This window comes from Heloderma suspectum, chromosome 3 (genome assembly GCF_057233095.1).
Source record: "Heloderma suspectum isolate Gila_16-S chromosome 3, 16-S_ref, whole genome shotgun sequence".
Lineage (NCBI taxonomy): Eukaryota > Metazoa > Chordata > Lepidosauria > Squamata > Helodermatidae > Heloderma > Heloderma suspectum.
The window spans coordinates 76,401,663-76,473,751 of NC_139460.1; the positions used below are offsets into that span (position 1 = coordinate 76,401,663).

The window sequence follows — 72,089 nt, forward strand, 5'->3', positions numbered from 1 at the left end:
TCCTTGACTTATTAAAAAGTCTCAAATTGCCTGCTCCTTGTCTTCAGTGAATATATCATGTTTGACTGGGATGAATTAAGGTTTTTAATACTTCTTGAAGCCTTCTGTCAAGTAATGATGTTAAGATCTTGGCACCTACACGAATTAAAGAAATTACCCTGTAATTCGCACAGTAGTCATGATCTTCTCCTGGCGTAGGGATGACAGACATGTGAGCATCTTGAACCATTCCTGGCAGGACACTGGTTTTAAAAATCAATTTATATAAATGAAAAAGCTTAGGTGCCAAAATGTTTGAATATGATTTATACCACTCAATGGGAAACACATCTGAACCTGGGACTTTTCTATTTTTCCTATTATTTTCATAACGTCTACTATTTCTCCCTCCTGTAGGGGCTCAGGAAGAAATTCACTGTGGTGAGAATCAAGCTGTGGAAGATTCAGTTGAGGCAGAAACTCTAATGTATGGATGCTTGGGCTCTTTAAAAGTTTCATCAATTCAGAATATTATTATTTTTATTCTACAGTGTTGTATATGCATTGTTGACCTGTCTTTAATCAACAGGTTATAATTTCAGGATTGCTGCTGCTTCAAGCGGTATGACAAGATTTTACCTGGCTTCTCACCCATGTTCCAATATCTCTGCCTTAAACGGGTTAGCACAAATTCTGCCTTGGATGACAACAAATTATTTACTTCATATTTAGGTAGCTGTAAATTATTATAAGGATTCAGGCAGGGGCAGGCTACAAGTTGAGTCAAGAGTGCTTTCATTTCCCTATCTAATTTCTCCTCTTGTAAGGCTTTCTTGAGCTTTTACTGGGATGCATAGGCAATGTCTGTAGCTCTCATAAAGGCCTTAAAGGCCTCCCATTCAGCAGCACAAGAGGTGGTTGATCCTTCATTAAGAGTGAAAAACTCCTTATGTTCTGAAGCATTGAAAGTCTGGTCACTGAAAAGTGAGACATTCAAGTGCCAATTCTTTGAGGATTTAGAAGGCTTTCTCCCTTCCAGTGTGAACAAGACCAGGGCATGTCCTAAGATGACAATTTTATCAATCTGGAGTAAAGTAGAAAAAATTCTTAAAAAAAACCCCAGTCTAGCTGGAAGTAATTATGGTGAACTGATGAGAGAAAAGTATAATCACACTCATTAGGGTGTAATAGGCACCAAACATCTACCCACTATTGGAAAGCCATATATCCTAAGACCCAGGCCTGGCACTGAGAGCCCAGAGACTTAGAGCAGCCTCCACCTCAGCCATCCCCACTGGTGAAGGGCCCAGCATTCCATTTTTAAAGGAGGGGGAATGTACTTACATTTTGAGTAGCAGCAATCTGAACCAATCAGATGCTGGCTTTGGGTGGAGAAACAACCAATGAGTGCACAGGGCAGTCTTTATGTAGCTCCTGTGTACTCATTGGCCAAGTACTTCCCGAAGACAGCATCTGATTGGTTCAGATTGCTGCTACTCAAAACATAAGGACTTTTTTTCTTTTAAAATTGTGTGTGTCATGCAAGCTTAGCTGGGTGCTCTGGTGTTTTGCTAGCAGAGCTGACCAAAGGAGAAGGGGAGGGGAGCTTCTGCTGCCATCACCATCACCCCCCCAGGTAAAAACATCTGGAGGAAGCTCGGGTTTGGTGGCCAGGAACAGCAGATGGTGGTGGGGGGCCTTTGGCAGGCAGCAGCGGCACCACGGAGTAGGTCAGCAAGTGGATGGGCAGGGGAGGATTTAGTTGGCAGCAGAGGCAGCACCAGGGACTTTGGCAGGTGTGGGGCTTTGGCTGCCTGGGCTCCCAAGGGCGACATAAGGGGCAGGTGGGCGAGGCTTTCAGCTAGGGCCCATGGGCATGACTATGCTGAGGGCCCACTAGACTCTGGTGCTGGCCCTGCTGAGGCCTAAGGAGTTTCAACACACACCAATTTAAAGCTTCAGGAATGGATTATTTGAATCCAAGGAAAGGTACTTTTCACAGTTCCGTCCTATTTTCTGGGGGACCTACTCTTTCCTATGGTATGACTGTATCTTACAGGTATATTTCACACCTGTCCTACCTCCCTTACTGTTATTGTAACCGTGCGCCAGGGCTGACCTGATCACACCATCCGCTTTAAGATAACCCTCTGCACGATCTTTCTCTCTTCCCCAATCTTGCAAGCTCACCCAAGCCTTTCCCTTCCTCCCCCAGTAGCACTGGGCCTCCTGATTTGTCTCGCCCCTGCCTCCACAACATCTCTGCACCCAGGAGCCCAGCCCAGATCAGCCAGCCCATGTCCATGGTCTAGTCCAGGCACTGCAGTCCTCAGTTTCGCCACCAAAAGAACGAATCTCCCCAATAAACCCAGTGCACAGACCTACATGCCATCCATTTCTTAATTATACCTATTGATTTACAGATTGTAATCTGCCGATATTTTGGGATTTCTGTAACGAACGCTCTACCAGATAATTTCCCCAAGTAATGAGTATGCATGTCAAATTATTGTGTGTATAATAAATTTCCCCTGCTTTTGAAGAAGCCAGTGCATGTGTGTGTCATTGGGTCCCCTCCTGCCAAGATTCATTATTGCCAAGGTTAACTGGAACAGTATAATACTCTATGTCAAGGGTGGCAGACTTCAGGGTTGCGGGATCTACTTTCTGTTTTATCCACTAACCAGCGCCTGGCGCAAAACTGTACCTAAGGTGAGTAGACTTGCACTAAGAATGAAGGACCAGGATCACTCCAGGGTATATGCTCAGCCCAGGTATTTGTGATGAGTATCTGAACCAAGCTCACAAGTCTTTCATGTCATTTCCCCTGTGGTCTCCTTTTTCAGCAACCTAATTTAAGGGGAGAAAGCTTTTTAGTTGTTGCCACTGGCAGGTAATTAGAAGTGAGAAATCCTTGCCAATCTACAGCCATTCATCTGGAGAGCTATTAGTAGATCCCGATCTACCTTGTGCCCCACCCATGCTCGATGGCATGTATCCACAACGATCCCTATAGGTAGAATAGCACAGGTAATGCACATCCAGACATGTGAGGAGGATAGGAGATATGCACCAGAAGACCAAATTCCAAAGTTAAACAAAGAAGAGGGGAAAAAAAATAAAAAGCCCACACCCCTTCATAAAATGTTAACAATCACACATGCAAACAACCCATCACTCATTCAGATCACACTGACCCATACTAAACACACCTGTCCTCACCCAAAGTCACCCATTCACCACCCCACCCCCACTGCACAGACGAAACTTTAACACAACACACAAACACAAAACACCTTAAAATGTATCAAGGCAGCACCAGCGGCAGGTATTTCATTTCATTTCGTCTCGTTTCATTTATTATATTTCTGTACGACCCCATAGCTGAAACTCTCTGGGAGGTGCATGAAAATTAAAAGCCATTAAAATACATTATATAAAGTATAAAACTATTCATGCAAGGACATAAAACAGCACACATAACAGCAATTTATATCTAAAACAATTTAAAACAGTCAGAGAACATCCAGGATCTGATCAAAAGACTTGTTATATGCTGCCAAATGCCTGACAGGACAGTTTTAACCTGGAGCCGGAAAGATGACAATGTTGGCGCCAGGCGGTATATGACTGGGTCAATATTGACATTGCCTGTTACATCTGCCTGTTACATCTGAACCTGATAGCCAAGTGTCAGATACCTACAGTCTTAACTTGTTTATATGTTGAGACCCTAGGAAATCACCCTCAAATGAACTTTCTTTTTCTTGTATTTTACAGTGCTGGACAAGATAACTCTGTGGATGGCACTAAAGAAAGAATCAGCAATTGTCAGAGTTAAGTGTGCAGATTTGTGCAACTTGACACACATTGCTATCAATTCACTATATCAGTCACTATATCACACCAGTCAATCAATTACACAATTGTAAGATCTGCAGAAAATACTTGTTTTTGCCAGAATAATATCTGGTATCATTTCCAGAAAATGGATTTAGAGGGCGAAAAAAAATAACTTTTCAAAAACAAAAAAATATCAAACGACAAAAGTGTGTTGCTGATTGGGATATTGAGCTGTTCATAAAAATGTCATAGTCTGAATTGCCTATTGTATGTGTGTTTAACAGATAACTATCCGGAACGAATGTAACATTACCTCCAATTCTTCCCTGCTATTTTCTGATTGCTACTAGCTTGTTTCTTGATGTCATAATTATTGTTTTTGAAGGGTTAGGATTTGTATGGCTGATTCAAGAATACTCAGTAAAAAATAATTTTAACCATATGGTTATGACTCATACGAGGTGTATGTAAACACTAGGAATCACCCTAAGGCTTTTTGTGTGTGCAGTGGTAGTTGAAAAAATAATAATCAGAAAATTATTTTCAGTTATGATTTCAGGGAAAAAGTAGCATTTTAAAGAAATCATCATACTATATTTTTTCATGGCACACTAACGTTATGGTCAACATGTCCATATCAAAAACCATGTAGTGCAAAAAATAGTTTGACATCTTGATTCATGTAGGGGAAAAACGGCTTATGGCAATAAGTGGATTTCACGGAAATCCACAGTGATCCTGAAACAAAATATAATATTAATCATTAGATGCTCATCTGGTTTCCAGAGCCAGATTAATATATATGTTTCTCACAGACAAAGAACTTCACTTTGCATTAGGCTTATAAAGTCTCCAGAGGCAAATTAGAATGAAAATATACTCTTCGTTAAAAGAGATTAATTCAGAGTGGACAAGCAGCAGTGCTGGAAACCTCTCAAAGCAGAGAATGAATTACTGTGTTGTCAGCCGGTTGTCAGATCTCCATCTTCTGGAAGGACAGTAAACAAATGAAAGCATACATAAATGCTTTTCCACCAGCTGATCTTAACATACGCTAATCACACAGAGTTTGCTTCGCATAGGCATCCCAAGAAAGGATATATCTTAAAACTACTGTCAAACATACAGTAAAACGTTGGGTGTGCTTTAGGTGCATGCAGCTGGGCTGGCAGAAGTGGACTTCCTGCCCCACCAGCACCCTGAAAATGCTACACCCAAAGTCAGGGGGAACCTGTCGAATAGGTTAAGCTATGGTGGGGGAGAGCAGATCCCTGAAAAACAGGTGGGCATGCTTTCTGTGAGCAAAGCCCTTCCATCTACAGAATAGAGATCCTGGATCCAACCCATTATTTCGACTGCACCAACGATGTCCATGGTGCTTTACAGAGTAAAGCAAAATAAATGCAGGGCCCTGCTCTAAGAAGCTTACCATTTACATTTCAGCAGTGGCAGAAACAACAAAAGGAGAGACAAGGGTTATAGGGGACAGATATGTACGTCAGAAGCTGCACGGGCTCAAACCATAAACCTTTGATTCTGTGTGCAGCCAAGTGGTGAACGTGGAATGTTACCTTGGTAGTAAAGTGTTGTGAAGCTCTGCCCAGGCTGGGTATTGGGCCCTCCTGAACAGGAAGAGCTATGTAAGGCTTTCTGTTTGGGCTCAGGTCTTTCCTGAGCAGCACGGTCCTCCTGAGCCTAGTGTGTTTCGCTGTGTTCTTCAGTTCTCCCTCCCTGGCTCAACTCCTGGCTCTCCTGACAGCTGTGTACAGCTTAGTCTTGAAAATGCGCAAAATGCACATCAGGCTTCGTTTTTGTTCGAGGCGATGACACTTGCCTTACATGTATATTTCCATATTTGCTAATGTTACAAGTGACAGTATTCTTCCTGCAACATCCATAACTGTTGTTTCTTCCAGCCATCATTTAAAGAGAGTACAGAAGTATATAAAACAGGTGCCAGCGTGACATTTTGTTTGCAAAAAGCAAGGGAGAAAGGGGAAGATATATCCAACTGAATGCAGAGGTCCAGAGAATAGCAAGGAGAGACAAGAAGGCCTTCTTAAATGAACAATGCAAGGAAATCGAGGAAAACAGCAGAATGGGAAAGACTAGAGATCTCTTCAAGAAAATTGGAGATCTCAAGGGAACGTTTTGTGCAAAGACGGGCATGATAAAGGACAAAGAAGGCAGGGACCTCACAGAAGCAGATGAGATTAAGAAGAGGTGGAAAGAATACACAGAAGAACTATACAGGAAAGATCTTAATGTCCTTGATAGCCATGATAGTAATGTCCTTGATAGCCATGATAGTGCGGTCACTGAACTTGAGCCGGACATCCTCGAGAGTGAAGTCAAGTGGGCCTTAGGAAGCATTAGTAACAGCAAAGCTAGCAGAGATGACAGTATTCCAGCTGAGCTATTTAAAATCCTAAAAGATGATGCTGTTAAAGTGCTGCATTCAATATGCCAACAAATTTGGAACACTCAGCAATGGCCGCAAGACTGGAAAAGGTCAGTTTACATTCCAATTCCAAAGAAGGGCAACGCCAAAGAGTGTTCAAACTACCGCACAATTGCGCTCATTTCACATGCCAGCAAGGTGATGCTCAAAATCCTACAAGCTAGGCTTCAGCAGTATGCGAACCGAGAACTACCGGAAGTACAAGCTGGGTTTCGAAGAGGCAGAGGAACTAGAGATCAAATCGCAAACATTCGCTGCATCATGGAGAAAGCAAGAGAATTCCAGAAAAACGTCTATTTCTGCTTCATTGACTACGCTAAAGCCTTTGATTGTGTGGATCACAACAAACTGTGGCAAGTTCTTAAAGTGATGGGAGTACCAGACCACCTTACCTGTCTCCTGAGAAACCTGTACGAGGGTCAAGAAGCAACAGTAAGAACCGGACATGGAACAACCGAGTGGTTCAAAATTGGGAAACGAGTACGACAAGGCTGCATATTGTCACCCTGCTTATTTAACTTATATGCAGAGTACATCATGAGAAATGCGGGGTTGGATGAATCAGAGGTCAGAATTAAGATTGCTGGGAGAATTATCAACAACCTCCGATATGCAGACGATACCACCCTAATGGCAGAAAGTGAAGAGGATCTAAAGAGCCTCTTGTTGAGGGTGAAAGAGGAGAGTGCAAAAGCTGGTTTGAAACTCAACATTAAAAAAACGAAGATCATGGCATCTGGCCCTATCACTTACTGGCATATAGAAGGGGAAGAAATGGAAGCAGTGACAGATTTTACTTTCTTGGGCTCCAAGATCACCGCAGACGGTGACTGTAGCCATGAAATGAAAAGACGCTTGCTCCTTGGGAGGAAAGCTATGGCAAACCTAGACAGCATAGTGAGAAGCAGAGACATCACCTTGCCAACAAAGGTCCGTCCAATCAAAGCTATGGTTTTCCCAGTAGTAATGTATGGCTGTGAGAGCTGGACTATAAGGAAGGCTGAGCGCCGAAGAATTGATGCTTTCGAACTGTGGTGCTGGAGAAGACTCGTACGAGTCCCCTGGACTGCAAGGAGGTCAAATCAGTCAATCCTAAAGGAAATCAACCCTGAGTGCTCATTGGAAGGACAGATACTGAAGCTGAAGCTCAAATATTTTGGCCACCTAATGCGAAGAGAAAACTCTCTGGAAAAGACCCTGATGCTGGGAAAGACTGAAGGCAAAAGGAGAAGGGGACGGCAGAGGATGAGATGGCTAGATAGCATCACCGATGCAATGAATATGAACCTGAGCACACTCCGGGAGAGTGCGCAGGACAGGAAGGCCTGGCGTGCTATGGTCCATGTGGTCACGAAGAGTCGGACACGACTGAACGACTGAACAACAACAACAACAACAACAGAAGTATATAAAACAGGTGCCAGCGTGACATTTTGTTTGTTGCAGTAGCGTGATTCTGGCTTCCTTCCTCTTTTCTTCTTCAATATATCTACCTCTGCAGCAAAAGTAGATAACTTCACTAGTTTGGGTCTCCCCTCCCCAAAGCTAGTTCTGGTTGGCTTGTCAGCCCCATGTTTGTTTGTTAAAGACACTGTTTGTACGCTCGTACAAGCACCATTTATAGAATTATACATTTAAACTATCATACGATATCATACGATTCCCTTGATCTCAGTCCTCCAGATACCTTTGCATGTGCAACAACAACATGGTGAATGAACATTCCAGAGGTAAGTAACTCCTGTTTTGATGTACGTCTAAACCAGTGATGGCGCCACAAAGCACGATCTGTAATAATAAACTAGGCTGTTCATAATTCCCATGTGTATAATGACTGCCAGGTCTGATGTGCTGTAATTGTAATATGTTTGTAATTGAACATGTGATTTATTACCAGTTAATATCTCTTTTTGTACCTGCGTAGTCTACATGGGTGGCATGACTAAGGAGCCAAAGTCGGGCAATATCCACTATCCTTGTGCATGCTCAGATATTGCTTACTTTAACCTTTTAGTTATTCCGGGTCTATCTAGTCAGTTTGTAAACAAAATACATTTGACAATGGCCAGTCAGAGAATGATACATCATGACGAGCTGGTGTAAAAACAGAAAGTTGTACTGAACATGCACGTTCCCAGGGTGCATTTCACTAATACCCGAGTGCTAAAATTTGACCATGATTTGAAAGTTTGGAATATAGGAGAGCTGAATTCTGAGATTTCATTCAGCTGGACTTGTGAATCACGGCCAGTTCCAATTACAATGAGGTCAGTTCTCCCATCATTAGTTGAGACTCTACATTAGACAATCCCCTTGTGTCAAGCTCTATGCACTATGGATTGTATCCAATGTCAGTCCTACTTAGAATAGGCCCGCTGAAATGAATAGCATGTAATTTAAATGAATATATTGGATACAACTCATTCAGTACAACCTTATGATTGCCAGAACAAGACATGTTATAGCTTTGCAGTGTCTCTTTCAAGGAGCATGGGTATTTTCAGATCCATGTCATTGCCTTCCTTGCAAATGACTGATATCTCAGATAACTCTAAAAGTAAGCTTTATATTCCCATAAGCAAGAAGCGCCTTTTGTTACCTTTCTGCCTCTTAGGTATTTACTTGCCTGATAAGCACTTATGCAAATCTCTGTGTTTAAGACACACATTCTGGCAACACCCTGGCAAGCTATTATTAGTTTTAATTACCATTTTAGGAAATGAATTGAGACATATCTGTTTGCTCAGGTTCACACAGACAGTTCATGTCTGAAAAAAGAAGCAGGCACTGAAATCTTAAGTGGGGTCAGAGGAGGAAACAATATGATGGATCTTCAGCCTTGTCCACAGCCCTGTTGGCTCGTGTTGGACAGGGCAGAAGGTGAGGGGCTGAAGTTTGCCCCCCCCCCTTTCCCCCAGTGAGCAAGTTTTAATTTTCCCTCTCCTATTGGTTAGGATGGGGGGGGCTGATCCTGAGGGGCTTTGGATCTGGAAGATATCCTCCTTTCCCCCCTACACATGAAACACCCTGTTGTGGGGCTAGGGCTGAAGCGAAGAACAAAATGGCACCCCCTCCCATTCCATGTAGAAATTTCTTTCTTCAAGTCTGAACATCTTTCTTCAACACCAATGATAGGACAACATCCTCCGCCACACCTGAAGGCAGCAGGCTAGCTTAGGAGCATAGGGAAAGCCACATGGCACAGAATTCTCTCCTCCAACCCCTTGCTATTGCCTCCCAACATTTGTCACCTGAGGCAACCGCCTCATTTTGCTTAATGGTAGGGCCGGCCCTGTGTGGCGCCATTAATCAGCCACTGCCAGCTGGAATACCTCTGCAGTAGTTTTGTATCTATGTAACTCTCTGTGGGCACAGTGGGGGGGTTTCTATAGTGGCAGATCACCCCCCCCCCGACCCCCTTCTGGCAGAGGGGCACCTCTGTCTAAAACTAACTCTCTCCAGTAAGGTAGCTCTGGGGGTTAGGCTTCGTAACTTGTAACATAATTTCAGGAATAAGGATCTAACCATTAGACCAACGTTTGAGCCTCCACTTGTTCTGTTCTTATTCACCTCTCTCCCTCATTAATTTTTTTCTAAATAGTCAAAAGTAATGGAAATATGAAAAGACTAAAAGCTAAGCAGGGTCAGCCCTGGTTAGTACTTGGATGGGGAACCGCCTGGGAATCAGGTTTCCTGAATTGAGCAGGGGGTTGGACTCGATGCCTTGTAGGCCTCTTCCAACCCCACGATTCTATGATTCAATAAGAAATGCAGTGGAATGTAGGGACTGAACTGGATCATTCTGGCTTGAGCTTTGATTTAAAAACTCCTTCATCAGATACATAATCAGGCATTAACTATGAAAGCTGTAAACAAAAGGATATCACTTTCTATCTTCTAACAATGCTGTTTGCCAAACAGCTGAAAGGTACAAGGACAGCAGTAGCCAGTGGTGGCTTCCTGCATCTGAATAGATAAGCAGAAATGGGATACTGTCAGCAAAGATGAAGGCTGAATCTACACATAGCAGTTATACCGTTATTATACCGTTATCATAACTATTGGTGTCCATTGGTGTCATGTGTACCAATAGTTATGGTAATGGTTTGATAACGGTATAACTGCTACGTGTAGATTCAGCCCAAGATACAGGACTTGTAATGTTGCAACAACTATACTGATGTAACTACTGCGATCTGTTTCTGACCCTGCTACTTGCTTCTATTTGTTTCTATGCTTTTAATGAATTTCATTTATTTTATGTTTTATAAATTTGTTAATTGTTTTTAAATGCTTTCAATATTTTACATAGAAAAGAGGGGTACAATATATTGAAATACATACCTGCATTTCATTGGTGATTTACTTCTGGATTTATAGTAAACAGTTTACTTGGCGATTCATTGGTGATGTACTTCTGGATTTGCAGTAAACATACATACCACATTCACACCTGAGGCAAACCGTACTTTCCTGTTGCAGTAGCAGTCATTCTCGCTAGCATAATGTGTTCAGACCTGGCAGATGGCCAGCACTGGATGCTGCCGTACGTGTGTGTGAAAGTCAACCAAGAAAATGAATGAATACGCACGTTGTTGCTCTGAAAAGGCGCACGACATACAAAAAGCTTCCTTAATTGGCATAGCTCATTTGTTTAATGAGACACATTTGGAAGAGAAGGAATGCATCACAGCCACAGCTACCCAGAAACAAGTCACATGACTGCGGCAGTTGATGGGACTGTGGATGCTTCCAGAAATGTTTAATTAGTTTTCATCTGCCAATCCATAACTACAAAACTATATGTCTGTGACTGTGCCTGAAAATAAGAATCAGAGCTAACTAGTCAACAGGACAGTCACATGGTTTCTTCCACAGGGAACTTTCCCAATTTGCTACTCTGACCAATTTTTCTTTTTATTGCCCTCACCCACACTGTCTCTGCGTGCTGATGGGCCTGTTTTCTCACACATGTATGAAGCAAAACTGGTATGCCTGATAGGAAGGGGAGTAAACATGACACAGAGAGAAAGCAAACAAGCAGGCAACAGCACCGGAACAAATATGAAAGGCAAGGAAGATTCACCACTGGCCTTTTCTAAAGAGCAAGATGCTATTCATATCTTCTCAGGTGCTAACCTATGCGACCTGCTTCAGGTGGCTTCACAGTAATGCGAGTCTTCATTTATGGAAGAAGAATTCCCGGGGGGGGGGGGGGGCTGGCCCAACAACTGAAGGCACTTTCAGGTAACAACACACCTTTATTTGATAGAGAGAAAACAACACTGCAGTGGGGGAGTTCACTCTCTGCACAGTGAAATAAACTCCTCCCTGCGTGCAAGACACTACTAGCTTTTTATTAAGAAATTGATTACATACGCAGAATGCTTCTTGACTCAAAAGGAGGTCTACCTTAACCACACGTTCTTAAACCATTGGCTGGCATGTCTGGAGAATGGTAACATACAGGCAGTTCCCTATGAAACATATAGAAACTTTTGGTGGTTAAGCAAACTGCTTTTCAGAACTTTGCAGATCTTGCATTTTTCGGACAGTGCAGTGGTCATGTACACATTTGAACATTCCACAGTGAAGGTACCCAGGCCCAACCTTCGCTGCGCCTCAATATGGCTTCACTCTGGTCTATTACAGCTGGCCATAGCGGGGACAGGGAGAGAGATTATTGAAAAAGAGGTGGGAATGCTGGTTGCAGGATTGCTTCAGGCCCTCAGTGCCAACTGTTGTCAAGGCAACAACACTCCCTAGCTAGGCCCAGGCTCCAGAGACCTTGGTAGCTGCTTTAGGCCAGTCTTATTCTAACAGTCGTCAGCAACTCCAGTTCAGTTCCAGCAGGCGTGCTACAGAGCAGACTGACATGGGAGCCAAGCTGTTATTTTCCTCAGGTATGAAATCTATAAATCTATAAATTTATTTAATTTATATCCCACTTTCCTGCCAAAAACTGGTGTTCAGTGTGCGTCACGATCAAATTAGGATTAAAAACAAATTCTTAATTAAAGCATAGCATAAATTAAGTACAATTGTATTAATACAAAATTGTAATACAATACAATTGTATTAATTACAAAATTGTAATAGCCTAAAGAGCCTCTTGTTGAGGGTGAAAGTGGAGAGTGCAAAAGCTGGTTTGAAACTCAACATTAAAAAAACTAAGATCATGGCATCTGGCCCCATCATTTCCTGGCATACAGAAGGGGAAGAAATGGAAGTAGTGACAGATTTTATTTTCTGGGGCTCCAAGATCACTGCAGGCAGTAACTGTAGCCATGAAATTAAAAGACGCTTGCTCCTTGGGAGGAAAGCTATGGCAAACCTAGACAGCATAGTAAGAAACAGAGATATCACCTTGCCGACAAAGGCCCGTCTAATCAAAGCTATGGTTTTCCCAGGAGTAATGTATGGCTGTGAGAGCTGGACTATAAGGAAGGCTGAGCGCTGAAGAATTGATGCTTTCGAACTGTGGTGCTGGAGAAGACTCTTACGAGACACCTGGACTGCAAGGAGGTCAAATCAGTCAATCCTAAAGGAAATCAACCCTGACTGCTCATTGGAAGGACAGATACTGAAGCTGAAGCTCAAATATTTTGGCCACCTAATGCGAAGAGAAAACTCCCTGGAAAAGACCCTGATGCTGGGAAAGATTGAAGGCAAAAGGAGAAGGGGACGGCAGAGGATGAGATGGCTAGATAGCATCACCGATGCAATGAATATGAACTTGAGCACACTCCGGGAGAGAGCGCAGGACAGGAAGGCCTGGCGTGCTATGGTCCATGGGGTCATGAAGAGTCGGACACGACTTAACGACTGAACAACAACAAGGGATTGGGGGGGGGGGGTCTGGTCAGCTTTATCTCAACATGCCATATATGGAGCTACTCATGGAATTCCTCTGAAGGGTTCTTTCCGATAGATTGTGATAAGGCCCTCCAAGTACAGTTTTGGAAATGATTCAAGGACAGCACACAAATGATGCCTTATTCTAGAATACCTTTTGAAATTGTCTTGGGGGACTCTTTCCTCCAATGGTCTGCCGTTACTGCTTATTTTCAGTACTCTCCAGTTATTTAGTATGTGACAAGCGTGTGATAAGGGTATGTCAAGGTTCATTTCGCGAAATGTTTGGCCTTTGACCAAGCCACATACACACAAGTGGAACTGCAAATCCTTTGGCAGTGTCGGGTTTCAGTATGAAACTTGGCAATTCTGTGGTATGTTTTCTTTGGATTTAGTTTCCTAGTGGAATAAGACAGACAGCTACCCCCCACCCTTTTGCTTTCATTTTCCCTCAGGTATTCCTTGGGAGCGAGGTCCGTTTTTATTGGACATGGGCAAGATTCAGCAAGAAACAGTGTGTTTGGACAACATACGTGCTGTTGTTGTTGTTTTTAAATAGCTCATTATAACTACAGAACAAGACAAACCCTTTAACGAAACAATGAAATTTGTGTTTTTGGCATGCAATCCCGGCTGAAAACGGCCAGTTTAGTTTGCATTACAGTAGTTACTTGGTGAGTTGCTTAGCAAAATGGGTGTGGAGAGGACCTTCCCAACTGCCTTCCCTAAACAGAATGACTAGCAGTAGATAGTAAATTGAGTATCAGATTTATTATAGCCCCTCATTTCTATATTTGAAAGCCATCCAAGAATTAGACAGTAGAAAAACTGAGGGGAAGCACCTGACCTGCCAAGGCCCACACAATAATCCGTATGTTTTAAGTAGTATTGGTTGAACACTGTCTAATTTGTTTTTATTACATTTTTTTCACATAATTAGAACACTTCCCTCTTTTATATTTGCTTTAGTGAAAATGGTTTTGAAACTAAGAAATAGGATCTGATGACTCTGATCCTAGTTCCTATTTTAAAGCCATCGTAGTTCCTCTTTGAAAGCCATCCAAAGATTAGTAGGGATGGCAGAGAATTCCGCCATGGATCTCGGTGAGGCCGAATGCCAATGCATTCGGCCCCCCGAAATCCATCGCGGAACGGCCTGCTACCCCCCACCCCCCCACAAATCCCCCCCAGGACGAGACTTACCTGGGGCGGATCTTCTGGGTGGCGGCGGCTCCGGTGGCGGCTTTGGCGGTGGCTCTGGCGGCTGGTCTTCCGACCGGCCGCCGCCGCTGCCATTTGCAGTTGTTGTTTTTTTTACAGAGACGTGATAGGCTACGTAAGTTTTTACGTAGCCTAAAATGTCTGGGTAAAAAAAAAAAGGCGTACGCAAATGGTGGCGGCTATGGCTGCCGCCATTTGCGTACACTTTTTTTTTTTACCCAGACGTTTTAGGCTACTTAAAAACTTACATAGCCTAAAACGACTGGGTAAAAAAAAAGGCATACGCAAATGGCGGCGGCTATGGCTACGCTATTTGTGTTCCCTGTATTTTCGCCGTCTTAGTCTACGTAAATATTTACGTAGATTAAGACGGCAAAAATAAGGAACGCAAATGGTGGCGGCCATAGCCACCGCCATTTGCGTACGTGGGTTTTTTTTCCCCAGAGCCCTCCGCAGCCAGAAATCCGGCTGTGGACGGCTCTGGCCTGGCCGGGCCTGGCCGGCTGCTCCGCAGAGCTGCCGCAGAGCACAGCTGGCCGCGGAGGATTCCGGGAGGAAGTAACGGAGCGCCTCCCCCCCCCCCCGTCGAGGATTCCAGGGGGAGGGACGGAACGCCTCCCCCCTATCAACATAATCCGCGAAAGGTAAGTGACTTTCATACATCCCTAAATATTAGACAGTAGAAAAGGGTAAGTACCTGACCTGCCAAGGCCCACACAATAAAGTAATTCGTCTTCCTCATCTACCCCACTTTGTTGCTTTCTGTTTTCTTCTTTCCAAAGGCTGGAAGAACATATTTGGATAATCCTTCACATCTTGCTCTTCCAAAGCTCTGTTGTAGATCCAATGGGAGGAAACGGGACCTTCAGAGAAGGACATTCCTTAAATAAACCAATCTGAATATTTAAGAACAGAATTGTTATTGCTCAGCATCTCTCTGACTACTTAAAACAATCGAGCTGGCATCTATGTTGACTTGAATGCAAATGGTCCCTGCAGACTATTTGAGTTAAAGACCTGTTTGTTTTATTTAACTGCATTTTGGATTTTTATTTAGTTCCCTCCTCTGGGATACTTCAAACTGGTCTGATCTATGCTTGCGTTCTCAGCTCATTATATTCAGCTATTATATATTCACTAATCCTTATGTTTTAATTAGTATTTGTTGAATTCAGTCTAATTTGTTTTTATTACATTTTTCACATAATTAGAACGCTTCCCTGTTTTATGTTTTCTTTAATGAAAATGGTTTTGAAACTAGGAAATATGATCTGATGACTCTGATCTTAAGCACATCTACAGACAGAGCTCTTAAGTCCATGACTTAGGATGTAGAGGAGCCATCTTCATTCACCAATGCTGCTATACTACCTATATGTACACAATATCAATATTTCCTCTTTTACCCCTAAAGAAAATTCCACAGGCAGCATAAATCATAGGATAAGCATATTGCATGTAGGTATTTCCAAAGCAAAAGTATACATGCAAAAAAATGCAAATACAGAACTTGTTGCACATCTTTTTTTTTTATTGTCTTGTCTTGAAATCTTTGCACTTGCAGTATGCACTGCTCCTTGTATTTCCAACTCTATGTCCACCTTTCCCCTTGCATATGCAGGAGTATATTCACCTGACTATTAATTTCATTTGCTGATTGTTGCTATAGTTCCAAGTTTGGGGTACATTATATCTCCATTCCAACAAGTGCAGGCTGTTCATCACCAGCAAAGAAAGCCTGCTTTCATTAGCACATGCATGGGATATCTGTAGTTCATGTCTATATAAGTCAGTCTTTATATGATATAGTGTTTTGCTGGTGGCAAAGAACCATTTTTATTATACATATGACCGTTCCCCTTATGATCTAGAACCTCCTTAAGGATCTCTTGCCTCCTTAAGAGTCCCACATTTCTTCTTTTGCCTTCCCCTTTCCAGTAACGTGGGAAACACCTACCTAGGCTGTAGGTGTGGGGTGATGACACTCTAGACAAAGGGTTTAACCACAACAGTTTAGTGGTAAATTAAAGCAAGCAGATCAAAATGAAAGGTATTTACACAATAGAGCTGAGTGATACAAAAGGCATTACGAGAGAATAAAAGTTGCAAAACCCAAGTTCCTTTACCCTAGCTGTACTTAGACTTCTCCAGGTTGCTTCTTCAGGCTCCGGTCTTCCTGACTCTGTTCCTACTGCTCTGGTCTATATGACTCTCTCTTCTTATGCCCTCCTCCCTCAAAACTGAAAATAGTGCTTCAAACGTGAAGAAATGAAACTTAACTTGGGAAATGAAACTGAAACTTAACCAGGGAAATGAAATGACTCCTCTCAGGGATACCCCTGCCCAACAAAAAAACTCCAGGCCTCTAGGCCTGACATTTTTCCTTGCCTCTGTATGCCTCAAACCTTCACAACGTATAACACAAAACATGTCCAGATCTGAGATTATATTTCAGCAAGAGCCATGTCCCCATATCAATGTCCTCACCAACCATGCTAAAACAGAAGGCAAATACTGTGTGAAATATCTGCACAGTAGTAGTTATTTTGTTTTTTGTTTTACAAAGGTTAGGGTTAGGAAGATGGAAGGTGGAAGAAGGTGGAAAGAGATTGGACAACTAAAGAAACTGAAGGAAAATCAAAGGATATCATGGGGCCCTTTGTTGAAAGCTTTGCTGAAGTTGAGGTATATTATGTCCACAGCATTCCCACAGTCCACAAGGGAGGTTACTTGATCAAAAAATGAGATCAGATTTGTCTGGCAGGATTTGTTCTTGACAAATCCATGTTGGCTTTGAGTAATCACTGCATTGTTGTCAAGGTGCTTACAGATGGATTGCTTTATCATCTGCTCCAGAATTTTCCCAGGGATTGATCTGACTGGTCTGTAGTTCCCAGGTTCCTCCTTTTTACGCTTTTTGAAGATAGGGACAACATTACACCCCCCCCAAAGTCATCTGGCACTTCACCTGTCCCTCCATGATTTCTAAAAGAGAATAGACAGTGGTTCTGAGAGTTCTTCTGCCAGTTCCTTTATTACTCTAGGGTGCAGTTCATCTGGCCCTGGAGATTTGAAGTCATTCAAAGTAATTAGGTGTTCCTTGACCATATGCCTATCGATCTCAAGCTGCAACCCTGCCCCTTCAGCCTGTACTTTGCCTTTGCCAGTGGGGTCATAGGCCCTCTTTCAGGAAAAGCCTGAGCCAAAGTAGGAATTGAGCACTTCTGCCTTTTCTTTGTCATCTGTTGTTTGTAACTGTGCCTTGAGAATGTCCTTTTTTAAAAACTCCCACCCATCTTGGACTCCTTTTCTCGTTAGAGTTGCATGCCATGGCACCTTACTTATCATTGTTCTGAGTTTATTAAAATCAGCTTTCCTAAAATCCAAGGTACACGTTTGGCTACACTCAGCTTTTGCTTCCTTTAGAACCAAGAACTCGAGTATAATATGGTTGCTTTCCCCTAGAGTTCCTGTAACTGCTACCTTATCCACCAAGTCATCTCTGTTGGTTAGGATCAAGTCAAGGATAGCCAATCCTCTAGTTTCTTCCTCTACTTTCTGTAGGAGGAAGTTATCCACCACACAAGTCAGGAATTTCCTGGAGAGGCCATGTTTTGCGTAATTTGTATCCCAATAAATATCGGGGAAATTGAAGTCCCCCATTACTACTACATCATACTTCTTGAAACATTGGCTATTTGCTTTTCAAAAGTTTCACCCTCATCTTCTCCTTGATTGGGTGGCCGGTAGTAGGCTCTGACCACCATGTTCCTTTTATTCTTTGCCCAGATGAAACCCAGATGCTCTCGATGGAGCTCTCAACCCATATGCTCTCGATGGAGCTCTCAATCTTATCCTCCTGTATTTCTGTGCAGATATGCATTTTTAACATATAGTGCAACCCCACCTCCCTTTCTGTGTTTCCTGTTATTTTGAACAAGTTATACCTTCAGTTGCTGTATTCCAGTCATGAGAGTCATCCTACCAAGTCCCAGTTACGCCTATCAAGTCATAATTTCCCTCACTTTTCAATTATAGGAACAGTGTAAGGTTAAATTAATTAATGTGTACTCCATACTAATTACCATGGTGCCTCACTGTACAGCACTGCAACCTTAGGATATTAATATTAATATATATGCTGTCCTGAGATATACTGTTTGTTTCTCTCTCTTTCTCCACCATTTCCTGGGACAGTAGAAAATATTTCCTGTTCAAAAGGCTAAAACTAACCAATTACTCTTCTTCTTCTTCTTCTTCTTCAGGAATGCCCACACATCTGTCTGTTCTTGTAGTTCAATGCTGCAAGGCACATCTCTCTGAATAAGGCAAGTAAGTACCTTTTCTCCAGGGGACATACATACTCTGAATAAATGGATGCCATGTAACTGCACAGTTCCCGTCACTGTTCCTGTAGCTGTGCAGCTGAGCAGGGGACCAGAGCAGACTAAAAAGCAACCTGACAATAAGGCAGTGTATGAGCACATCAAATCCCCAAATATGTACAGTGCAGATGTGCCTTCATCCATTCATAGCATCTCAATAAAACTACTATCACGCAAAATAACTCAAACAGCTTTCTCTTCCAGCAGTCCTGTCAGGAGGTGGGAAGGCTAATATTTGATTCTCACTCTTAACACAAGAGAGACCCCTGAGAATAGACTGTGGTTACATAGAGCCTAAGAGAGCAATCTTGCTCTCAGAGCAGATCCTTCCAAATTGGAGGCTCTGCTGCATCCTATGCCCTGTCAGCAAGAGCTGAAGTCAGAGGGAGGCAGGGCTCTCGGTGTCTTTCCTCCATCCAGAGACAGAGGAAAAATCAGTCCCTCTCAGTGCTTGCAAGGGAAAGAAACATCTAGACATGCTCCTGAGTGCATTTGTTTGTTTCCTGGGGATGGGGGCTGAGAGACTGTTGGATTCATCAGATTCACAGCCACTCCCTCCCTGCCCACTGGCATGCCCCTGACACACTCAGCCTCTCCTCCTCCTGGCAAGGTTATAGTTCTGACCTCCTAGGCAGCTGCCGTGGAAATCTCCAAAGTGGCTGGGTAGAACCAAAAGGAGGGACTCCATCATCAGAAAAAACCCTCAGAGGTCAGAGCTCTCACCAAGACCTCAGAGGGTTTTTTAAGTCAGTCCTTTAGCCCCTGGGATGTTGTCTGGAAGCCATAGCATTGCTCTCTATTATTTACACTTTTCTTGACTATGATGGTGAAATGTCCACAGTGAATGTAATAAAGTATATAGGGATTAAAATAATGAGTAATTTCATCTGATGCATATGAAATGTATATATGAAATTGATACATTTAACTTATGTAGTCATATTTTTCTCATTTTTTATTTTCTCTTTCTTAATGGTTTTTTTTGTTTTGTTGAAATTTACAATAAAATAATTAATAAAAAAGAAGAAGAATGAGTAATAGAGTTGACGTTTAGAAACACATAATTCTACTCCAGTTTTAAAAGTTCTGATGAGATAAATGACAAAATAATTCATAAATGTATGGTATGTACACAGTTTCATAAGCATGAAAAAAATGTGATAAATTCAGCTGGCTTATTTTTTGTGTATGATAATCCTGACAGAATCTCTTGATTTTGGAGAACTGCTGAGACCCAAAATTCCAAAATCTAACATTTCAAGAGCTGGGTGTGCTCTCCCTAAAATCAGCAGGATTATTACCTACCATTCACTCGTGGTAGCAGATACACGAAGCCTAGACGAGTTTGTTTTCAAAATGCTGTATAGCAATTCATAAAATCACTAGGTGTGCTATGTTGCATAAACATGAAGACCACCAATCTAACTAGGATGCATTTTTTCCTCACTGAGTATAATTACCTCATTAACTATTTCACTACGTACAGTTTAAGTCAACAACAGAACACGCAACCAAGTTTTTCACTTATCTAGCCTATGAAAAATAAACTTCAGAACAAATGTGTATTTCAAATTATGTTTAAATGTGCAAGTGCTGTATAGCAAATACAAGCGTAACTACGTACATTGGTCTAAATATAGCAACTGATATTAATGAAGACTTAGGCTGCGTATACGCATTATAATTTCTTTTAAGCAATTAGAATGCTTTGGCTCCTAGTGTTCCCATTGTCCAGGCACTGATCCTGAACCTATAGCACACTAATTGTTAAGATAAAATGTCACAGGGGGTACATGTCTCAATGCACATAGAATGTTTGTTTTTCTTCCTTCCCCCCCTTTTTTCTTTTAAAAATGTGCAATATGCACAAGAGTGCACATCCAGCAAAGAAAAATAACCCCCTTACTTAAAAAACAGACAGAAGTTAACATTTCCAGATGGATACCCTTGTTCGTCTGTTGCAGCAAAAACAACAAAGAGACTTGTGGCAGCATCAGGACTAACACATGTATTATGGCATCCTCTAGTCCATGAAAACTATTCCATAATACATTTGTTAGTGTTTAAGGTGCCACAAGGCCCTTCAGCATTTATGCAAGTTATAGACTTTCTTGTGAAGTCTAAAATAGTTTAAAAAACACATCTGCCTTATGACTTGTTTAGTAGATAAGACTGATCATCAGCCTAATTTAGCAAAGCACGAGTTATTATAGTAATCTACCAGGCTTTTCTTTTTGGAGAAAGAGATCTAAATATGCTAAACGTATTAGTAAAACCTTACACAAGCATTTGTTTAGTCTGATCTAGAAGAAAAGCTAAAGAAGCTGTTAAGCACAGTGAATGCCTTTGTAAAGGATAAACAGTACTTTCAACGGTACTCTCAGGGAAAAAAAATGACACACATCTACTGCTTCCCCTGTAATTTTATCAGAAAACCAAGACTCAAATCTGGCAGATAAAAGCTGCTTTATTTACAGTAACCAATGACAGTAACCATTTACTGTACTGGCGTCCATAGAAAGAAACTTGGTTTTGTAGTGTAATGTTGGGAGTAGGAATAGTGTCAAACCCTGCCCAGTCGTTAAAAAACCACTTTAGTAACCACGGTGCACTTTCCACTGTGCTGCTTGTCATCAATGTCTTTTAACCAGAATCCCATTCCTGAGACATTTATTCCCATTGTATATTTGGGATAAAATCCTATCCCTTTCGGGACGATTTCGACCAAAACATTGGTTATGAAAGATGATATAAATATATTAAATTAGCCAATTGCTAAATCAATTATTCCCCCCCCTTTTTTTGTTAGTCTTTGGCACTCATTTCCCAGATTACTCCCAGCAGTGCATGCCTGTAAGTCTAACCCTTAGAACAGAAAAACTGGCAGGAAAGTTTAGGGAGGTGGGCACATTTACCATGGAGAAGATTAAGGAGAGACATGATAGCAGCCTTGAAATATCTGAAAAGCTGCCATGCAGAAGATGAAGCAGTGTTCTCTGTTGCTCCAGAGGGCAGGACTAGAATCAATGGATGAAAATTGAAGGGAAGCGAATAACAGCTGTAAAAAAAAGGCAAACTCCATGTTAGGCCTAATTAGGAAAAGAATTGAGAATAAAACTGCCGATATCATACTGCCCTTATACAAAGCCACAGCGCGTACAGTTCTGGTCACCCCTCCTAAAAAAAGATATTGTAGAGTTGGAAAAAGTGCAGAAGAGGGCAACTAAAATGATGAAGAGGCTAGAGGAACTCGCCTATGAGGGAAGGTTACAACAGCTGGGATTGTTTAGCTTGGAAAAAGGGTGAGTAAGGGGAGACATGATAGAGGTGTATAAAATTATGCACGGGGTAGAGAATGTGGATAGGGAGACATTTTTCTCCCTCGCTCATAATACTAGAACCCGGGGTCATCCCAGGAAGCTGATTGGTGAGAGATTCAGGACAGATAAAAAGAAGTACTTCTTCACACAGTACATAGTCAAACTATGGAATTTGTTATCACAAGACGTAGTGATGGCCACCGATTTGGATGGCTTTAAAAGGGAGTTAGACAAATCCCTGGAGAAGGCTATCAATGGCTACTAGTCCTGATGGCTATGTGCTACCTCCAGTATCAGAGGAAATATGCCTATGTGCACCAGTTGCTGGGGAACATGGGTGGGAGTGTGCTGCAGCATTCATGTCCTGCTTGTGGGTTTCCCATCAACAGCTGATTGGCCACTGTGTGAACAGAATGCTGGACTAGATGGACCCTTGGTCTGATCCAGCATGGCACTTCTCATGTTCTTCACATTAGGAGGAACTTTCTAATGTTAAGAGCTCTCCTTCACTGGAGGTATTTAAGCTGAGGCTGGACAGTCATCTGTCATGGATGCTGTAGCTGCATCCTGTGTTGCATAGCCTGCACTGAGTGGGTATTAAACTAGATAACCTTCAAGACCCCTTCCAACTCTTTGATTCTATGATAATCATGTAACAGTATATGCCAAAGTGCCTTCCTATTCACTTGATGCACCTTCAATTTTTATCTGCATAATTCTCTTTCTCTTATTCCCATGCTGTCTTGTCTGTAGTCTAAATTCATATCCGTGCCTTGGGGATTCTGGTTTAGTACCTCCATTTTCTCATAACAGCTTGTCTTATTAAATTCTGGTTATTTTTAAATTTTATTTATGGAATTATAGGGTTGAAAGAGACCCAAAGACTGTAAAATTTAATGTTTTGCTTTAAAGTAGACCCATCCAGTCTCCAAAAAACAACCCATGCAAACTCAAATTAAATAAATAAGCCTAGTAAAAAATATTGTGGCTAAACAAAGGCCAGTTGCACTTTACAGAGAAATAGCTTCAGCTGATTCCTGAAAGTGAGCCAAAGCATATCCTAAATGAAAATTTCACTGACGGTCCAGGTTTTAATATATTTTAGATTTTTCTGCCTCTGCTGTTGAACATTTTTCTAGAATAGTATAACAATTTCAGTGATAAGTGATATACAGTCAGGGCCAGAAGTATTGGAACAAGGGTAACTGTTTTGGCAGTTGGCCTCTGTACACCACCACATTGAAGTTGAAAGGAAACACACCCAGATGGGAGCGAAGTCAGCACTTTCAGCTGTAATTCAAGGGGTTTGACAACAGTGGGGCACTAAACATTCAGGAAGGACAGCCAGTGGCATACACACCCCCATCGTTGGTGGCTCATAAGTAATGGAACGAATAGCTGACAAGCAGCTGCATGGCCAGGTGTGGCCTGTTTCCTGGGTACCCCATGACCAATGAAGCACAGAAAAGGCCTGGAGGTGGTTCTGAGTGTTACATTTGCATTTGGTAGCTGTTCACTGGAACTCCCAACATGAGGTCCAAAGAGGTGTCCATGCGAGTGAAGGAGGCCATCATTAGGCTGTGGAAACAAAATAAACCCATCAGAGAGATAGCAAAAACATTGGGAATGGCCAATACAACAATTTGGAACATCCTGAAAAAGAAGGAATTAACTGGCAAGCTCAGCAACAGCAAAAGGCCTGGAAGACCACGGAAGACAACTAAAGGGGATGACGGCAGAATTCTGCTCATGGTGAAGAGGAACCCTTTCACAACATCTAGCCAAGAACGCTCTTGTGGAGGTAGGCATGTCATTGTTAACATCTACAGTCAAGAGACGGCTTTATGAATGTAAATACAGAGGCTTCACAACAAGGTGCAAACCACTGGTAACGCTCAAGGACAGACAGGCCAGATTAGACTTTGCCAGCAAACACCTAAAAAAGCCTGCCTAGTTCTGGAATAAGATTCTTTGGACTGATGAAACCAAGATTAACTTGTACCAGAATGATGGGAAAAGTATGGAGAAGGAAAGGAGCAGCTCATGATCCAAAGCATACCACATCATCCGTCAAACATGGTGGAGGCAGTGTTATGGCATGGGCATGTATGACCGCCAATGGAACTGGGTCACTGGTGTTTATTGATGACCTGCCTGCTGATAAAAGCAGCAGGATGAATTCTGAAGTGTATAGGGCTATACTTTCTGCTCACATTCAGCCGAATGCTGCCAAACTGATAGGACGCCGCTTCATATTGCAGATGGATAATGACCCAAACCATACAGCAAAAGCTACCCAAGAGTTTCTCCAGGAAAAGAAGTGGGATGTTCTTCACCTGATCTCAACCCAAGAGAGTATGCTTTTCACTTACTGAAGACAAGACTGAAGGCACAAAGACCCACAAACAAGCAGCAGCTGAAGGCAGCTGCAGTAAAGGCCTGGCAAAGCATCTCGAGGGGGGAAACTCAGCATTTGGTCATGTCCATGGGTTCCAGACTTCCGGCAGTCATTGACCGCCAAGGATTTTCATTCAGGTATTAAAGGCGATCCTTAAGTTTGAAATGATGTTGGTTTGTTCCTTTACTTATGAACCACCAAAGACAGGTGTGTGTGTATGCCACTGGCTGTCCTTCCTGAATGGTTAGTGCCCCACTTTTGTCAAACCCCTTGAATTACAGCTGAAAGTCCTGACTTCGCTCCCATCTGGGTGTGCTTCCTTTCACCTTCAATGTGGTGGTGTATGGAGGCCAACTGCCAAAACAATTATCCTTGTTCCAATATTTCTGGCCCTGACTGACTGTATATTGGGTTTAAATGAATAAGCATCACATATCTCCTCCTGAAGTTGCAGCAGTTTAAATGATGGAGGGAGCAGTCCTGTGACACTAGACACTGTCTAGAGGGCCTAGACACTGTCTAGAGGGCCACAGGACTTTTCAGTGTCTGGGAATCAAGGTTGGAGCCAGGGCTCTGACCTCGGTTCCCAGAAACCATGCTCCTCGTCCCCTCATAGCTGGCGGAAATGGAGCACGGAGAAGAAGAAAAGGGGATGGTTCCGGGGGTGGGGAGGAAACTGCAGAAGTAGCATTACGCAGCTTCCTATGCATCATGTGGCCTCCCCCCTCCCATTCTAAAGCTCCCCAGCTAGACAGGCGAAATTGCCTGTCAGGCAAAAAATGCATGCCTCCATGCTCCAGCCATGCTGCGTTGGATAGTTGTCTGAGTTTGGAGGCTGATGACTATCTCCATAGGATTGCACCTTTATTTATTTAAGCTGCTTCTATAGTGCCTGACATCCCAGGATCTCCAAGCGGTTTACATAAAAGCACATACAGTGCAGTTTAAAAACCAAGATAAAAACAGTCTAAAACAATAAAAACCTTACAAACCTAACAACGAAAGGAGTAAAACACAGCAGTGTCATAATATAAATCGCTAGTAGTTGTGCTACTCTTTAATACCAAAGGGTATATTGGGTAGATAGATATAAGCAGAGTTAAATAATCAATTGCTTGAACTATGACTATGTTATAGAAGAGACTGGCAAAATGAAGTTAAGGTGTGGCTGCAGCTGAGGGATGTTTTTCTTTTAGCTGAACATTGTAATTGTTTAAATCACATCAGTTACAACAGAGTTGTATGTGCTGTGACAGAATGAAGAAATAGAATGTTACAGGACACAATCGCCACCATTAACATTAACCCACAATGTCCCGGCCCCCCTAAACTCTTCTCATGCAAACTCAGATTGAACTTTTTCTCACAACACTTAAACAGCATTAATATGTTCCAAAAATTGTTCAAGGCTTAGTTAAGAGAATGCCATCAGCTGTCTGTCTACTTATCAGCAAAATCATCTTAGGGTGCATGCCTGTGCGTGTTTAGACAGAAAAAAGTCCTACAACTCCCAGCATTCTCCAGCCAGCCATGCTTAATTATTTTTAAATTAAACCGTTTTTGAAAACCTGGGAGGCTGGTGTGCTGCAAAGCATCAGCTTTACCTCCAGGAATGCTTCTGGGCCTAAGGTGGGCCCCATAGGCATTCTCAGAAAATAAAAATGGCAGGCAGCTGCTACCCAGTACTTCGTTTAGAAGTGCCCCCAGCCAATCAGAAAAGAGACCAGGGTAAGCTGGGGCTGGCAAGGAGCTTCCTGGGGAGTACTGAGAGTGGCAGGACTGTCCTGAGGGCTGGAGGGGACAGTGAGGACTGTGTCTTGGCTATCAGGTCCGTTTACCCTTTTTTTTGGTGGCGATTGGTGTTTCAGATGAGTGTGTGTTAGCTTCTTTGTTTTTGGTGTCGTGGATTTTACCTGTTTTTGTTTGTTGTGTGTTTTACGTGTGTGTGTTTCTCTCAGCATCACTTTTGCTTCTTGGGTATTTTGTTGTGATTTGTGTTATGGCCAACTGTAATAGACCACAGTGACGCCATATTGAGACCCAGTTAACGTTGGGCCTGGATATCTTCACTGTGGAATTTTCGAATGTGTACATGAACTGCTACCCTCTCTCTTCGAAAAATGCAAGATCTACAAAGTTCTGAAAAGCAGTTTGCCTAACCAGCAAAAGTTAATATATGTGAGCAAGCCAAATAGGGAACTGTCTGCATGTCACCATTCTCCAGACAGGCCAGCCAATGGTTTAAGAACTTGTAGTTAAACTAGACTTCCTTTTTAGTCAACAAGCATCCTGTGCATGATCAGGTGGCTATGTAATCAATTTCCTAACAAAAAGCTAGTGGTGTCTAGCATGCAGGGGGGAGGTTATTTCACTGTGCAGAGAGTGAATTCAAGCTGCAGTGTTTTCTCTCTATCAAATAAAGGTGTGTTGTTACCTGAAAGTGTCTTCAATAGTTGGGCCAGCACAGGGCAAATATGTAATCTGTGATTTGGGGCTCAGACCCCACCTCTACCTTGTGTTCAGTTTCTTGGGCTAGTTCACTTTTCTTTTAGCTTCACCAGTTTGCTATCTGGGAAAAGGGTGGCCATTTTGTGAATGGGCAAGGCCCCCCACCCCCATGGCAGCCATTTTGGGAGACAGCCCAAAACTTCAAATGTGCCCAACAGCTCATTCTCTTTTCTGATATCAGTGCTCTGTGGACATATGAAAGCACATTCCAGTCCCATTTGACTCCCTGGGCCAACAAATGCTAAGGGTACAATCCTATGCGTGTTTAGTAGACAGAAACAAGTCCTACAACTCCCAGCATTCCCAAGCCAGCTATTCCCTGCTGGCTGGGGAATGCCAGGAGTTGAAGGAGTTGTTTCTGTCTAAACACGCACAGGATTGCACCCTAGACCTTTTTTTACTTAAGTGCTATTGTTGTGAAGTGACTGGCACTGGCCTTGAACCTACATCAACTCTGTTCACTTGTTCAGTTTACGGGATGAACTGAGGCACTGTTGCTCAGTCTAACCCACCTTGGAGGAATGTTGTAAAGCTTGTTGGCGACCTTACGGGTGGCTTTGCTCTGAAATCTGAGGCTCATTGAGGAAACACTTAAAAAGTTCCTGGGCAAGTGTTAAGTATCTCCCCCCTCTACAACTTGTTGTTCAGTCATTCAGTCGTGTCCGACTCTTCATGACCCCATGGACCATAGCATGCTAGGCCTTCCTGTCCTGCGCTCTCTCCTGGAGTGTGCTCAATTTCATATTCATTGCATTGGTGATGCTATCTAGCCTTCTCATCCTCTGCTGTCCCCTTCTCCTTTTGCCTTCAATCTTTCCCAGCATCAGGGTCTTTTCCAGAGAGTTTTCTCTTCGCATTAGGTGGCCAAAATATTTGAGCTTCAGCTTCAGTATCTGTCCTTCCAATGAGCACTCAGGGTTGATTTCCTTTAGGATTGACTGATTTGACCTCCTTGCAGTCCAGGGGACTCGTACGAGTCTTCTCCAGCACCACAGTTCGAAAGCATCAATTCTTCGGCGCTCAGCCTTCCTTATAGTCCAGTTCTCACAGCCATACATTACTACTGGGAAAACCATAGCTTTGATTAGACGGACCTTTGTTGGCAAGGTGATGTCTCTGCTTCTCACTATGCTGTCTAGGTTTGCCATAGCTTTCCTCCCAAGGAGCAAGCGTCTTTTCATTTCATGGCTACAGTCACCGTCTGCGGTGATCTTGGAGCCCAAGCAAGTAAAATCTGTCACTGCTTCCATTTCTTCCCCTTCTATATGCCACCAAGTGATGGGGTCAGATGCCATGATTTTAGTTTTTTTAATGTTGAGTTTCAAACCAGCTTTTGCACTCTCTGCTTTTACCCTCAACAAGAGGCTCTTTAGATCCTCTTCGCTTTCTGCCATTAGGGTGGTATCGTCTGCGTATCTGAGGTTGTTGATAATTCTCCCGGCAATCTTAATTCTGACCTGTGATTCATCCAACCCAGCGTTTCTCATGATGTACTCTGCATATAAATTAAATAAGCAGGGCAACAATATACAGCCTTGTCGTACTCCTTTCCCAATTTGGAACCAATCGGTTGTTCCACGTCCGGTTCTTACTGTTGCGTCTTGACCCTCGTACAGGTTTCTCAGGAGACAGGTAAGGTAGTCTGGTACTCCCATCTCTTTAAGAATTTGCCAGAGTTTGTTGTGATCCACACAATCAAAGGCTTTAGCGTAGTCAATGAAGCAGAAATAGACGTTTTTCTGGAATTCTCTTGATTTCTCCATGATCCAGCGAATGTTTGCGATTTGATCTCTAGTTCCTCTGCCTCTTCGAAACCCAGCTTGTACTTCCGGTAGTTCTCGGTTCGCATACTGCTGAAGCCTAGCTTGTAGGATTTTGAGCATCACCTTGCTGGCATGTGAAATGAGCGCAATTGTGCGGTAGTTTGAACACTCTTTGGCGTTGCCCTTCTTTGGAATTGGAATGTAAACTGACCTTTTCCAGTCTTGTGGCCATTGCTGAGCGTTCCAAATTTGTTGGCATATTGAGTGCAGCACTTGAACAGCATCATCTTTTAGGATTTTAAATAGCTCAGCTGGAATACTGTCATCTCCGCTAGCTTTGTTGTTACTAATGCTTCCTAAGGCCCACTTGACTTCACTCTCGAGGATGTCCGGCTCAAGTTCAGTGACCTCACTATTATGGCTATCAGGGACATTCAGATCTTTCCTGTATAGTTCTTCTGTGTATTCTTTCCACCTTTCTTAATCTCATCTGCTTCTGTGAGGTCCCTGCCTTCTTTGTCCTTTATCATGCCCGTCTTTGCACAAAACGTTCCCTTGAGATCTCTCATTTTCTTGAAGAGATCTCTAGTCTTTCCCATTCTATTGTTTTCTTCGATTTCTTTCAATTGTGCATTTAAGAAGGCCTTCTTGTCTCTCCTTGCTATTCTCTGGAACTCTGCATTCAGTTGGATATATCTCCCCCTTTCTCCCTTGCTTTTCGCTTCCCTTCTTTCCTCAGCTACTTGTAAAGCCTCATCAGACAGCCACTTTGCTTTCTTGCATTTCTTTTTCTTTGGGATGGATTTCGTTGCTGCCTCCTGAACAATGTTACAGACCTCTGTCCATAGTTCCTCTGGCACTCTATCAGGTCTAATCCCTAAAATCTATTCCTCACCTCCACTGTATATTCATAAGGGATATGATTTAGGTCATACCTGAATGGTTTAGTGGTTTTCCCTACGTTCTTCAATTTAAGCCAAAATTTTGCAAGAAGCAGCTCATGATCTGAGCCACAGTCAGCTCCAGGTCTTGTTTTTACTGACTGTATGGAGCTTCTCCATCTTTGGCTGCAAAGGACATAGTCAATCTGATTTCGATATTGACCATCTGGTGATGTCCATGTGTAGAGTCGCCTCTTGTGCTGTTGGAAAAGAGTGTTTGCTATGATCAGCGTGTTCTCTTGGCAAAACTCTATTAGCCTTTGTCCTGCTTCATTTTGTACACCAAGGCCATGCTTGCCTGTTATCCCGGTGATTTCTTGACTTCCTACTTTAGCATTCCAATCCCCTATGATGAAGAGGACATCTTTTTTTGGTGTTAGTTCTAGAAGGTGTTGTAGTTCTTCATAGAACCGATCAACCTCAGCTTCTTCGGCATCAGTGGCTGGGGCATAGACTTGAATTACTGTGAGGTTGAATGGTTTGCCTTGGATTCGTACTGAGATCATTCTATCGTTTTTGAGATTGTACCCCAATACTGCTTTTCCCACACTTTTGTTGACTATGAGTGCTACTCCATTTCTTCTAAGGGATTCTTGCCCACAGTAGTAGATATAATGGTCACCTGAATTAAATTCACCCATGCCTGTCCATTTTAGTTCGCTGATTCCCAAGATGTCGATGTTCAATTTTGCCATCTCATGTTTGACCACCTCCAGCTTACCTTGAGTCATTGATCTGACATTCCAGGTTCCTAAACAATAATGTTCTTTACAGCATCGGACCTTCCTTTCACCACCAGACACATCCACAGCTGAGTGTCCTTTCAGCTTTGGCCCAGCCGCTTCACTCTTTCTGGCGCTACTTGGAAATACCCTCTGCTCTTCCCCAGTAGTATATTGGACACCTTCCGACCTGAGGGGCTCATCTTCCGGCGTCATATCTTTTAGCCTTGTGATACGTTCCATGGGGATTTCTTGGCAAGAATACTGGAGTGGGTTGCCATTTCCTTCTCCAGTGGACCACATTTTGTCAGAACTCTCCACCACGACCTGTCCGTCTTGGGTGGCCCTGCACGGCATAGCTTATGGCTTCACTGAGTTACGCAAGCCCCTTTTCGCCACAACAAGGCAGTGATCCCATGATAAACACACATCAGGGATTTAATATGGATTCTAGATTTGAGGATATGACTTTCAGTCATCGTTGAGCCCTGGCACCATTCATCCTAGAAATTAAACACTTTCCATGAGATCCATTTTGTGGAAAGTCAGGTGGCTGGAGCGCGACAGGCGTTATGCACGCTGGGAGTATTTCTGCAGGATACGTTCTTTCTGGCCGCAGCTCTTTTGTTCCTATCGTGTTAGATACCAATCTTCCTTTTAGCAGAGATGCGGCCCTGGGGATGCAACTTGTGCACGGCTTTGCCATGGGCTCAGAGTGTTTATCTCCCTTGACTATGCCTGTGGTTGTCGGGGCAGAACGTGAGCCGCTACACTTTTGCCAGGGGCTACGGGGCGGGCAGCGCGTGAAGATGGTTCCTGGTGGCCTGCGCGGTCCTGGTGGCTTCGTGCTACGGCTTGGGTGTGCCGCCGCCGTTCGGACACCTGGCCGCCTGCGCGCCATGCGCACGGAAACACACATTTACTCTTCTGCCCGAAGTAAAGCGTACTCAACGCGCCTTAACTAGGATGGCCCACTTCGCCCCTGCGCAGACATGGGAAGGCGGGGAGGGAAGGCTACGCGTCGTCCCCGGGGTCGTGCGGCGCTGAAAGGTGTTAGGGCAGGAGCAGCGAAGCCCCCAGTGAGCGTCCTGCGCTTGTAGCCATGGTTTGGGGTTCCGTCTGCGACAGGGATACCGGGCTGCGGGCGGCAGGGCGAGCGCACGTGCATGCGCCTGGCTGGCATTTTCGCTGCGCCTCCGTCGCTGGGTAGGCTGGGAGTTTCTGCGCCGGTGCGGTGGGGTGTGAGCTGGCAGATGAGCGAGCGAGGGAGGCCGCCGTCGCCCCGCAGTCCGGCCGCTCTTCCTTTCTCCGCGCGCGCGTCCAGCGGAGCGGGCGGCGGGGCTGTGGGCGGGCGGAAGTGACGGCCGCTTCACCTGCTGGGCCCTGAGGGGGCAGCGGAGGCGGCGCAAGGCGGAGAGCGTCCGTTGGGAAGCTCGCTCGCTCGCGCGGCGCTGGCATCTCCCTGGCCGTCGCCGGTTGCTCTCCCCGCCATGGAGTCGCCGCTGCCGCACTTGCTGTGGACTCTTCTGTTCCTGTGCTCAGGTAAAGCGGGGCCGGGGGGGCGACGCCTACGACGGCGAAAGGGGAGCGGAGTCCGGGGAGGGGCCCCGCTGAGCCGGAGCCACGACCCTTTCCTCTCCTCGCCCCGCGCCGCGCCGCCCCTGCACCTCTTTTCCCCGTCCCGCGCCCCGGCCGGACTCGCAGCGCTTCTTCTCTGCCCCGCCGCTCTTTGCACCCGAGCGCTTCTGCGGCGAGGTCTGCGGAGGTGGCGGAACAAAGGGTTCGAGGTGGGGCTGGCCGTGGCCGGAGTGGGGCGAGGTCGTGGGGGTCACGGGCTGTGTACGGAGCGCCTTTGTCGCTCGAAACTTATTAGCATGAAAGGGGGGAAGTATGTTACCGGAATTGGGGCCGTGAGGGGGGGGAATAGATCGCCTCCGCCTGGCACCGCGTGTTTTCCCTGCTGGCTCTCCACATAGTTCCATTTTTATTTTGTGTGCTGAAAGGTGAGGCGCAACGTCTTTTCTCTCTCCTTCCCTCCCCCTTGCCGCTCCGTGGTGATGGGCCTCGCCCGTTTCGTTGAGTCCTTTCCCTGTCGGGCGTGGGGCAGACAGGAGGCATCCTAGTCTCCCCCCCTCCCCCGGTGATTCACCCGAGTGAGGTCGGAGGCTTTGTTGTGTGCGCCAGGCTCGCTTCGCTGCTCTTCCCCACGCCCCGTACCAAAGTCCTCCTCTCCGTACTCGCGAGCCAGGCGAGATGCGTGCGTGCGTGTGTGTGTGTGTGTGATGTAGGGTAGCTTTTTTTACAGGGTGTATTTTCCACTTCCGGGGGGGCAGTTTCTAAGCTTTAACCAACAAAAGATAAATCTCCAGTCCCCAAATAAACGAAGAGTCGGAAGCGACTGAACGAATAAACAACAAAACCTCCCCGGCAAAACGCTTAACGCACAGTATGAAGAAATGCCCTGGCTCGAGAGGCACAGGGAAAGATTGCAGACACGTTGCTTGTTTGGATCTTCGACAGTAGTAAAGCCAGTAGCGCCAGAAGGGCTCCCATAGTAGGGGGCGGGGCGGGGCAAGCCTCTTGCATTACCTCTGATCAGGGCAGCAGCATGGTCCTTTCTTGCCGTGTCTCCGGCCGCCAGGTTTCAGTACTTCTGAAAAAACTGGGGAGGCGCTTAAAAAAAGCAAAAACACGACATAACGCTCTTCAGCTTAGCGCTCGTTCTTACCTGCTGTTCAAAATCTGACTACTTTCTTAAAAGAGGGAATGGAGAAGCTAGTTGAAATACTGGAAATAAAATAGGAGCTTTAATAGTTGCATTGAAGTTGCAGTCCTATAACTCACATTTAACTGGGAATAAGTCTAACTGAAATCATAGAATCATAGCATAGTAGGGTTGGAAGGGGCCTACAAGACCCCCGAGTCCAACCCCCTGCTCAGTGCAGGAATCCAAGTCAGAGCATCCCTGACAGATGGCTGTCCAGCCTCCTCTTGAATGTTTCCAGCATGGAACAGCCCGCTACCTCCCTAAATGGGGCTTGCTTCAGAGTAGACAGGTATAAGATTACACTGTTAAGAGTAACTACATTCCTTGTCTAAATGAACTTTCATAATGTAAAATTTACATTTTAGCCCTATAAACAAGTATTTCAAGATAGGAACACACATGCTGCCAACTGTGCTGAACTAGACCCTTGTCTGTCTACTTTGTTACAATGGACAAAAGGGGCAGGGCCATTACTCAGTGGTGGAGTACTAGCAGTGTATACAGAAGGTTCCGTTGCTGGCGTTTCCTGTGGCAGAACTGGGAATATCCCTCACTTGCCAGTTGGAGTGACATTATCAGCTAATATGAACAGACAGTCTGACAGTATAAGGCAGCTTCATATGTTGGTATAAGAGTTCTTGCCTCATGTACATGCCTCAAAAATCTCTGTGTGTGTTGTGGTGTATAGATAGGTGCAGTGTTGTTTTCCTTAAAGAAAATGCAGTCCCCATAGCAAAATTGTGCTGGGTGGCCTTAGTCCAGTGTGTCATTCTTGTGATTTATTTTATGTATTTATTTATTTTATTAAATTTATTAATCGGCCATCTAGCTGGTCACTCAGCCACTCTGGGCGATGTACAAAGCATATAATAAAACAGTTTAAAACAATAAAATTCTACAATAAAAACATTTTCTAAAATACCCTTGTTGTTGTTGTTCAGTCGTTAAGTCGTGTCCGACTCTTCCTGACCCCATGGACCATAGCACGCCAGGTCTTCCTGTCCTCCACTCTCTCCCGCAGTGTGCTCAAGTTCATATTCATTGCATTGGTGATGCTATCTAGCCATCTCATCCTCTGCCGTCCCCTTCCCCTTTTGCCTTCAATCTTTCCCAGCATCAGGGTCTTTTCCAGGGAGTTTTCTCTTCGCATTAGGTGGCCAAAATATTTGAGCTTCAGTTTCAGTATCTGTCCTTCCAATGAGCACTCAGGGTTGATTTCCTTTCGGATTGACTGATTTGACCTCCTTGCAGTCCAGGGGACTTGTAAGAGTCTTCTCCATACAAACCTTTGTTGGCAAGGTGATGTCTCTAGGGTGGTATCGTCTGCGTATCTGAGGTTGTTGATAATTCTCCCGGCAATCTTAATTCCGACCTGTGATTCATCCAACCCGGCGTTTCTCATGATGTACTCTGCATATTCCCCTTCATGGATCACTGCCTTGTTGTGGCAAAGGGGCTTGCGTAACTCAGTGAAGCCATAAGCTATGCCATGCAGGGCCACCCAAGACAGACAGGTCATGGCAGAGAGTTCTGACAAAATGTGGTCCACTGGAGAAGGAAATGGCTTTGGCGGCTGGGCCAAAGCCGAAAGGACACTCAGCTGTGGATGTGTCTGGTGGTGAAAAGAAAATCCGATGCTGTAAAGAACAATATTGTTTAGGAACCTGGAATGTCAGATCAATGAATCAAGGTAAGCTGGAGGTGGTCAAACATGAGATGGCAAAATTGAACATCGACATCTTGGGAATCAGCGAACTAAAATGGAAAGGCATGGGCGAATTTAATTCAGGTGACCATCATATCTACTATTGTGGGCAAGAATCCCTTAGAAGAAATGGAGTAGCACTCATAGTCAACAGAAGGGTGGGAAAAGCAGTATTGGGGTACAATCTCAAAAACGACAGAATGATCTCAGTACGAATCCAAGGCAAACCATTCAACATCACAGTGATTCAAGTCTGTGCCCCAACCACTGATGCCGAAGAAGCTGAGGTTGATCGGTTCTGTGAAGACCTACAACACCTTTTAGAGCTATCACCAAAAAAAGATGTCCTCTTCATCATAGGGGATTGGAATGCTAAAGTAGGAAGTCAAGAAATCACCGGGATAACAGGCAAGCATGGCCTTGGTGTACAAAATGAAGCAGGACAAAAGCTAATAGAGTTTTGCCAAGAGAACACGCTGATCATAGCAAACACTCTTTTCCAACAGCACAAGAGGCAACTCTACACATGGACATCACCAGATGGTCAATATCGAAATCAGATTGACTATGTCCTTTGCAGCCAAAGATGGAGAAGCTCTATACAGTCAGTAAAAACAAGACCTGGAGCTGACTGTGGCTCAGATCATGAGCCACTCCTTGCAAAATTTCGGCTTAAATTGAAGAACGTAGGGAAAACCACTAAACCATTCAGGTATGACCTAAATCATATCCCTTATGAATATACAGTGGAGGTGAGGAATAGATTTCAGGGATTAGACCTGATAGACAGAGTGCCAGAGGAACTATGGACGGAGGTCCGTAACATTGTTCAGGAGGCAGCAACGAAATCCATCCCAAAGAAAAAGAAATGCAAGAAAGCCAAGTGGCTGTCTGATGAGGCTTTACAAGTAGCTGAAGAAAGAAGGGAAGTGAAAAGCAAGGGAGAAAGGGGAAGATATATCCAACTGAATGCAGAGTTCCAGAGAATAGCAAGGAGAGACAAGAAGGCCTTCTTAAATGAACAATGCAAAGAAATCGAGGAAAACAACAGAATGGGAAAGACTAGAGATCTCTTCAAGAAAATGAGAGATCTCAAGGGAACGTTTTGTGCAAAGACGGGCCTGATGAAGGACAAAGAAGGCAGGGACCTAACAGAAGCAGATGAGATTAAGAAAGGTGGAAAGAATACACAGAAGAACTATACAGGAAAGATCTGAATGTCCCTGATAGCCATAATAGTGAGGTCACTGAACTTGAGCCGGACATCCTCGAGAGTGAAGTCAAGTGGGCCTTAGGAAGCATTAGTAACAACAAAGCTAGCGGAGATGACAGTATTCCAGCTGAGCTATTTAAAATCCTAAAAGATGATTCTGTTAAAGTGCTGCATTCAATATGCCAACAAATTTGGAACACTCAACAATGGCTGCAAGACTGGAAAAGGTCAGTTTACATTCCAATTCCAAAGAAGGGCAACGCCAAAGAGTGTTCAAACTACCGCACAATTGCGCTCATTTCACATGCCAGCAAGGTGATGCTCAAAATCCTACAAGCTAGGCTTCAGCAGTATGCGAACCGAGAACTACCGGAAGTACAAGCTGGGTTTCGAAGAGGCAGAGGAACTAGAGATCAAATCGCCAACATTCGCTGCATCATGGAGAAAGCAAGAAAATTCCAGAAAAACGTCTATTTCTGCTTCATTGACTACGCTAAAGCCTTTGATTGTGTGGATCACAACAAACTGTGGCAAATTCTTAAAGTGATGGGAGTACCAGACCACCTTACCTGTCTCCTGAGAAACCTGTACGAGGGTCAAGAAGCAACAGTAAGAACCAGACATGGAACAACCGAGTGGCACAAAATTGGGAAAGGAGTACAACAAGGCTGCATATTGTCACCCTGCTTATTTAACTTATATGCAGAGTACATCATGAGAAACGCCGGGTTGGATGAATCAGAGGTCGGAATTAAGATTGCTGGGAGAATTATCAACAACCTCCGATATGCAGATGATACCACCCTAATGGCAGAAAGCGAAGAGGATCTAAAGAGCCTCTTGTTGAAGGTGAAAGAGGAGAGTGCAAAAGCTGGTTTGAAACTGAACATTAAAAAAACGAAGATCATGGCATCTGGCCCTATCATTTCCTGGCATATAGAAGGGGAAGAAATGGAAGCTGTGACAGATTTTACTTTCTTGGGCTCCAAGATCACCGCAGACGGTGACTGTAGCCATGAAATGAAAAGACGCTTGCTCCTTGGGAGGAAAGCTATGGCAAACCTAGACAGCATAGTAAGAAGCAGAGACATCACCTTGCCAACAAAGGTCCGTCTAATCAAAGCTATGGTTTTCCCAGTAGTAATGTATGGTTGTGAGAGCTGGACTATAAGGAAGGCTGAGCGCCGAAGAACTGATGCTTTCGAACTGTGGTGCTGGAGAAGACTGTTACGAGTCCCCTGGACTGCAAGGAGGTCCAATCAGTCAGTCCTAAAGGAAATCAACCCTGACTGCTCATTGGAAGGACAGATACTGAAGCTGAAGCTCAAATATTTTGGCCACCTAATGCGAAGAGAAAACTCCCTGGAAAATACCCTGATGCTGGGAAAGACTGAAGGCAAAAGGAGAAGGGGATGGCAGAGGATGAGATGGCTAGATAGCATCACCGATGCAATGAATATGAACTTGAGCACGCTTCTCTTTCTGCCATTAGGGTGGTATCATCTGCGGGGGGTCATCTTACATTTTCCCAACTGAAAGGTGGTATTAACACAATAATCTCAGTTTATGCAATCAAATGCTGATTTCAACCTTAAATAATATTGCTCTAAACATTTTGTATGTGCATGTGTGATAAAGAACAGATAGAATCATAGAATTGTAGAGTTGGAAGGGGCCTACAAGACCATCAAGTCCAACCCCCAGCTCAGTGCAGGAAGCCTGATTCCCAGGCGGTCTCCCATGCAAGTACTAACCAGGGCTGACCCTGCTTAGCTTCCGAGATTTTATTACTGACAAGTGATTATGAACACAGTCATGATGCCACTGAGGGGAGCATTACTACTAATCTCAGTAGGGTCATACTTGAATTCATGACTATTACATACTTGAACAAAACATGTGCTATTATTGCTGCTCAGAAATGTATTTTTTAATATAGGGACTGTGTACACAGTTTAGTGAAAAATTAGGATTAATTGTATAGGGTCAGATGGAAGTGCACTACAATATCTGAACAAGTCCAAACGGAGTTCAGCAACTATTCAATCTAGTCATTAACAACACTTTAGCATGCACTATCTGTTACTACAAACTATGAACCTCAGAAAGAATATTCTTTGCCTATCAGGTACAACACAGAATCACCTGTAACTGACAACTGCTTAGGTCACAAGAGTCGCATGATAACACATGTACAGGTTCTTGTGCTTCCTGGCTCCTTAGGACACACCCTTTTGCCCTCCATTGCAGTTCAGTGAGCAAAAGGCACTGCCTGTTCCTTGCCCTCTACCCAATTTTGTAGGCCAGCTGCTGGGGAACATGAGTGTTTTTGTGGGCTTCCCATATGCAAACACAATACTGGGCTACATAGGCCTGTGGGTCTGGTCCAGGAACTCAAGAGTAGCAAGAGCAACACATGATCAAACAGTAGTCTATGGAAATCACAAATCAAGTTAGGTCATCATGCCAAGAACCATTTCTTAAAAGGATGCAGCAAGGCAAATTAAAAAGCCCGCATGAAGTATATACACGGTTTATTAATCATCTGAGTCTACTTCAAATCTTATACGGGGTTTCTTAAATTAACTTGCCTGGTCACCACTTTTGCAGCAAGTAGCACTAGCACTTTCCACAGAAGCCCACCTTGCAGGACGGTAAACACCCCTCTGTCATTCCACAGAGAACTTTGGGGATGAAAAGGAGGTGTGAATTCTCTCCCTTTTCACTGGATGTCCAAGGGAAGAGAGTGTTCTGTGGTGGTTACAAGTAATTGTTTAGTTAGTCAGCCAAGCCCAAATTTGCAGACCTTGGATTACACAATGCTGTTTTCAGTTCCAAGCGTTCTTATTCATCAGCCAGTGTACTGTAAACCGATACTATTTACATTCATTTTTGCAAGGGGAAATTTAGTTTTTTAACATTCAGTATGGCGTGCTATGGTCCATGGGGTCATGAAGAGTCGGACACGACTTAACGACTGAACAACAACAACAAAGGTGCTCTAAAACCTGTACAGTGGATTAAATGCAGTGGGTAATAGCGCGTGTTAGTCCTACTTAGAGTAGACCCAGTGAAATGAGTGAGACTTAAATTAGTCACAACTAACTTGAGTAACCTTCATTTCAGTAGGTCTACTCTACGTAGGATTAACATTGCATAGTATCCAATGAACGCTGCCTACCATATAAAATCTAAGCTCCGACAAGGGTGCAAGGGTGCATGGGAAGAGTTATAAAGGAGCGGGGCAGGGGAAGGAGATAGACAGTTAAAGAGTTAATAGAATGAAGGAGGAAAAGAAAACAGAATTAGAAGAATGGATATGAAAGGTTCAGTAAGGAAGGAAAAATATAAGGAAACAAATGAGAGGAAAAGAGAAGGATGAATGAAAGGTTAGAGGCATTGACTGGGTTCACATGACATGCCAGCCCAAGATGGGTTGTTGTTTGAAAAAACCCACAGTTGATTAGAGCATTGTTGAATCCGGAGCGGTTTTCTTAGGGCGGGTAGATCAACAACCCACCCCAATACATGGTCTGTTGTAGGGATTGTTTTACCCATGATGGGTTTGCGTATCATCTGAACCCCTTGTGGGTAAAGGGCATCAGATAGTGAGCCACTTGGTAAGCGGGGCAGAAACCCCTGCTGCTTTTTGCAAGCACAGCTGCGATCGCTTTTTGCGAGCATGGCCAAGCCGCTTCCAGTGCCCCTTTCTCCTTGCCAGTAGCAGCCCCTCCAAGTGGCACTTTGGAGGGGCTGCCTTGGCCCTCCCTGCTCTGACCAATCCCCCGTCCCCACTCTGATTGTGATCCTGATCTCAGTCGAAGCCCGTAAAAAAAAAACTTCCTTTTTCTGCACAAAAGCGGGGCTGGGAATTAGTTTTTGCATTTACCCAGCCCTGTTTTATGTGCACAAATGCCCTCTTTATTCTTTTTTAAAAAATTTCAATTGGTTATTAGGGGTTGTATCCAAAATATGGGGGCTTGCCTTTGCTGTTCCCTTGTATGTTTGAGCTGTCAAACATAGAAGGTAACAGACAAGGCTACACTGTAGCAAGGCTGTTTTTGACAGTTAACATATGGTGAAACAGGGTGTATATCACCCCCCCACCACCACCACAAGGGTATCCCCAGGCTTCAGTGCATTGCCTTGACCCTTGGTGGTGCCTTGCAAGGAAACCCTAGCAACCTGTTTTCCGGGTGCCTGAGACACCACCCCCTTTTTCTCTCCAAAACAAAGTCACTGCTTCTAGTTTGATGGTGTGCACTTTCATATGAAAAGGAGATATGGCCCCAGAAACCTTGTCTAACCACTGAAGCAGTCCTCAGCTACCCAATCAACTCCCTCAGTACATCCCCTAGCCAAAAATAATTATTCTAGTTAGAGGACAGGGGCAGCACTGTCAGTAGAAGTATTGAATGGACTCGGGGTTGGACTTGATGGTTTTCTAGGCCCCTTCCAACACTACTAGTCGATGAATGTGGAATGAGACTTCCCCCAGACGTTTCCTCAGTGCATTCAAGTTTAAGGCTGATGGCCTGCTTTTTACTCAGGAAGAGCTGCCAGTTTTGGAATGAACAATCCTTAGTTGATGATAGGGACAAGGAGGATAAGAAAAAGGAGCGAAGCTTCCTCTAGGAGAGGCCATCTGTCTGTGAAGTAGTACAACACATCATAAGCCTCATCATATTGTAAGGCCTTGCTGGAATTTTGCCTACTCATTTCACTCCCTTGCTGCTGTTCCTGTGTGTATGTCTCCCTCCCAGCTTTTGGAAGTGTTGTATGAATACTTTTTGCAGAGCGTTTGTACAACAAATCGCATAAACTTGTACTGGCATCTACAGTGCTGCTGCCAGTAGCATTTGGTTGCATAGAAAAAATGCAAGTGAAACAAAACGCTGTAGGCTTCAGCAGTGGTAAATGAATACTTTGCTGTGTTGGGAAGGGGCTTTATTAGTTCCTTGTTAACTTTCATCAAGTTGTATCCAGTTGGATGATATATTAAGCCCATTTAACATGATGGAGAGTGCTACTACACAGCTGATATTGTTTGACATAGCTTGACTAGATTTAGGAGCTACATTAAAATGAAAATTCATTCAGGGTTTGCCATGATGCAGCTGTATTATTTGACACAATAATATTTATATAAGTTTATTTCTAAAAGAAATCCCCAAAAGAATACTCGGTACGTTTGGTTTTGGAATTATATCTTTGCAATGATGGGTGGATGCACAGTGCCTTGATTGCTGTGTTCCTCAAGCTTCCATCTCCCTGCATGTCCCTGCCCTCTGTGAGCGTTAAGCAATATCATCTGATTGCTGGAAATACATATTTACTAGCAAATGACATTGCTGAACACTTGTATTATTCCCAAGATGTTCTGTAGCGGAGGGAATAGTAGCTCTTTGATCAGCTGTTGTCAGGAATACTCCATTTTCTTTCTCTAGGGTATACTGTGTATGAAAATAAATTTCATTGATAACCAGTTTGAAAGTTAAATTACATATTTAATTACAAATTAAATCAAATTTAATTTCTAATTAATGGGGTCCCTTTCTTCTGCAAAGCCCTTTCCTAAAGGATTTAATTGGAATGCGTTTCTCTGATTTTCTCTCCTTACAACAGAAATCAGGGCTGTTATATACATTATGGCCTGGTTTGCATGTAACAACAATTTAAGTACAAAAAGGGCCACAGTTGTAAAAATGGATAAGAAATGAGCAAACAAGCACACAACTGTGAATAGGTCAGGTAATAATAGTATAATGTTATAACAATATGAATACACAATGTACGTAGTGGGTGTTAGTGATCTATTTAAAATAGGTTGTCATTGGAACAATATAATTATACAAATGAAAACAATATGAATACAATTGTACATATATTGGAAGATAACAGAAGCGTCTGTATCACAGATATATACATATAAATATTATAATTTGTTCAAAGGATCTCAAAGTCCATCCAAAAAGTCTTACAGGAATCCGGTGTAATCCTGTTTTGCATATGAGTTGCTTATTCAGATAAATAATAACGTCCTTAGACTCGTTATTTATCTGTGTTATTATTTGCCCATGTGGATTATTGTATGTAGGAAAACCCTCTCGTACCATTCGAACTAGGATTATTGAACATTGGTCCAAATTAAGAAACCGCGTTTTGGGTGCTCCCTTGGTGCAACATTTTGCAGAACGGGCTCATACGCATGAGGACTTTAAGTTCTTAGTTATAGATAGAATTGATTCTCATAAATACAATTGGACAGATTATAATAATTTACTGCTATGTAAGGAGGCGGAGTGGATCCTCAGACAGTCTGTGATCCCTAAAGGGTTTAATGTTTCTCTGGATCTAGCATCTTTTGTGTAATATGGAAAGGCATTTGTTTTGGAGATAATTTTCTGATGGCATATGAAGCCAAACACTATACCTTTAACAGCAATGTGGATGACTTAGCCTTTTTTCAACAATGGGTATTTAAAACCTGCTACCAATTGGTATGCTCACAGCTGCCGACTCAACTCATCGATGTTAGAGCAGGAGGAATTATCAGCCTGTGGTTTGAGGTTTGTTTGGTTACTTTTTGTCTCATTTCAAAGAAATTTTTTGGTACTGCACCAATACTATATGCTTTAAGTGTTGTTCTTTCTTAGCTCTGTGAAGCTCTATGGGATAAATTGAATCTATGCCAGCAGATTAAGCGGCTTCATTCGAAAAACTATTCTGATTACAATACTGCCACAATGTTTTTTGTTGAGTCTAAGGACGTTATTTTTTATCTGAAGAAGCAACTCATATGCGAAACAGGATTACACCGGATTCCTGTAAGACTTTTTGGATGGACATTGAGATCCTTTGAACAGTGTGCATTTAAGAACATAAGAGCCATGCTGGATCAGACTGAGGATCCATCTAGTCCAGCATTCTGTTCACACAGTGGCCAACCAGCTGTTGACCAGCTGTATTTTGAGAGAGGGAGAGAAATGTCTCCCTATTGACATTCTCCACACCATACATAATTTTGTACACCTCTATCATGTCTTCCACTACCCCCCTTTTTCCCTAGATAAACAATCTCGGCTGTTGTAACATTTTTTCATAGGGGAGATGCTCTAGCCCTTTGATTGTTTTAGTTGCCCTCTTCTGCACTTTTTCCACCTCTACAATATCTTTTTTTAGGTGAGGTGACCAGAACTGTATACAGTATTCCAAGTGTGGTCGCACCATAGGTTTGTATAGGAGCAGTATGATATTGGCAATGTTATTCTCAATTCCTTTTCTAATTGTGCCTAACATGGAGTTTACCTTTTTTACAGCAGCCACACACTGGGTTGACATCTTCATTGAGCTGTCCACCACAACCCCAAGTTCCCTTTCCTCGTCGGTCATTGCTGGCTCAGATCCCATCAGGCTATACTTGAAGTTGGGATTTTTTTGCCCCAACGTGCATCACTTTACACTTGCTTACACTGAACCGCATTTGCCATTTAGATGCCCATTCTCCCAGTTTGGAGACATCCTTTTGGAGTTCTTCACAATCTCTTTTCATTTTAATCACCCTAAATAATTTGGTGTCATCCACAAACGTGGCCACTTCACTTCTCACTCCTAATTCCAGATCATTCATGAACAGGATGACAAGCATTGGTCCTCACAGAGATCCCTGTAGGACCCTACTATTTACTTCCCTCCACTGGAAGAATTTACCATTTATTCCTGCTCTCTGCTTTCTGTTCTTTAACCAGTTACTGATCCATAACAGTACCTGTCCTCTTACTCCATGACTGCTAAGTTTGCTCAGGAGTCTTTGGTGAGGGACTTTGTCAAAATCCTTTTGGAAGTCCAAATAAACAATGTCTATTGGATCACCCGTCTACATGTTTATTGACACTCTCAAAGAACTCTAAAAGGTTAGTGAGACAGGATTTATCTTTGCAGAAGCTGTGTTGATTCTTTTTCTGCAGGGCTTGCCCTTCTATGTGCTTACTAATTTTATCCTTAATAATGACTTCAACCAATTAGCCCAGAACAGACGTTAAGCTAATGGGCTTGTAGTGTCCTGGATCCCTTTTTGAAAATTGGTTGTTACATTGGCCATCTTCCAGTCCTCTAATATAGAGGCTGATCTTAGGGACATACATATTACATATTTTGGTTAGAAGATCAGCAATTTCATTTTGAGTTCTTTGAGAACTCTAGGATGGATTAAAAGCATGTATTAAAAACGTGGTTGTTCAGGCAGGGATTTGGGGTGGGTTAGGGTATTTTTAGAAATATGATTTTTTTAATGTAGAATTTTATTGTTTTAAACTGTTTCTATTATTGTACATTGCCCAGAGTGGCTGGGTGACCAGCCAGATGGGCGATTAATAAATTTAATAAATTAAAATTAAATTAAAAAAATGAATACCATCTGGGCCCAGCGATTTATTTGCTCTCAGTTTATCAATAAGGTTGAGAACTTCATCTTTTGTCACCACTATTTGCCTCAGTTCCTCAGCCTCCCTTCCTGAAAACATCAGTTGAGGCACAGGTATCTGACATACATGTTCTGCAGTGAAGATGGATGAAAAAAATTTATTCACCTTCTCTGTGGTCTCCTTGTTCTCCTTCAGTCCTCCTTTAACTCCATTGTCATCCAATGGTCTAACTGCCTCCCTAGATGGTTTTCTGCTTCTGATATATTTTATATCAGCAGCTCTTCAAACTACTTTTTTGCATCTTGTATTGTCTGCTTGCATCGCATTTGTGCAAGCTTGTGCTGCCTTTTGCTTTACTCATTTGGACAAGACTTCCATTTTCTGAAGGAAGCTCTTTTTTCTTTAATCGCTCCCTTAACCCTGCTCGTTAACCATGCCGGTGACTTCTTGGACTTGGTGCTACCTTTCCTAACCTGTGTTACGCATTTTAGCTGGGCTTCTGTTATTGTGGTTTTGAGTAATCTCCAAGCATTCTGAAGGGATTTAATCATCTTGACTCCCCTGTTGAACTTCCTTTTCACCAGTTCCCCCATTTTAGAGAAGTTTCCTCTTTTGAAGCCAAATGTGACTGTGTTGGACTTCCTGGGCAATTTTTCACCTAAAGATATATTAAATCTGATAGAACTGTGTTTGCTGTTTCCAATTGGTCCAGCAACATTTACATCTCGTACTAGGTCCTGAGTGACACCATTTAGGATTAAATCCAAGGTTGCCTCCCCTCTGGTTGGTTCCATGACCAACTGTTCTAGGGCACAATCAGGGCATCAAGAAATGTAACCCCTTTGTTGTGGCTGGGACATGCATTTATCGAAACAATGTGGAGGTAATTGAAGTCACCCATTATTACAACACCTCCTTGTTTGGAGGCCTCCCTGATTTCATTTTCCATGTCAAGGTCACTCTGAGCCTTCTGGTCTGGGGGATGATAGCATGTGCCTAGCACTAAATTAGTTTTTGAGCCTGGTGTTGTCACCCACAGTGTGTCTGTGGAAGAGCCTGCCCCTTTTAGGTGTTCTAGTTCGTTTGACACTATGCCCTCTTTAACGTACTGGGCAACACTTTCCCCAGTACGCCGTTCCCTGTCCTTCCTACAGAGTTTATATTGAGAGGTGACCATATCCCACTGGTTCTCTCCGTTCCACCAGGTTTATGTAATGCCCACTATATTCAGGTTTTCCTTTAAAATCAAGTACTCCAACTCTCCCATTTTGGCTCAGAGGCTCCTAGCATTTGCATAGAAACACCTATACATGATGTCCCTCCCCAGATGCCTCTGGTGTGTGCATCTTTTGCTATGGGACTTTGCCCCCTTTGATTGGCTGTTACGTTCTACTATGTACTACTGGCCTATTTAATCCCCATCTACAGTGGAGCAATCAAAAACATTTTCATCTTCATCCCTTTGGGATGATTTAACCTGAACCAGATGCTTCCCAGCTCCTGTCGGCTTTCCTCCAGTGAAAGTTTAAATGCTGCTCTGCCACCCTTTTTATGTTTAGCGCCAGCAGTCTGGTTCCATTTTGGTTCCAGTGGAATCCATCCTTCTTGTACAGTCCTGGCTTGTCCCAAAACGTTCCCCAGTGCCTAACAAATCTGAACCCATCTTCCCTGCACCACCATCTCATCCGTGTATTGAGACCCCTCAGCTTCGCCTGTCTAGCTGTCCCCGCACGTGGAACAGGTACCATTTCAGAGAAAGCACCTTGGTGGTCCTGGATTTCAACCACCTACCTAGCAACCTAAATTGGGCTTCCAGGACCTCACGACTATATTTTCCTACGTCATTGGTACCAACATATCTAGATGGTGCATGATACCTGCAATCTTGGCACCTGGCAGACAATCACTATGTGGTCTGCACACCTGTCACAAACGCAGCTATCTATGTGTATAATGATTGAATCTCGCACTACCACAAGGCCCCCTCCAGAGGCACATCTTTGGTGCGAGAGGATAGTTGTTTGTCTTCTGAAGAATGGGTCCCTTCTAAGGGATCATTTCCTTTTTCTTCAGAATGACACCCTCCTTCCCGGAGACCCGCATTCTTGATGACAGGAGCGGAGCTGTCACCCTGGGAGTGGGACACAGCTAATAGTTCCCTGAAGGTCTCATCCACCAACCTCTGTGCCTCTCTTAGCTTCTCAAGGTCAGCAGCCTTGGCCTCAAAGGAATGAACTTGTTCCCTGTGAGCCAGGAGCTCATTACACTGGGCACACACCTGTGACTTCTATCCAGCAGGTAGACAGTCGTACATGTGGCACTCAGTGCAATACACTGGGTAGCCCCCACCTCCTTGCTGGCTTTCTGCCTTCATAATTGGCTTTGTATTTAGGTGTGTTTTCCCTGGAAAACGTAGTTGTTTACTACGAGAAGGTGGGAAAATTATTTATTATTTATATATTTAACAGTAACAGTACTGTTACTGTTACTAACAGTAAGAGTTACTGTTAGTACGGAATAGGGAGGAAAGAGTCGACTGCCCTGGCTTGCTCGCCCTGTTGCTAAACTCGCTTGTTTGCTGACATGTTGTGACTGGGGCTGAGACACTTCATCAGTGGGGCTTCTCGTGCTCGGAGAGCTGGCTCCCTCGCAAGCGTGATTCCTTATATAGATAGGCCCAACTGCTGTTGCAGTGAATCTGATTGGAGGACCTCGTTTGAAAAGCAAGGGAGGCTCTGTGTGAACTCTTGATCAGCACTGGCTTTCGGTGGCTGGGAATGTAGGTCAGTTGGCTGCCCAGGGAATGTTGATTCCTATTTAGGAAGGAGGACTATTAACAATAGTGAATGGGAGACCAATTGAGGGGAGAGCCTCTATTCAATGGGTCGTTGGAGGGACAGCAGACAAAAGGTAGTTGGTTTGGGAAGGCTGTGGTTTGCAAAGTCTGGATTCTGTGTGTGTGTGTGTGTGTGTGTGTGTGTGTGTGTATGTTTTAAAACTTAAATGATATGCTGAACCCTTAAACTTGCTTTATTTAGGGAACTGCTCTGTAAGTCCTAAAGCCTGAGCCCAATCTGATGCTAACCTGCACTTTTTCCTGCTTTAAGCAAACTATTATTCCCTCTTTCTAAGTTTGGGGCTAGTTTAAAATATGCAGCTGAGGTTCTTTTCAACCACTCAGTTGTCTTTGTTAATGCAAGGTTTGTATGTTCTTGCTGGTTTCCCCTCTGAAATTTAGCTCTGTCTTATACATTTGTAAGGGGTTAACCCTGTAGCTGTGCCCTTGTTTTGGCTTCAGCTGGTGTTTATCAATTTTAAATTGTTACCTGAGGTACTTTAATAGATAATTAAGTAATTTCCGTTACCTTTCCCTCACAGAGTTGCTTAACTTGCTTGTTTACTGATGCTTTGTCACTGCGGCTGAGATGCGTCGTCACTGGGGCTACTCGCACTCGGAGAGCTTTGACACTCTTCAAACAACGTGTCAGTAACAATTATTGTCTGAATTTAGTTGCATGGGGATTTCAGACATTTAAGCTGGGTGTAGGCATGGCATTGACATTGTAGAATTACAGGAAAAATAAAGAATTTAAGTCAACAATCAGTTTTCTATGAGCACGCTGTGAGCGAAATAGAGAAAAAGAGGAAAAAATCGGGGTCCCCCACCTTTTTGGACCTGTGGGCACATTTGGGAATTTGAGACCATGCTGTGGACACTACCACAAAATGCCTAATCAGTGGTCACCGCTTTGGCGTCTACCTGTCACGTCTGTGACTTATTCAGCAAAAACTTTTGTTTCGTGTCTACTGGACACCGCACGTCTAAGAAGGGATTGTCTAATTCAGCTAATTCCTGGCAGTGCAATACAGCTAATGCTTCTTTTAAACATATGTTTTGGCAGTGTCCAGAAGTTGCTTCTTTGGGGGAGGAGGTTATTACACAGATAAATTTTGAACAGTCTTTAATATTCACCGATGTACATGCTCTGTTAAATTATTCACCTGCTTCATGGAAATTAATAAATAGTGTAAATTGATTCTCTGCACCCTTTTTACAGCTAAAAGACTGATATTACAACATTGGTAGGATAAACACTCACCTCCTATAATGCAATGGATTGAAGACCTTACAACTCTTTCAATATTTGAATAGGTGGCATATAGACACCACTTCCAAATGTATACTTATTTGCATATTTGCTCCACTTTTGTTGAAACTCATGTAGAATTGCTAGAAAGTTGTATGCACTTCATACAAATCCATGTATGGATATTAAAAAATGTCAAAAAATACTAATTTTTTAAAATTGGGTGCCTGCCGGCACTGCGTTACGGACCCCTGAATTAAATAGTAACACAAGCAAGACAATGAATGGATGCTCAGAATAACCTCATGAAGTAATTAAACAATGCTTAATTTCTTGTTCCTGTACTGGAGAGTACAGTGGCTTTGAGCAATGTTAGAAGTAGTCTAAAGAGATGCACAGAAATACAAGGCAATGTCTTTTGGGGCAGCTATGGCAGATACATGTTCGTCTCATACCAACAAACTGAAAAAAATAAAGAATATGGGAAATAGCCAGGCATATCACTCTAATGAGAGTTGTGCTGTCTCATGCTGGACAACATGTTCTGAGCTCAAAGATAGGGAATGGTATCCAATAGTTCACTTTGGGCTGAATGGGCCATTGGGGTCCTGTGATGCTTACGAGTCTGCTAATGACATCTCAGCAATGGGTTACCAGAATTCCACAGTTCAGTACAATGACACCTGTGCTCACCTCACAGTGCTCAGCTGTTTGACACAGAGACAAGGTGGATAAAACAAATAGACTGATTCCTATGTTAAACTCACAGCCGAATAATTCTGAGTGATTATGTAGCTAGCCAACAGATTTCCGAGTACAAGATTCTGGGCTTTTGAGGTCATTCATAGTAACTGTCAAATAAAAGCCAACATCTTCCCTGATGTGACAAACTCAGTGTGGTGATGATGCTCACTCCTCCATTTCAATTCCCAAAGCCACTCTAAGGTTAATTTTTTGAGATCTTTCAGAAATAACCAGTGGAGTTGTTCTGTGTTTCTTTTCCTGTGTAAGTTGATGGCTAATGCTGAGAAAAACTCTCCATTTGTGAACACTGTTCTATAGATTTTAAAAGGTCAAAATAGAAAATATTACTAAGCTGGTGGCTAATACTCCCCAAGTCATCTCCATCAGCACCCAGTTTACTGGCTGAAGCAAAGAAAGAGATGAGACAGCAATGTCTCCAGTGACTATTCCACCTCATCCTTTTGTAGCTTTTGTATGTAATAGTTGGAATGCGTATTTTATGAATATGGTTATTTTACATCTCTCATCCCTGCCCCCTTTACTTTGCAAAGTTTGCCAGGCTGTCGGCCAACCTTTGTAGAGTTTGTCTTGCTGGGAAACAAGGTGTGCGCTTCCTGCAAAATTGCTGTTTCTCTGTACAGTGAAGCTCCTGAAAGCCCACCAAACAGGTGTTGGGTGAGCTGTGAGGAGCCCCATTCTGTTGGGAAACAAAGTGTATCCTGAATTACTAGGATTCCGGTGTTGCAGTCACTTCTGTTAGCAGTGGAGAAGGTGTGGCTCCCACAGGGTTCCAGGATGGCGAAGGTTGTCCACCCCCAGCCCTTTGAAGTTGCCCACCCCTGTTGCAAGCCATTATAAAGTTATTATATGCCTTGAGTCCTCTGACAAAAGGTTGTTGTTGTTGTTCAGTCGTTCAGTCGTGTCCGACTCTTCGTGACCCCATGGACCATAGCACGCCAGGCCTTCCTGTCCTGCACACTCTCCCGGAGTGTGCTCAGGTTCATATTCATTGCATCAGTGATGCAATCTAGCCATCTCATCCTCTGCCGTCCCCTTCTCCTTTTGCCTTCAGTCTTTCCCAGCATCAGGGTCTTTTCCAGAGAGTTTTCTCTTCGCATTAGGTGGTCAAAATATTTCAGCTTCACTTTCAATATCTGTCCTTCCAATGAGCACTCAGGGTTGATTTCCTTTAGGATGGACTGATTTGACCTCCTTGCAGTCCAGGGGACTCGTAAGAGTCTTCTCCAGCACCACAGTTCGAAAGCATCAATTCTTCGGCGCTCAGCCTTCCTTATAGTCCAGCTCTCACCATACCATACCATACCATACCATACCATACCATACCATACCATACCATACCATACCATACCTAAATAAATGGTGTTAGTACTCACCAAACCTTGCATACATACATCCTGGCATAATGGCCCTTGTAATGGTTTCCTCTTGAGGACAGGGGGGAGGAGCTTTATTCCCCTTGCCATCCTCTTAAGTTTCAGATCTTACTGTGGGTCGTGTTCCCAAGTGGTCAGGCCACATGGGGAGTAATCTCCTCCCTGCGGTCTGGTCAGATACCTGCAAATTACGTGGCAATAATCCAATTGTCAACTGAACAGTTCTTATTTAACAGATTAACAAGACAAATAGGGAGAGGGAGCAAAGGATACACGAAAATGATAAAACCTGTAAGCTGTCTGCTTCACTCTCAAGGAGACACTGCTGCACAGTACACTCCTTCATGGGGTCAGCTTCTGGTCCGGAGTAATGCAGCCTGCACTCTCTGACAGACCCACCCCTCCCTGGTCTCCCAGCATGGGTTTCAGATCCTTCTTTTAAGGGGTAGCTGACCAGGGCAAGGTGCTGTTCTTCACCTACCCACTCTCCCACCTGTACCTTAGTAGCAAGGCTGGCCGATAAACCAAAAGGGAAGTTTTGGGCCCAAGACCCGCAGGCCAGGAACACTTAAAGGGTGAGTAGCAAAGTTTTAGGTGAGAAGCACAGCTTCTCACCACACCCCTGTGTAATTCTTACATAGCGTATTATTGGCCTTTAGGATGGGACAACATATTGGTCCCCTAGCTTTCCAGAAAAGGTTTGAGGGACTGCATGGCGGAAGGAAAATGGTTACGCCTGCGGTTTCTGTTCTTCTGGCAGAACAACAGCATTGGATACAATCCAATGCATGGTAAAGACAAGAAGTTTATAGGAAAAGTTTCAAAATCATGTGGTTTGTTTAGATGTCTAATGAAATGGACATATGCTATGTATAAAAAACATATATTCATAACTGTATTTTTTTGTCTTAACATTTAAGGTGTTGACTTTAACATTTTGGTTTTACCATCGCTTTTCCTAGATCTAAGTGAGAGCGTCACAATAACTTCAACTGAACAGACCATGGTAACAAAGGCTCAAGGAGAGACAGTTAGGTTGCAGTGCACGTTTACCCTTGAACAAACAGATACAGGCTCACTTGACATTGAATGGAGTGTATTGGAACCAAATGAGGAAAAACCAGTAAGTGCAAGTTTTTAAATGTTTAGTTGTTGAATAGGTCTCACTTTCATTTTGTGTGTGTGCTATGTACACACATGTCAAACTGAACTGAAGTACTTGCTTTGATCTGTTTCACTGAAAATATATTTAGTACTGGAAGAATATGAATTGTATTGAGCAGAACAGTCTTCCCCAACTTGCTGCCCAGTAGGTCGCTGGGACACGCGGGGAGTTGCAGTCCAACACAGCTGGAGGGCAACAGCTTGGGAAAGGCTGGAGTAGAACATATATAATACAATTTCTCTTTTTTTTTCTTTCAGGTAATCTTGTACTATGAAGGCAGGGTTTATGATCAGTATCAAATGGCTGGACGAGTACAATTTGTTAATCAAAGTCCAGCTTCTGGAGATGCTACCATTGACATCCTGAACTTAAAGCCAACTGATACTGGCACGTACCGGTGTAAAGTGAAGAAGCTTCCTGGTGTTCAGGCCCATCGAGTCCAACTGACAGTACTTGGTAAGATGTTTTGTGTTTTGTTTTTCTGTACAGCTTTATAGTAACCTGGTTTGCACAATTTTCCAGGCCGCATGCTGCTGCTGCTGCTGCTTTGAATATGCAACCTCCAGTTGTCCGAATTGTAGGTTGCTGCATAAGATGCGAACCTGGAAACTCTGGGTTGTTTGTGGGTTAAACAACACAAAGTTAACCTACGATTGGCCAGTGAGTTGATCCATACATGCATACATACATGCAAACAATATTGTTTTGTATCTGACTTTTTAAAGATGGGTACAAGAACCCAAAATGGATCATTAGATATTGAGAAGTAGTTGGATACAGTTTTTGAACATAATAACTTCAATTTATGAATATATGTGTGTAAATAAGAGATCACCATTTTATATTAAAGTCAGGTGGAATATGTCACTTTGAGTAAACAGTTGTACAAGTTAAAACCTGGGTAAGAGAGGGGCCATGATAGAAGTACATCCCACATAGCACCAATGATGTGGGTTTTCCAGAAAATTTTCCTATACAAGTTAGGGTGATTTGCTTAAGGTAATTGCATCAGAAACATTTCTGTTTGCATTGGAAAATTTTCTAATGCCCTAGAGAGTGATCTCATATAGCATGTTTATTTGACTTATATTTAGTAAACAACAGTGCTAAAAAAAGTATCCCATGTTATTTTTTTGTCCCAATACATGACAAATATTGGACCTGAAATATTTGAGGGGAAATCACTTAATGTGATTTAAATGTTATATTATGTATAATGTTTTTATTGGAATACTTGTAAAAATTAAAGAAAATAGCAGGAACTTCCCTTACACACTTACATTGTTTAAATTTAAGAAAAAAACCAAAGGTACTGAAAACTGACACACTAATAAATTTTAGCAACCCAAAGAACAGTGCATGACAACACTAATCTATTTCAATAGAATTTAACTGTCTTCCACTGAAGTTGTTGGGGCATCTTCAGTTTCGCTGTCAATATTTATTAGTGCTGTTTGATACTGCAACAAATCTGATACGGAACTAGTGGAACCATGTTCTATTTTGCTGTTTTTACTTGTGACTGATTCTCCAGAAGCAAGAGACTTTGAGAAACAGAAACAAGGTTAGTGGTGCGTTTAGTTGTTAATCTGTTCCTCTTTGCTTTTGTTGAGCTGAAAGCTTTCCAGTTCTGTTCACAAGAAGCTGCTGTAGGTGGAACACTTAAGATCCTTACAGTAACCCTGGACAACATTCAAGTATTATAGTATCCCTTCCACCATGTGAGGGAAGATGCATTTTCTGCTGCCCGCCAGATGATATTTTTGCACGGTACTCGGCAATGTTTGTCATCACAGTTGATGTTTTGTTGATGTTAGGAATATTCTTAGCCACTTCCATAACTGTATCAGGAGCAGCAGATCCTTAATTTTCTGCTAAATGTTGTCCTTGGTGTTGAAGATCAAATGATCTGCTGTCAGGTGAACAGGACAAAAGCAAAACCCTTAGCAAACTTTTTTTTACTTTTCTTGGATACAGGTTAACCCAGGACATATTGTTGTCAAGACTATGTTCCAGATGTTCATGGGAATAATCGAGGATACTGTGGCGGCATTCAGTGGGAAATCATGGATTAATTAACCCAAGACTTGCAGTGCTGCTCACAAGGTGCTTCCAGTTTACAGAAGCAACCTACAGATGCTGTGTTCATAGGCTGTAAGCATAATGTCCGAACTGAGACACTTTGGATTATTCATGGGTTAAAGAACCCAGAGTTAACCTAAGAACAAATTGTAAGTTAACTTTGGGTTGTTAATGTGCGAACAACCCAAAGTTTCTGGATTTAGATGTCACACTAACAACCTTTGTTGTTGTTCAGTCGTTAAGTCGTGTCCGACTCTTCGTGACCCCATGGACCATAGCACGCCAGGCCTTCCTGTCCTCCGCTCTTTCCCGGAGTGTGCTCAAATTCATATTCATTGCATCAGTGATGCTATCTAGCCATCTCATCCTCTGCCATTGTAGATTGTTGAGTAAAAGTGGAAGTGGGGGGCGTACAGAAGGGAATGCACCCACTCTGTCCTGTTCTTGCGCAACAACTCATGGGTTGTTTAAACCATGGGTGGTTGTTACATGCCAACCACGTCGTTGTCATCTCTTGAAGTGCACTGCAAATGGTTTTTTTTGTGCAGCAGCTGATCTAACCACTTTGTAGCTGAATCCCATCTAGTTTTTTCTGGCAATAAAAGTGCAATTTCCTTCCCCTGCGTCTCTTTCTGTAATGTCTACAAAGTCTGATACCCGTGACAGCTGCACCAACATTATACGTAACAGAAGTGCTGATAGCACTTGTGGGGGAAGAGGGGAGGAGCTGGATTTCTTGTTAAAATCAAGAAAGCTCAACCTGAAAAGAAGATTTTACTATCTCCACTAAGGAAGAGCTGTGGTGGTGCAGCGATTTGCATAATGACTTGATGGTTGTACACCACCCTAAGAGGCAGTGACAAGCCGGACTAAATCTGGGCATGAGCATATCAGAACCAACAGACAGAGTCTTCATCTTGCTGGTAGATGTGAAGTCAAGTTCTCAAGATTCAGGCATCATTCTTTCTGGCCTTATTTATTTAGAGGCCTGCCTGTTTTTTTTCTTTTCATACTTAGATAGAAAACGCTGTAGTTACATTAAGATGCTATGAAAAAAACACTGTTTTCATTATGGTTTACCAAAGCTTAAGATAAAACACACCCGCATAATCCAGTTGTCCTCCTGCCTGCTATATCTTGTTAATGCAGGACAAAGCATGGAACAATCTGACTGGCCCACTGCTATTTCCCATCATTTGGAGCTGCACAGTCTTTGAAACAGTGAAAGATATCCATTATGGGTGTGATTTCTAAGATCTTCTGCAGGAGTCCTTTCTACCCCCACCATCCAAAAGCTATATTGTTTCCATGGATGCTGGCGTATAATCTAGTTATTCCTGACCTATTGTGGCATAGGATTCTTCAAAGGAAAGGAAAACAGCAAGGTAGATCATTTCAGCAAAAATATTTGTTTGGGACAATGTGTCACAAAAGCTCTAGCTGGGAGGGGACGGAAATCTCTTTTGAGCCTATGCTCTTTGAGAATCCAAGTTTCTATAATCATGTAAAGCACCTCTGTGTACTGTGTATTTTATTCCTTTCTTTCTCTCGACAATAGAAGACATTTCAGTCCCATGTTTCCTTTATTCTTTTTTTTTGGCCCCTCTGTGAAAAATTAAAGCACTTGTATTGTAAGATTTACTGTAGACAAGCAGGAGTAACACAGTCCCAGGCAACCAGAGAATGCAGCCCAGACCGTACACCTGCAGCTTGTGAAAGGGATAATTCCATTAATCCCAGCAGGGAATCTTTTCCTGATAAGACATGCAGTGGTTTCAAGGGAATGGATATATACATCCACCTCATTAAAGTTAATCAACTTTCTGTTATTAACACTGGGATCTCAATGGCCTGATGAAATTCAGTGTGGAAATCTTCCTAATCTAAGCCTTGCCCCACTGCACTATTGTTGACCTCTGCCATTGTCCTAGCCAGTCTCTTAATAATGGCTGGATGCATAAGGCAGCCCCTGGCAACAACTAAATATACATATCCTTGACTCCCTGCCTCATTTCAGTCACGCATGCTGCTGGATGTAGCCAGTCATGATATCTGGCAACATGCTAGTCTTGTTGTTTATGGTAATATGGAATTCTCAGATCTGCATTTTTCACACATTGCCATGACTGGACTGTAGGGTGATGATGAATTCATCGCCAGATCCACACTTTTTTGTAATAGCAACCATCTGAATATAATAACGCTTCAGCAGCAAAATACCTCAAACTCTTCCTGACTGTAGGACAAGGCACAGTTTGTCCACCCTCAAGGTCATGGTGGGTGGAAATGGTCATGGCTACATGATTAAAGTAACAGTAGACACATGTTAGAGGGAAAGGAAGAAGAAGATTAGCTATAAAAGGAAAACAGTATCCTGTAGAATATCATTGGGTTTCCTTGTACTTCCCCACCACTGAAACCACTTTGTTCTCTGGAGTTAAGCAGGCTGAACTGTGAACCGGGAAGAACCTCATTCAAGACTGCTCTGAGTTCATTGGTATCAAGCCATTTTTAATTAGCCTCAACCCCTTATCTGCAACAAGAAAATAATCATACTGGCCTTCCTTGCAGGGCTGTTGAAACAATGAGTGCGATAAACGTTTGTAGAGTGTTTTGAAAACACATGCAGCAATGCTATATATGTGTTAAGTTTTCTTATTCCTTCTTGTATATACTGTGTAAAATCAGGTGCCTTTGACCAATGGAAAATGCTTTTTAAAAATATGGTCTGTTTCCGTAAAAAGTACCAAGCAGTTTCCAAAAGAGAATGAGCAAAACATCAAGCCAGGACAGGTCAAATCAATTTGATTTTATTGTAATATAACAATCAGCCATTACACGCCAAACATTGAGATAAACAGGAAACATACAGTAGCGCTTCGGGGGAAGCCAAAAGTCAAACATCCCATGCTAATGCTAACTCTCTCCAAATGATATCACTTGGAGTTAAATGTGTTAATTTTTGGCTCAGTCACACAGAATCTTTTTACAAGGCTTTACCTGAAGGCCAGTTCACACAACCCCATTTTGAACTCACTTTCTGTCCACAGTGACTTTTAAAAAATAGCCTAGGTTGAATGCAGAAGTGGTAACACAGTTATCTCACATCTCCACCAAGTGCCAGGGTTCTGATTTAGAGCATGACAAGTGATCCTGACGCCTTTCCCCATTCCTTGATTCAATCTGGACTGACAGAAAACATAGGCCCAAAATATAGTCCAGTGAAATAGCTCCAAGAAAGGCAAAAGTAGTACTCCAAGCTCCGACTCGTGAAAGATGAAAGGCTGATATGGTGACCTGTTCACAATGCTGGATATGAGCATACTTAATCCAGTTGACTGAAGAAATCAAGTTGGTGGGGAAGAAAAACCTGTGGGGAAATGTGTGAGACCATTCAAAGTGGTAGGCCACTGCTTAAGGAGGTGTTAGCTCCTTTCTCATTCCTCCAAAGCTAGTGGTAGTCATGGGATGTAGCTCAATGGCGGAGTGCATATTTTCATGGAGAAGGACACAAGTTCCATCCCAAGCATCTTCAGATAGGGCTAAAAAACACCTCCTGCCTGAAACCCTGAAGAGCAGCTGCCAGTCAGTACTGATAATACTGGGCTAGATGGACCAGTGGTCTGACACAGTATAAGGCATCTCCCTATGTTCTCCATTAGACCAAGAGGCAGAATCATAAGTCTCCTACTCTATTCCAACCCATGCAACAATAGCAGCTGTTTGGGCTCTGTGCCCACATCGTGTTCAGTGGCTGTGCTGAGGGGCCAAAGTGGACAGTCTTTACGCCATGCCATCCTCAAGTGGCTTCTTCCTCCAGGACAGGAGAAGCTTAGTTTGCCTTAATTGCACTTAGATTATGCTTTTACTTCTGTGTTTGAGGGAGCAATCCTGGGATAGGTGGCCGCTTCTGAACTCAGAGACGACCGCCTATCCAATGCAGGGCAGGAGAAGTGTGGAGGGGATCGTCCCTTTTGCGCTTTAGCCACCCTGAATTTGCGGCTAGGCAGCCAATTTCGGCTGTCTAGCTGCAGGAAGTCAGAGAGGGGGAAGCAGTGGCTGGAGAACACATTGGATGTGTCGTACCAGCATTTCCAAGTTCTCCACCCTGGCACGCCCCCAGGAATGCCCCGTTTTTGCTGCTCTGCGCTATTCTTCCAGACACGAAGCATGGGGCTATTCCATGCTGCGTATGAGGCAGCAGGGAGGGGGTGAAGGTCAGTTCTCAGGGAACCAGCCTTGGAGCATGGGCTCTGAGGTCGGTTCCCAGGAACTGACCTGTCCTATGGTCGTCAAGCCATTGACTAGCAGCCATAGAATTGTGCTCTAAATACATGAACGAAGGTAAGGATGCCCATATATATATAAAGTGTTTGGGGTTTTTTTGTAACCTTAAACAAGTCTCATGCATGCACTTGGGACAATAACTTCGCGATAATGCATTGGATCTAGGATCTGCCTTCTGTAGACTGAAGAGCCCTGTTCATGAAAGGTGCTTCTGACCAATTCTCAGGAGTTCCCCCGTGCACCCCATTCAGCAGGGTTCTTTGGCCTTGGGAAGGAAGGGGTGGGGAAGTCCACCTCCACCAGCCCAGTTGCATATACCTAAATCTGGATCCAACCCATTTTATCTGTTGCACATGCCTGATCACATCTAAGCTTCTGACATTACAAAGATGCAAACATTGAGAACCATTTTGTCCCTGCTTCCGTACATGCATTTTAAAGACATGGATAATAAGAATCATAGGAACTAGGAAGATGCCTTAAAATGAAACGTCAGTATTGCGTACACTGACTGGCAGCAGCTCTCCAGGGATTCAAGCAGGCGTTGTTCAAGCCCTACATGGAGATGCCGGGGATCGAACCTGGAGCCTCCTGCATACAAAGCAGGTACTGTATCACTGAGCTATGGGCCCTCCCCTAAGAAGTAATATCTGAAGTAGGCGTTAGGGAGGCTTGAATATAACGGTTGCGCATTTGTTTTAATAATGAATGAAAGAGGAAACAAAAGAGCCCCATTGGTTTCACTCATGTTAGTTATAAAAATGAACGGGAATTCAAACAAATGAATTCTGAATGCAAAATCTATTAGTGATTCAGTCACTTTGTTTTTGACTTGTTTAATTCATTCTTCATTAGTTTCTATTGGGCTGGGGAGGGGGGAATCTTTTAATACTCTAGAACAGCCTGTGTATGTCACAGAAATGTTAGAGCAGGAGTAAGGAACCTCTTTCAGCCTAAGGGCGGAATTCTGTTTTGGAAAAGCTCTCGAGGGCTGCACTCCAGGGGGCCCATATACCATCCTATGTTAGCTTAAAGTTCTTACTGCCAGTACCTGTCAGTTCTAGCTGGCTGGCAACAGTGGCAATAACTCATTGACTAATAAGCAGGGCCATAAACCTGTCAAAAGGCTAGGAAAGGAAGAGGGAAGCTCAGAGTTGGCAACTTTACCAGTTCAAAAGAAGCCAAGACGGCATGGCAGAGAGAAGTCATATTTCCAGTCCAAGGTCTAAACACAGGGATTCACAAGTAAGGCTGAGGTTCAAGTTCGGGGTCGAGGCCGGCCTGATGAGATCCAGCCCATGGAAACGAGATTGTTCTCCAGCAGCTTTGTCTCTGCCTGTTTCCTGCTTTTAACTAAAGCATCCTGGGGCTCCTTCACACTGAGCTTTTATTGTGCGATTGAGATTCATGGAAACTTCACGGAAGTTTGTGGGCTCTTTACATGATACTGTGATTATTCAGGGCATCTCCTGCACTAGATGCTCTTTGTTCCGTTTTTAAATAGATCGCAGATAATGAACTATCAAATTACCCCTGCGGCTCCTTCACACTGAGCATACCACGCGATTGAGATTGCTCCTTCACGGAAGTTTCCTTCGTGAAAAGGGGAGAAGTGGCAAAAAGAGGAACGAGATCAATGAAAGATAATGGAAGACTCAGATATGGGGAGGAGGGGGAAGGGGGTGGGGGAAAATGAAGCACATGAAGAAGGGAGTCGTGATGCTGCAGTTAAAACGGAAGCAGAATGCCTGGTTTTTAAAAGCAGGATTTTAGGCTGGTGTAGAGTTGCTCCTGGAGCAGTTGCTGGCAATCAGTCCTTTGGCCTCTGGGAGCCTCTCTGTCTTAAACAGACAGCGGCTCACCTCCGTTGCTCTTTTACATGAAGCTGCCTTCGCTCTGCTGGGGTCAGTGGAACGTCACCCTCCGAATCCTCTGGAAAGGCTGCAGCTGGGCATGGATCATCAACAGGTGGTGAGGGGGCTCGAGCTACTTCTGTGCTAGGCCCTTCCCCTGGGTCTGGAGCCTGCCATTCCCCTTCATCCTTGGAGGAGTCCCAGGGAGGCATGACACTGCCTAAGCTTTAGGAGTAGGGGTGCACGAAAGTCACTTACCTGGTCTCGCAGCTTTTCGCGGTGGGGGGGAGGCGCTTCGCTGTTCCCCCTGCGAAGTTCAGGCTGGGGGGGGGAGGCTTCCTGCCTCGCCTGGCCGAAATTCAGGCCGGGGGGGAGGCTTCCCGCCTCGCCCGGCCGAAATTCAGGCCGGGGAGGAGGCGCCTCGCCTCGCCTGGCCACGAAATTAAAAGTTAAAAAAAAAAAAAGCCTCCGTGATAGGCTACGTGACGATTAACGTAGCCTATCATGGCTAGATCTGCAAAGTCAGCCGTGATAGGCTACGTAAATCGTCACGTAGCCTATCACGGGTGACTTAAAAAAAAAAAAACGCGTATGCAAATGGCGGCCCCCATAGGGAGCCGCCATTCGCGTTCCTTATTTGGTCGCTGTAGTCTACGTAAAGCTTTACGTAGACTACGGCGAAAATAAGGGCAACGCAAATAGCGTTGCCCTTATTTTCGCCATGGTCTACGTAATCTTTACGTAGACTACAGCGTCCAAATAAGGAACGCGAATGGCGGCTCCCTATGGGGGCCGCCATTATCCGTAGGCGCTTTTTTTTTTTTTTTTTAAGTCACCCGTGATAGGTTACGTGACAATTTACGTAGCCTATCACGGCTGACTTTGCAAATCTAGCCGTGATAGGCTATGTTAATCGTCACGTAGCCTATTACGGGGGCGTTTTTTTTTTCTTTTATTGGAATGGCGGCGGCGGCAGCCGGTCGAAAGACCGGCTGCCGCTCCCACCCCGGACGAAGACCCGACGAACCGCCGGCCGGACCCACCGCCGGGAGGGACATTCGCCAAAGGTAAGTCCCGTCCTGGGGCGGGGTACGGGGGGGTGCGGAGAATTTCTCCCCGAAACTTGTTCGGGGGGCCGAACACGTTGGCGCTCGGCCCCCCGAAGTTTCAGGGAGAAATTCTCCGCCATCCCTATTTAGGAGAGGTATTTCAACTAGTGCTGTGCCACCAAAAAAATAAAAATAATCCATTTTTTTTTTTTACCAGTCTCCTTCAAATTGATAGAAAAGTAATTGCTTTTGAAGTGAAATTCAAAGGAGAAGAAAATTTTGGGAAGTTCTCATTGGTAGAGTTTTGGGTTGTTGTGCTGACCTTGCTTATGAGGTAGCTCAGAAGTGTGCATGAATGTCCTGTCTTTCATTGTACAATCTTCTCTTTTCTGTAGCCTCCTTGGCTTCCTGCACTTCTGTTAAAGCCCAAGGGAAGACATCATGAGGTAATTCCTCCCTATAAGGCTTTTTCAGATCAGGAAGTGGAGGCAGCCTGGGAGGCTGCAGAGCAATGGAGAGGTGTGTAATAGAAAGAAAAAAACACACAGCACCCTTAGACACTTCACAGTGATTAAGGAAGCTCAAAAACACCACCAAAGGAAATTCAAAATAAATTATAAAATGCCATGAGACTGAGGCAAAAAACAGGGAGGAAAAGGAAGCCTCTTTCATGAGGGGAAAAAAATTTGGGCAGTTGGATTACAGATTTTGGCACAGCACTAGCTCTACCTGTTCCATGGAGGCTGGAGCTGGCCTAGGCACAGCACTGCCCCCTCACACCTCCTACAGGGCTTTCAGGGAAGAGCAATATTGTAAGCAGCTGCATTAGAGACAAGGTGTATCCACAATCACTCCTCAGAAGTTTAACATTTGGAAGACCCTGGGGAAGGTGCTGGACCCTGAAGAATGACAACTAGAGCTGAGTCAAAATGTCTCAGAATATGTTTTTCTCAGAAAAGTTGTGAGATTTTTCTTTTCTTACCCCCTAGAAATAAAAGGACACTTTATAGATTTTTTTCCCAAAAAATTTTCTTCACAATTTTTGTGTGGTGGTCATCTTCCCTCCTCCCACCTCCACCCCATAATGCCTGGAATAACACTAGGTATGGGGCATTGTGGAGGATGCAAAATAGGGGCCAGGCTGCCAACACAGTTGCTGCTATTGCCAGTTGCAGTGGCAGCACAAAAAACCCCAAACCTTAGGAAAAAAAGAAAGAAGCGGTGCTACAGCTAGGGATGTACGGATTTTGTTAAATCCATTCCATCTGTGTTTCGTGGATTTTCAGGTGTCTTGTTCCGTCATCGGCTCATTGATGAAATCAGAGTTTTTGAACCTGAATTTTGTTCTTCTTGCGCTACTTCACATTAGTGAATTAGCTAGTGCACATTTGCGCAAATCTGCATTGGTTAATGTGAATTAGTGCAATCCCACCCCTCGCCCCAAAGTGAAAACCTAGTCTGCGGGACTTGGAAAAAGACAGTGGAATCTGCAGATTGGATTCATAGAAATCTGAACTCATTTGAACCCATTGCAGGTTTTTCCGACAACCCTAGCTACAACCCCTGTCATTGGTGAGTTCTACCTGTGAGAAACTGTTGGAGAATTTCTCTTTTCCCTGGAGAAGTTCAGTGAAATTGTCTTCCCAATTTCTCTGCCAACAAATAGGGTGGAGAATTTTGAGAGGCCATTTGTGCACAACTCTAATTTCAATAGGGATGTACGAAAGTCATTTACCTTTTCACAGCTTGGCTTTGCGGTGGGGGGGAGGTGCTTCGCTTCTCCCCCCGAAGTTCAGGCAAGGGGGGGGGAGGCGCCCCGCCTCGCCCGGCTGAAATTCAGGCCGGGAAGAAGCGCCCCGTCTCCCCGGCCGCGAAACAAAAAGTCAAAAAAAAAAACCCCGTGATAGGCTACGTAACGATTAACGTAGCCTATCACAGCTAGATTTCCAAAGTCAGCCGTGATAGGCTACGTTAATCGTCACGTAGCCTATCACGGGTGACTTTGGGGGGGGGGGAAGCGCGTACGCAAATGGCGGCGGCCCATGGGCGCCGCCATTTGCGTTCCTTATTTTGGCACGTCTACTCTACGTAAAGATTTACGTACACTACGGCGAAAATAAGGGCAACGCAAATAGCGTTCCCTTATTTTTGCCGTAGTCTACGTAAATCTTTACGTAGACTAGACGTCCCAAAATAAGGAATACAAATGGCGGCGCCCATGGGCTGCCACCATTTGCGTACGCGCTTTTTTTTTCCCCCCAAAGTCACCCGTGATAGGCTACGTGACGATTAATGTAGCCTATCACGGCTGACTTTGGAAATCTAGCTGTGATAGGCTACGTTAATCGTTACGTAGCCTATTGCGGGGTTTTGTTTTTACTTCATTTTGTAATGGCGGCGGCAGCAGCCGGTCGGAAGACCGGCCGCTGCCCCCGCCGAACCGCCGCCGGGACCCGCCGCCGAGAGGGACATTCGCAGGAGGTAAGTCCCACCCGGGGGGGGCGGGGGGCTGAGAATTTCACCACCAATTTCGGGGGGCCGAATGCATTGGCATTCGGCCTCACCGAGATTCGTGGAGAAATTCTCAGAAATTCTCCGCCATCCCTAAATTTCAACCTTTTAGAATGGGGAGAAAACTGCACAAAACTCAGGAAACCACTAAACAAATGATAGTTTTGGGGAAGGGGATGGGGCCAGGGAAAGTGGGATGGCCTCTAGAGAACCCTGGAGGGCTGGATTTAGATCCCAGGAGGGCTGGATTTAGCCTGTGGAATTAAGGTTCCCCACCCCTGTGTTACAGGGAGGGAGGAAAGAAAGAGAACACTGAAACTGAGAGTAGATATCCACTGAGGACCCTTTTTCCTCTCTATCTGGAATTTGTAGGTATGATCCATTGGAGGGATAGTAAAATGCCCAAACATTTCAAGACAATAGGATGTAAAACACAGACGTTGAAAACAGGAGAGGTGCATCAGGTTCTCCCACTGCAATCAGTGAAACGGTTATAGGATGTGCACCTGTAAAAGCAGAATCCTTTGTCCAATTTATCAGAAAGTTGGCAGGTCTAATGCCCTGGCAAGAAGCAGAATGCCTGAAGATGTCATGCCATGTAGTGGAAAGCAGTGACTGGCTGGGTCTCCAACTGAAATTAGTGAAAAAATAAAAATGAAGGACAGTAACCAAATAAATGGACTAATTCTGAATTAGTTACGGAAATGAGTAAACAAATGGATAAATAACAAAACAAAATGTTAATAATGAAAATGAATAGAGTAACTAATAATATTTGTTCTTGTACACCCTTATTAGGTATCATTAATTCAAAGAACTGGAAAACTAGTTCCCAGATCCATAGGGGCTTTGGTCATGTATTTCTCAAACAACTGCCCCCTATGATATTGGACAAATGATTTTTGAAATTGAGAAGACTTTCAAAAGCAGTTTGTGGCATTGCTTGAGAGAATCTGCTGTTCAAAGCAACAACAAAAGATCACACTGGCGGAACATCTGGAGGATTAAGGACAGTATTGGAGAAGGATATTGGCCCTCAGATTTCAGAAACTCAGTGGAATGTATTATGGGTCAAGAAACCTCTTAAATCTATTTCTGTAGCAATCAGTGAAACTCATTTGAAGCTGATACATAGGTGGTACTTAAGACCAGTAAAGCTGCATCATATTAATGCTTTCATATTAATATTCTGTCAGCTGCCAGGACAAATAAAAGTAGGGCCTTTTGAAAAGTTTGCTTTTATATATCATCAAAAATTGAAGGAAGTGCTAGCAAGGGGTTAGCCTGAACTCTCTGCTGAGTTATTTCTGAAACATATTTGAAGATAGATGTCTCCCCAAAACCGTAACCAGAGGTGCACCATGTATGAAATTGGGTGTCTCTAAACCAGAGGTGGGCAACTTGGGGCCCTCCAGATGATTTGGCCTACAACTCTCATCAACCCTAGCCAGCATAGCCAATGATGAGGGCGTACATGAGTTGTAGACCAAAACTGGAAGGCCACAAGTTGCCCATCTGCTCTAAATGGACACCCGCTCCAACAATTTGGTGAGAGGCGTATGCGTGTCCAATTATGCCTTTCACCAAACAATTATGCCTCTCACCAAATTGTTGGAGAGCATGCTGAATTGGAGGCACACATTTTCATATGTGGTGTCCCTGTGGATATGTACAGGTTTTCTGGACATCTGTCTTCAAATACATTTCAGAAATAACTCGGTAGGCAGTTCAGACTACCACTTGTTTCCATTTTTTATAATACATAAAAGCAGACTTTTGACAAGGCCTTAATTTTATTTCTCCTGGCAGAATGGAAATAGCAAGATACTGGAAAACAAACAGGGGATATATGACTGATGGCTGATTTCTAAAAAATATGGAAAATAGTTCCAGCAGGAAAATTAATACAACACAACAGACTAGTCAGAGGCTTAATCAAACAAGATTTATTTATGGAAATATGGCTTCAACAGAACAACATCCCTCAAGTGCCCATTCTCATTTTTGGAATGCATCATGTCCTGAAATAAAAAAATAAAAGGGAATATTGTAATCATTTACTACCTGACAGAGATTTTTTTAGAAAAGTGTAATGTATGTGCCAAATTGTATTATATTAGCTGTGTGCATTTTGTATTCAGTTTTCACATCATTGAAATGTTCTGGAGGGAGTTGCACTCCCCCTAAAGGATCAGGTTCGTAGTTTGGGGGTGCTCTTGGATCCAGAACTGTCACTTGAGGCACAGGTGAACTCAGTGGCACGGGGCACTTTTTATCGGCTTAGGTTGGTATACCAACTACGCCCTTATCTGCACAGAGATAGCCTAGCTACAGTTATCCATGCTCTGATAACTTCTCGTCTGGATTACTGCAATGTGTTGTACGTGGGGCTGCCTTTGAAAACGGTCCGGAAACTTCAGCTGGTCCAAAATAGGGCAGCAAGATTGTTAACAGGGACTGGCCTGCGAGCTCATATTATGCCAGTACTTTTCCAGCTGCACTGGCTGCCAGTCCATTTCCGGGCCCAATTCAAAGTGCTGGTGTTAACATTCAAAGCCCTTAATGGCTTGGGGCCAGGTTACCTGAAGGATCGCCTCCTCCCATATGTGCCTGCCCGGACCTTAAGGTCATCGTCAGCGGCCTTTCTCCGTGAGCCCCTGCCAAAGGAAGTGAGGCGGGTGGCTACTAGGAGGGCTTTTTCTGCTGTGGCACCCCGGCTCTGGAATGAGCTCCCTAGTGAGGTTCGCCTGGCACCTACATTGTATTCCTTTCGGCGCCAGGTAAACACCTTTTTATTTTCCCAGGCATTTTAGCATTTTAGCTTTCTAAATTTTTATCTTTGCTGTTTTAAATCTGTATTTTAAACTCCTGCACTGCTGCTAGGTTTTATTGTGGTTGTATTGTTATATTGTGGTTTTAATGTTCTATATATTTTAAATTGTTTTATTGTGTGTTGCTTGGTTTTAATTTTTGTGAACCGCCCAGAGAGCTTCGGCTATTGGGCGGTATAGAAATGAAATAAATAAATAAATAAAATAAAATTGTATTCAGTTCTCACATCATTGTTTGTATTCGCTATTGCAAACACGTAATAAATGAACGTGTGTGTGTGTATTTAAATGAATGTGTGTCTTTTTTAAAAGCAAGAGATCATACTAGGTACACCCAAACTCTTGTGCAAGTCTAAGGGTGCAATCCTATGTCCGCTAGTCAGCGGCTAGACAGCCATAGGATAGGTCAGTTCCCAGAGAACCAACCCCCACCCTCTCCCGCACTGCCTCATAGGCAGTGCAGATCAGGCCCACGCCCTGTACTCGGAAGAGGAGTGTGGAGTGGTGAAAACGGGGAGTTCCCGGGGGCATGCCAGGGCAGGGAAGTCGGAAATCCGGCACGACACATCCTACGTTTCGTCTGGCTGCCGCTTCCCATGCTCCGAGGATCCATGGCTAGACAGCCGAAATCGTCTTTGCTCCTTCTAGTTCTTTCTCTAATAGTGTCAGTATTTTTAACAAGCTTCTTTTGTACAACTGGCACAGATTTTAAAACTAGGGCTATGCGGGGACCCCCCAATATGACTCAGAAGCTGCTTCATGGCTTTGGAGGCAGGCCTTATTCGGCTCGGGTTGATTCGGGGGTCCCTGACCTGAATCAGCCCTGAACCAAAAGTAGGATTTGGTCATCCGAGTCCTGCTTTGCCACCCCGACACCCCCGCACAAACCCCCAGCTCCTTACCTGGGCCACTGCCTCCGCCTCTGTCACCTCCTCCCCTGCTGCTGCCTCCACCTCCACCACCATCATCGCCGTTGCTCACCGCCACCAGCCCCTGAGCCCTGGACACGCGCCGGCTCTTGTTACAGGGAGTTGTCATTTTAAAAATGGCAGCTCCTGCCAAAAAGAGCCAGAGCACATCCAGGGCTCAGAAGCTGGCAGTGGGTGATGATAACGGCAGCAGTGGTGGCGGCAACAGCGGTGGTAGAAGCAGCCTCCTCTGCTGCTATTGCCGCCGCTGCTGCCACTATCGCCACTGCTGCCGCCTTCATCACCACCCGCTGCCACCAGCTCCATTTTTAAAATGGCGACTCCCACCAAAAAGAGCCGATGCGTGTCCAGGGCTCAGGAGCGGGTGGCAGCACGTGGCGGCAGCAGTGACGATGGAGGAGACAGTGGCAGCGACTCCTGTAAGTCACCTCAGGTAAGGAGCTGGAGGCCAGCGCATCTGGGCCAAGGTGCTGAAGCTCCAAAGCACACCGAGCGCTTCAAAGAGCCCGTGACCTGCTCCGGGTCAATTCACATCCCCTCCACTTCACTCGGGGTTCAGGCCTTGGGCTGAAGCGGTGCACAGCTCTATTTAGAGCGCACACACGTAACCACCCATCTGATTGTATGATATTCAATCAGTTGAATAATGACAAGGTACATTGTTTCTCCTCATTCGATTTCTCCCACTTCTCTAACTGAGCTGTCTTGTAGTCTGGCTTGTATATCAATATGGTGAATAATACCATCTCAAGGACTATAGGCAACCAACCTAGTAAGATCTAAGGTACATAAAATTACTATTTTGGACGAAGAGGAGGCCAATTCAAACAAAGTCCCCAAAGTTCCCTATTAGATGTACTGCCTTTCTTCCACAAAAGAACCTATGGAATGAAAAGTGTTCAACATCACCCTTATCCCCTAAGTATCCCCTAAGTTTGCTAAAGTAGCAGCAAAGTCCCCATTCATTTTTAACAACAGTTTCACTGGTCCAGAATGGTAGTCATCCTAGAATGATAGTCATCCTACCCCTACCAATAGGCAGGGTATCCTAGGAAGTCAATGGCACTATTATAGCGCATTAATAGGGCACTCCATTCCTTGCCATTCACTTACAACTGAAGTAAGTGCATGGGATTACAGCTACTAGCTGTGCTTGAATTCTTCAGGCTATTTTAATTGATAGAAAGATGGACACCGATAGGAAACAAAGGGAGAGCTGTGTCAACTCCAAAGCATGGTCCCCTTGAGTTTGTGAGAGTACCAGAGAATCTGGGGACAGGGGGAGCCAGCTGATAAGTAAAAGTCAACTGGGAGTGCTGGGCCACATCAGTCAGCACTTTGATAGCAGAATCAGTTGTTTTACATGTTGCAGCTCATGGGATTACTTGGTATTGCTGCCTCTTTTATCAGTCCCACATGCACACAAAGGGCTAAAAAAGAGATCACACGTTTCTTTAGTGAAGAAAGAAAAACAGTTTACTCACAAGTAAGGTTTGTGTAAGGTTTCAAAAGGTGGTAAGGTTTCAAAAGGTTTGTTCAGTCCATTTCTTTGTATTCTCCAACACCGCCAGAGGAGAGAGAGAGAGCAAGCACTTGTGCCCCCAGCAATGGAAGACGGCGGAGAGAGAGAGGGAGACAGAAGCGCGCGGAAGGGGGAGGAGCAGGAAGGAGGAACCGCACGGTAGGCTATAGAGGTCCTAAGGCTAACTGCCCATTCGTTAACTAACTAAACGCAACACCTCCCCCTTCCTGTAACTTGCAGATGTGGAATAACTTGCAGTATTCCCAACAGCAGCAATATTGGCAAATAATCCAGCCTCATTTTTTTCCTTACCATCTCCAAGGAAAGCAGTAGGTGGAACAATTTACCAGAACTTTGTTACGTGTGTTGAGAACTCTTCCTGCAGAGCAAAGAGGGAATTTAAATAAATCATGCTTTAAATAAGCCGATTTATGCATATAATTGCACCCATAATGAGACCACTGGATTGTCACCCTTTTTCTTGTAGGCTTATATAACTTTTGGTTTGGACTGTTGTTAGATACTGAACTGGGGGGAAACAATTGTGATTATGTGACAAAGTGGAAAATGCAAATGAAACAGCAGCTTGATATAACAATTAAGAATGCAAAACAAGCAGCTGTCTGGAACAAAGATTATTGTGGGAGCACTGTCCATAGCACTACACTTTCTCCAGGTGACTGGGTGTTAGAACAGAACTCAACAGAATGGATAGGATCTGGGAAACCGAGATCTTACTGGGAAAACACAATCTGTATTGTACTTGAGCAAATGGGAGAGTCACCAGTATATAAAATAGCATCACACAACCAAGAGTTTTACATTGCAGTCTTTTACTGCCTTACTCTTGTCTCTCCACACTCCTATGATGGAGAAGGAATGACAGGATAATGAAAATAGTCAGTCTACGTACACACTGAATAATTCTGATGAGGAGGACTTAGATTAATTTAATTGTCTTCAGTATCAATATTATATCCAATCCACTGATGTTTCAAACAGAGGTTTTGATTCACTCATTCACTTAAGCCTGATGCTGATAGTTACTACACCCTTCTGGAATAGAAACTGTTAATACATAGAATTGAGTGCCTCGTCGACAAAAACCTTTGCTTGCACCAGCAAAAACAGAAGAATGTATCAGTACTGGTCATCCAAAGGGACTTCTACTTATACCTGGGCAATCAGAAAGTAACTTACAACAATCCACTGGAATGAAACATAGTCCAAAGAATGTTAACTTATGACCACGGAATTCTTAAATAGCATTGTAGGGCCCTTATAATCAATTAAAACATTATGTTTAGTTGTGTTATTAAAGCTAGTTAAAGGTTGTATTTCCATTTTGGGAGTTGCATTATGTTACATTTTCCTTTTTAAGTTGTATTCAAAGAGGTACATCTAGCAGTCCATCTGCTAACAGGATGGCATCCACCAGAAGAATGGAATTACCTTCTGCTCTGCAGCTGCCCATGTCTCTATCTTCTACAGCACATTGGGGCACCGTCCAGAGCAGATTTAGGGAATACAGGGATAAGGAGAAGAAGGGAAAGTTCCACTGTGGGAGCAGGAGCATAATGGTACAACGTTGAATCAGTCTTCCATCTTCGATGGCCTTGTAGGCCCCTTCCAACCCTACTATTCTATGATTCTATGAGTCACGCCTCCCCCAGCCATCCTTTGGCTCTGGACAGGGGACAGATATTACGCATCTCTCCCTTGTTCTCCTTACCTGGCATGGCCTGCCCATAACGCTCCACCAGCGCCTGCTGCCCAGCCTCAGTATAGTGTGGCCCCCAGCGCTCCCCCCACTGCCTCTGTCAGGTGGACACATGCCCCCTCATAGGGCAGACACATGGTATACATCTGAGCTGAGGAAAATGAAGCTAGAGGGGAGACGGCTAGAACACAGGTGGAGGAAAACTCATGCTGAGTCTGACCGAACACAGGATAGAGCTCATTATCGAGCCTATTCTGTGGCTGTGAGGGTAGCAAAGAGACAGTTCTTTTCCACCAGCATTGCATCTTCTCAGTGTTGTCCAGCGGAGCTTTTCCGAGTGGTTCATGGCCTGTTACATTCTGGGCCAGGGAGAGAGGCTGTGGAACCCTTGGTTGCATGCTGTGATGGGTTTGCACAGCACTTTGAAGATAAAGTCACTCAGATTCATCATGCATTGGACACCACGGTTAACGCAGTTCCATTAGTAGAGGCATTCAGAGCACTGTCCAGTTTTATTGGATGAGTTTCAGTTATTGAGGCCTGAGGATGTGGACAAGGTGCTTGGCCAAGTCCGATGGATCACTTGTGTGCTTGACCCTTGACCCTCATGGCTCAAACAAGGAGGGGATGTCCGGCTGGGTCCAGGTTGTAAATTCCTCCTTGAGAAAGGGAGTGGTGCCTGCCTCTTTAAAACAGGCGGTAATCAGCCCACTCCTGAAAAAGCCTAATCTGGACCTGGAGGACGTTAACAGTGGCCAACATCCCCTTCCTGGGCAAGGTGCTTGAGCAGGTGGCTGCAGGACAGCTCCAGGCACTCTTGTATGAAACGGATTATCTAGATCCATTTTAACCGGGCTTCAGGCCTGGTTTTGGAACGGAAACTGCCTTGGTCGCCCTGTGGGATGACCTCTGCTGGGAGAGGGATGGGGGAGTGCGGCCCTGTTGATTCTCCTGGACCTCTCAGCGGCTTTCAATACCATCAACCATGGTATCCTTCTGGATAGGTTGTCTGGGTTGGGAGCTGGAGGCACTGCACTGCAGTGGTTCCGCTCCTACTTGGATGACCGATTCCAGAAGGTGGTGCTGGGGGATTATTGCTCTGTGCCATGGCAATTGTGCCATGGGGTTCCACAGGGCTCTATTTTGTCCCCCATGCTGTTTAACATCTACATGAAACTGCTGGGGGAGGTTATCTGGAGGTGTGGGCTGAGGTGCCATCAATATGCAGATGACACCCAGCTCTACCTCTCTTTCTCATCAAACCCAGGTGAGTCAGTGGCTGTTCTGAATCAGTGTCTGGGCACGGTAATGGACTGGATGAGGGCCAATAAACTGAAACTCAATCCAGATAAGATGGAAGCACTGTTACTGGGTGGTTCGTCCGCTTGGCTAGGTGATATTCAACCTGTT

The 72,089-nt window shown here is 43.9% G+C and overlaps 1 protein-coding gene across 1 annotated transcript; it reads left to right on the forward strand.

Annotated features, from left to right (window-relative positions):
* The first annotated feature begins 31,632 nt into the window (after positions 1-31,632).
* On the forward strand, positions 31,633-59,060 carry LOC146349809 (coxsackievirus and adenovirus receptor homolog). Its single transcript, XM_084843526.1, has 4 exons — positions 31,633-31,938; positions 51,693-51,853; positions 52,153-52,351; positions 53,873-59,060. The coding sequence occupies exons 1-4, from the start codon at positions 31,887-31,889 to the stop codon at positions 53,875-53,877; spliced, it is 417 nt and encodes a 138-aa protein (XP_084699652.1). The 5' UTR covers positions 31,633-31,886; the 3' UTR covers positions 53,878-59,060.
* The last annotated feature ends 13,029 nt before the right edge of the window (positions 59,061-72,089 follow it).

Excerpts from the sequence above, each read along its gene's own strand:
- LOC146349809 (XM_084843526.1), top strand. The coding sequence starts at position 31,887 with ATGGAGTCGCCGCTGCCGCACTTGCTGTGGACTCTTCTGTTCCTGTGC. Across the intron at positions 31,939-51,692 it reads TCTTCTGTTCCTGTGCTCAG|ATCTAAGTGAGAGCGTCACA; the intron begins GTAAAGCGGGGC and ends CGCTTTTCCTAG. Across the intron at positions 51,854-52,152 it reads AACCAAATGAGGAAAAACCA|GTAATCTTGTACTATGAAGG; the intron begins GTAAGTGCAAGT and ends TTTTTCTTTCAG.